Consider the following 72,089-nt stretch of genomic DNA (forward strand, 5'->3'; position numbering starts at 1 on the left):
AATAAACTTTGAGCTTCCACAGATGCGGATTCAGTAGAAGAGGGTGACACACAGGTTACATGCAGCCAGCCTTCCAGGATACGGAGCTGTTGGAACAGGTCCAGAGGCAGCTACAAAAATGATCAGAGGGCTGGAGCACCTCCCATATAAGGACAGGCTGAGAGAGTTGGGGTTGTTCGACCTGGAGAAGAGGAGGCTCCAAGGACCTCATAGCAACCTTTCAGTACCTGAAGGGACTACAGGAAAGCTGGGGAGGGACTGTTCACAATGGGTTGTCGTGATAGAACGAGGGGGAATGTCTATAAACTGGAGAAGGGCAGATTTAGACTAGACATAAGGAAGACTTTCTACACAATGGGAGAGGTGAGGCACTGGAACAGGTTGCCCAGAGAAGCTGTGGACGCTCCATCCCTGGAAGTGTTCAAGGCCAGGGTGGATGGGGCCTTGGGCAGCCTGGTCTGATGGGAAGTGTCGCTGCCCATGGCAGGGGGGTGGAACTGGATGGGCTTTAAGGTCCCTTCCAACCCAAACTGTCCTGATTCTATGACTCATTTTCTTGCCTTGCATCCATAAGTGATGGCTGCCAACACAACCCCTTCTTAAGGCAAAGCTACCCCTTCCCTGTAGTAACACCCCACAGGGAAGCAGGGAACCTGGAGAAGTGTCAAGTGCTTATCTCCACAGCCACCTCAAAGAGTTACAGAGGCAGCCATGGGGGCATGCCAACCCCTTGGGACTGGCTGCTGCAGGTGCCCTGGCAGTAAAAGTACATCATCCAGAGCCCGAAAGTGTGGATCCAGGGGAAACAGCATGGCCAGCAGGACCAGGAAGGTGATTCTTCCCCTGCACTCAGCACACCTTGAATCCTGTATTCAGTTTTTGGCCCCTCACTACAAGAAAGACATTGAGGTCCTGGAGTGTGTCCAGAGAAAAGCAACAAAGCTGATGAAGGGGTTGGTGAAGTCTAATGAGAAGTGGCTTAGGGAACCGAGACTGTTTCGCCTAGAGGAAAGGACACTGAGGGGAGACCATTTTGCTGTCTGCAACTGCCTGAAAGGTTGCGGAGAGGCAGGTGTTGGTCTCCTCTCCCAAGTGACAGGCGATAGGACAAGAGGGAATAGCCTCAAGTTGCACCAGGGGAGGTTCAGATTGGACATTAGAAAAAATTTCTTCACCGAAAGGGTTATTTGACACTGGCATTGCCCAGGGAAGTGATGGAGCCTCCATCCCGGGAGGTATTGAGAAGACTGGTAGATGAAGTGCTCAGGGATATGGTTTAGTAGCAGACAGGTACGGTTGGACTTGATGATCTCAAAGGTCTTTTCCATTCTTGGAATGGCTGACACGGAGGAAGGAATGACACAAAGGAAGAGGTAACCCAAAAGAAGAGACGACCCAGAGCAAGGGCCAACCCAGCCTTGCGGTCCCGAGGCCCATGAAAGCTGGGAGGTACTGTTCACAATGGGTTGTCGTGATAGAACGAGGGGGAACGTCTATAAACTGGAGAAGGGCAGATTTAGACTAGACATAAGGAAGACTTTCTACACTATGGGAGTGGTGAGGCACTGGAACAGGTTGCCCAGGGAAGCTGTGGATGCTCCATCCCTGGAAGTGTTCAAGGCCGGTGTTCAAGGCCATGGATGCCGACTCGGCGAGGGAGGGACGGGGTGATGGGTAGCAGCACCCGGGCACCTCCCTCCCGCCAACCCCGCAGGGCGGTGCGCGGCAGCACCGCGAGGCGCGCGCGCGCGCGCGGGAAAAGGCAGGCCGGGGAGGATAGCGGCGTCTCCGCGCATGCGCCTCACGTCCCGCCAGCCCTCACGGCGCGTGCGCGGGGCGCGGGTGGCCGTGGCGGGGAGGGGGGGAGGCGCATGCGCCGTGGCGGCTCCTGAGGCCGGGAGGAGGCGCGGGGAGGAGGGGTGGCGGCTTTCGCACACGCACATACACACACACACACACACACACACGCGCGCGCGCGCGTTTAGCGACGAGGGAGCGGGCGCGGCGCTTTCTGGCTGCCGGCGCGGGAGGAGCCGGACGGCCGCAGGGGGGAGGCGGGAGGGGGAGCCACACCGCGAGCTGCGGCCACCGCTCCCTTCTCCTCCTCCTTCGTGAAGCGCCTTCCACCCCGCCCCTCTCCCCGCCCGGGACTCCTGAGAGAGCCGTGGTGGCCACAAAATGGCGGACGGGGAGCTGAACGTGGACAGCCTCATCACCCGCTTGCTTGAAGGTAAAGTGGGGGGGGGGGTGCGGGGGGGGGGGAGTCGAGGCGCCCGCCACGCGCGCGCCCCCCCCCCCCCCCCCCCCCCCAAACCTCCCCATCAAGCCTTGGGGAGCGCGAGGGGACGCGCGCGCCTTCTCCTCCCTCCTCCCCCAACCAACGCTTCCCGCGCTGCAGCCGGGGTGAGGGGTGGTGGCAGCGTTCATCCTCTGGTGGGTGCCGGGGTTGGGGGAGGTCCGTCCTCCCTTGCCAGGGGAAGCGGGGCTGCTGCTTTCCGGTTTAAAAATGTCTTTAAATGGGAAGGGGGAAGATCCAGGCTAGGCGTTAGGGAGGAATTCTTGGCGGTGAGGCGCTGGCACAGGTTACCCAGAGAAGCTATGGCTGCCCCGTGCCTGGAGGTGTTCAGGGCCAGGTTGGATCTGGCTTTGAGAAGCCTGGCCTGGTGGGATGTGTCCCTGTCCCTGGCAGGGGGTTGGAACTCGGTGATCTCTAATGTTCTTTCCAACCCAAGCCGTTCTATGATTGTATGTAAAAGACAAAAATGCCTTGCTTTTCCTTCTTCCCTTTCCCCGCGGTGTGGCTGCCTAGCTGAGGGCTGAGCTGGAGGTGCCTTGCTGGCTTAGTGATGGCCTTATTCTGTCCTATGTTCAGGTCAACTGCACTATTCTGTGTTTTAGATTCGTGTGCGATCTGTGTTAGGTATGGAGCTGTGTCTTCATGAGTGTCAGTGGGAGCAGAGGGATTAAGTGCCCTGACATTCCTCTGCCTGCCCATGGGGCAGTCTCCAGAGTCATGGAATCATAGAATCATAGAATAACCAGGTTGCAAGAGACCCACCAGATCATCGAGTTCAACCATTCCTATCAGACACTAAACCATGCCCCTTAGCACCTCGTCCACCCATGCCTTAAACACCTCCAGGGAAGGTGACTCAACCACCTCCCTGGGCAGCCTGTTCCAGTGCCCAATGACCCTTTCCGTGAAGAATTTTTTCCTAATGTCCAGCCTAAATCTCTCCTGGCGGAGCTTGAGGCCATCCTGTCCCCTGTCACTTGGGAGAAGAGGCTAGCACCCTCCTCTCTACAACCTCCTTTCAGGTAGCTATAGAGAGCAATGAGGTCTCCCCTCAGCCTCCTCCAGGCTGAACAACCCCAGCTCTCTCAGCTGCTCCTCGTAAGACTTGTTCTCCAGCCCCCTCACCAGCTTTGTTGCTCTTCTCTGGACTCGCTCCAGAGCCTCAACATCCTTCTTGTGGTGAGGGGCCCAGAACTGAACTCAGTATTCGAGGAGCGGTCTCACCAGTGCCGAGTACAGAGGGAAAACAACCTCCCTGGACCTGCTGGTCACACTGTTTCTGATACAAGCCAAGATGCCATTGGCCTTCTTGGCCACCTGGGCACACTGCTGGCTCATGTTCAGTCGCTGTCAACCAACACCCCCAGAACACCCCAACTGTCAACCAACACCCCAGAAGCGGCTCTCCTGGGTGCCTAGTAAAAGCTATGAAGAGTTTTGTGTGTGTTACATAGTGAACCTTCCCTTTAATGTAATTACAGAATTGTAGAATAGTTTGTTTCAGAAGGGACCTTAAAGACCATCCAGTTCCAACCCCACTGCCATGGGCAGGGACATCTCCCACCAGACCAGGCTGCCCAAGGCCCCATCCAACCTGGCCTTGAACACCTCCAAGCGTGGGGCAGCCACAGCTTCTCTGGGCAACCTGTTCCAGTGCCTCACCACTCCAATGGTGAAGAAATTCCTCCTTATGTCTAGTCTAAATCTGCCTCTCTCCAGTTTGTAGCCATTTCCCCTCATCCTGTCACGACAAGCCTTTGTGAACAGTCCCTCCCCAGCTGTCCTGTAGTCCCTTCAGGTACTGAAAGGTTGCTATGAGGTCCTTGGAGCCTTCTCTTCTCTAGGCTGAACAAGCCTGTCCTCATATGGAAGGTTCTCCAGCCCTCTGATCATCTTTGTAGCCTTCCTTTGGACCTGTTCCAAGAGCTCCATATTCTTCTTATGTTGAGGATTCCAGAACTGGACACAATACTCCAGATGAGGTCTCACAGTGAGGAAACTGAAATTTTTTTGTTCTTACATAGTTTTTGGAGAAGCTGAGGAACCACTGCTAGGATTTTCTTTTTAAGTTATGGCTTGAATCTTTAGTCTTGTTAGGCCTCTTCTCCTGTTCGTCTTTGATTGCGCATTCAGCAAACACCTGGTGTCTTGGAGATGAGAGTACATGCATAGGTATGTTCTGTTCACTTACTTGGTTGCTGTACTCCTTGGGTAGTTGGAACACTTTGCAGAAGGCTTATAGAAATGAATTTGTGGTATATGTGGAGTTCTGGATGTGAAACAAGTTTGTTAGTTTGAAAATTTTGTTTGGTAGAATTACTACAAAACAGAGTTTTTGTAGCCTTGAGGTTTTTTTTAGTTGTAGCTATCTGTTTATGTGTGAAGCTTAATTCTGAACACTGAAATCAAGATTTTAAAGTATGTAAAGGCAGTTGTGCTTATGTTTGTGAATTAAGGTATGCAGTGTAGATTAGTAGGTGTCATCAGTCAAAGTTTGGTTACCAATATAGGTAAAACTCCCTCTTTCTGGGTGTTGAAATCCAGATTAGTAGGTAGGTTTGTAAGACAAAACAAATAGTAACCTAGTAAACATTGACGTTGTAGTGCAGATCTTTTTCAGGACATCAAAATGCTTATAGATGTATGGTGGTGGGTTTTTTTGAGAAACACTTTGAAAACATATTTTAAAGGTATTTTTTTGCTCATCAGTGTAATCACTTAAATATAGATTGCTGTAAGAGGGCGGGCTTCTGCAGTGTTTTAGTATGCCGCTTGCTGGATTGTTGTGCTCCCGCTTATCTTAAATATTACTCTGTTTATCTTATCCTCTTTTTTTTTTATCTAAGACTTTTAAAATACATGTTCCATAACTTTAACATACACCATAAATACTTGTGTTGCAACTTTCTAGCTTTTTAGTTATGGTTGGGTGCCTCGTGTCTGAGCAACCTAGCTTGTGCTTTGTATTCCATAGTATTTTAATCATTAGGGATATACATGTATGACTTCAGAACCAGGCTTTGCTAATAATTTTTCATCTGTTTCTCAGTCTTTTTCTCCCTCCGAGTGAAGACTAGGAATTTCTTAAGGGAAGTGAGGTGGTTTTCCTCTCTTTGAATCCTACTAACAGTAGTAGGAGTGCCTTATACAACATCTTTGATATGAAAGGGAATAGGTTCTTACAGGTTTTATTTGGAAAAAAAGAAACAATTAGAAGAATGCATTGTGTGTGAACTATTTTTGTTTCCATTTAACATATTGTATTTGTTGTACTGCTAGGGTGTAATAGTTAATGTTGCTCAAATAGTAGTGTTTCACAGTGAAGGTTTGGGGTTTTTTTTCATTCGTACAATTGGCAGCTCACGTTCTGGATCTCATGCTCTTGTTTAGCTGACCTGTTCTTCTGAAGTGAATATGACTCCCTCCCCACACTGCTTGCACAGAAAAATTTCTGTTGACTCTTATCTCTGGAGCAGTTAATTAATTTAAAGTAAGTTTTTTGTCTCCATTATTTTACACTTCAACTTTGTCTTAAAGGAGAAAGAGATGTGGCTTTTGAGCTGTAAAAATGCACATTGAAATAGTAAAAAGGCACTTTTATGAAATGTTGTTGTGGGAGTACAGGTTTAGTCCTTTTGTTTACTTTTAGTGAGATGGATAGCTTAAAGTTTGAATAGCAGCCTACAATTGTCTCTCAGGGGCTGTTGCATGTAAATTTATTTAAAGGATAGCAAATATGTATCAAAAGCCCCAGCAACAGGAAACTTCCCTGCCGTTGTTAGGTTGCTGTGTGGTGACACCTGTTTCTACGTTGTGTTATTAGCTGTCATGAGTTCTTTCATTAGGTTACTCTAGCTGTTTTTACCCTTGTTGCTCAAGACTACATAGCAGTTGGGATATATGACACATTAACTTGCCTTTTGATTGGAATTAAGTATTTAGATTGTCTTACCTGCCATGTGGTGGTTTCTTTTCTCTGGATCAATGTGAGGGGGCCTTACAGCCAGGCTGCTTGGGAGAATTCATCAAGAACATCTTCCAACCCTCAACGCCTTCTGCATGCATGCTTATCTTGAATGTATATTTATTTCAGAGATCTTTTGAGTGCTGAAAGCCAGATTGATTAACTCTTGAGTTATATTGGAGATATGTTTCAGAAAGACTCAACTGAGCCATAATGTAATGCATGGTGATAGTCTTATAGTATTTGAGCTCTTGGTTTCCATGTTCTTTTTCACATACCAAGTTCTTGTCCTCGTTATTCATTGATTAAGTGCTGAATTTAGGAATGGTAAGAGCTTGTTTTGAATCGACTGTCTCTTGCATTGTGTTTAGTTCTTGGTTACTAACTAGTGATACCTTATAAATAACTTCTGTTTGCAGTAAAGTAAAACTAAACTGTATATTGTATGCATAAAGTTTAAATGTAGTGATGCTTTCTTGTATTTCTTCTGCCTCCAGAATTAAATTCACATTCCTGTTTCTTTAGTAGCAGAGAAGAGTGAGAGAGGTGCTAGTGCTCTTAGCTGTGTGCCTGACTGATCGTAGAGATACTTTGAGCTTTATTATAAGATTACTTTTGATAAACATATCACTTACAAGTGAATCTGCTAAGATTTTGAGGTGATGGAAACAGAGAATTCCACGGCTTTGCTAAAACAATTCTGGACTGATATACGAGCATGGAAGTGAAGAAGCCAAATTAGTCTTCAGGCCATTGCCTTCTTAATGGGTATTCTGAACTGTAGTTGCAAGACAGGCTTAGTTGTACTATGGTACATGAGAAGATGCTAGCCACATCTTTGCTTCAGTGTGTGGACTTGTTTCTTGTTGATTTTTAATTTTTTTTTTCTTCCTACCTTCCCATCTATGCCATCTGGTGGATAAATTTTCCCAGCCCATTTTAGTTGTGGACAGCACAGGAGTAAACACACGCACAAGTGTCATGAGTACAGCAGATATGGACTATAAAATCATAGAATAGTTTGGGTTGGAAGAGACCCTTAAAGATCATCTGGTCCACCCTCCTGCTGCAGTGAGCAGGGACATTTTCAGCTTGAGCAGGTTGCTCAGAGCCCCATCCAACCTGACTGTGAATGTTTACAGAGATATGGCATCTGCCACCTCTCTGGGCATTCTTTTCCAGGATTTTGCCACCCTCATCCTAAAAAATATCTTCTTTTTATCTAGTCAAAGTGACACTCTTTTAGTTTAAGGCTGTTACCCTTTCTCCTATCACTACAGGCCCTACCAAAAAGTTTGTCCTCATCTTTTATAGCCCCGCTTGAAGTGTTGAAAGGCTGCAATAAAGCCTTCCATGAGCCTTCTCTTCTCTGGGAATGAGCAGAGTCTTTATTTTTTCAACTGCAGCTTTTCTTAGTCTCTGCAGCTGAAATTGCTGCTTATTGATGTTGTGTTTTGCCCTGTCTAGGCATGCAGTGTATCCCACTGTAGGAAAAGCCCTGGAATTTGCAAAAATGCTGAGCTAAACATACATCAAGCTTGCCTTTAAGACAGGCTCAAAGCTAACTTAAATTTAAATGATGTGTGGAAAAGTTCTCTCTGTATCATAGAATCACAGAATGGTTTAGGTTGGAAGGGACCTTATTTAGTTCCACCCCTTCTGCTAGGGGCAGAGTTACCTTCCAGTAGACCAGGTTGCTTAAAGCCTCATCCAACCTTGCCTTGAACACCCCCAGGAATGGGGCATCCACAGCTTCTCTGGGCAGCCTGTTCTAGTGTCTCACCACCCTCACAGTAAAGTAATTTCTTCCTAATATCTGATCTAAATCTCCCCTTTCATCGCAAAACCATTACCCCTCGACCTATTGCTACATTCCCTAATGAAGCCCCCTCCTTATCTTTCCTGTAGGCTCCCTTTAAGTACTGGCAGGCTGCTATAAGGTCTTCCTGGAGCATTCTCTTCTGCTGGCTGAACAACCCCAGCTCTGTTGGCCTGTGTTTCTATGGGAGGTATATCAAAGCAGGGATGCTGGAGTAGGTGTGACCTTACTTGTAAAGAGTGCTGTGGGTGGTGTGAAGCAAGACTGCCATATTTCTGTCTCGAGTGTTGGGCTTTGTACTGTTAATGTCTCTTAAAATTCCTGGATATAAGGCAGCCCAGCTGAACGTGACTTTCTACACCATATAATATATCGGTATCTGTCTTGGTAAACACTAAGGAGTCTACCATATGGAAGAGAGGGTGTACTTGGGGAAACACAGACATATAGTAGCTTTAAATATGAGCTGGATTTCTGTGAGGAGGGTTTATTTATAAAGCTGCACAAACAAATTTACCTTGTCTAGGCAAAACCCCTTGCTTGCCTAAATGTAGCCAACCTGCTTAGAATTAACAATTTAACATTTAATGGAGCTTAATGTGGATCTATTCCAAAATAAAGTTATTTTTGACTAGGCTAGAAAGACTGCTAGTTCTTAGAGTATCAATCCACCAAGAAAGCTGGGAAATATTTGTATGAGGGAGTTGTCAGACTTCCAATATATATGGAGAATGGTTATTGCTTCAGTGCTCAGCTGAAAGTATGATTTTATTTTTTATGATTGCCTTAATAAAAGCTGGTTGTGTATTGTTTTTACCATGTCATGTGATTTCTGCTAGAAAATCTGCAGTCTTCATTTTCTTCTGATTTCAGAGATCTTGCCTGTTGTGGCAAAGAGAAATTTGAATATTATTCAATTTTTCAAATAGAAGTTGGATTTTAAATGCTTGTGAAATAATTGAGATTTTCCTTATTCTTTTTAAATGCTGTAGAGCTGCCGGCTTAGTGTATTATGGTCAATAATGTATTTCTTGCTTCGTTAGTGTCTTAACTAATTAACATATCCAGCCAGCGTGATGATGTGGTATGGTACACTAGTAGTGCTTTTAGTTCCACAGGCTCCATAACTGATACTGAAAAAGAAAGGCAGTTGTAGAGAAGAAAAATAGAATGATATAAACAAACCATGGAGGTCAGCCTTGAATGAACAAGGATTGTTACCTGCTTTGTTGCAAGATCACTGGATAATCTGCTATCTAGAAAAAAAAGCAGAGAGTACTTAGTAAGGAGTTTCTTGCAGAGGATGTAATTTGGAAATAGTCTTTAGAGAGAAGAAGAAAATGGGCAGGTTTGATATGTTTCTAGGAGGGTGGGTATTGTATTAAATGGGGGTGGATAGAAAGAACAGTGTTTGTTTCTGGGTGTGTACAGCAGTGCAGATGTCATCCGGTTCATCTTTTAAGTGCATGACAAATGAGATGGTTGGCCCTCAGTGCAATTTTTTGAGTCAAGAGCCCAGCATCAGGCAATGTGAGCTGGTATGCCTTTATTCTGCCTGTCTGCTTTTCCACTTGAAGGCTACATGATTCGGTAACTATTTCATTTAGACATTCTACAGCACGGTTTTTACTTGAATCATTCAATGTCTCGCTCACAGTGCAGTTAAATCACTGTATAAAAGAGAGAAGCACTGTTTTCATTTAATATAGATAAAAGGATTTTTAATAGTTGCATTTAAATGCTCATTAGTGACCACCAAATGTAGGTGTGCAACATTTTTAAAAAGGAAGGCTAACCAGCAAACCAACCACAAAATATGGCTTATCACTGTTAAGTGAAGTGTAGCCTGTTTGGCTCTGAGTTGGGCAGATCAGATGCTGTACTCGGCAAATGGAGGGATGTGTATAGGGGAATCTACTCGTGACTGTAACTTAAGGTGCGTTTCATGCAACGTGTTTGAATGTAGAAATGAACCTGTTTACCACCTTCTCTTACTGCTCTCTGATTTGTCTTAGATTGGCCAGGTCATCTTAGTGTGACAGCACTGTCTTCTGTGGGGTTTTGTGTGGTTTTTTTAGTACAAAGCTTAGCTTTATACAAAGCTCTTGTGTGCATATCCCATCAAACTGTATTAGTTAAATACCTGGGAAAATTAAGGGGTGCAAAAGTTGAGTTAAAACCTACCTTTTTGTATTCCAGCTTAAGTAACTTCTCTCCTTGGTACTTCTCAGGAGTTATGGAGTAACTTTGCAATTTGCCTCTACCTTCCTCGAATTTTGGGAATTTCATTAGTGCTGCTTTAGAGGAAAAGAAAGTTGAGCTTTGAGAAAGAAACTGATATTCTTTGTTTCTTGAGATTTTTGTTGTAGGTTAGCATTCCAAGTGGACTAGAACAGGAACTGCTACCATTTTTTGTATAATGTAGCATAATGAGAGGCTTCTACCTTATGCTTTGCTCTTGGCTTGACTTTGTTTCAAGTATAATTAAGCAAACGGTAAATACAGACTAATAACAAGCATTAAGGTTGCATATTTTGCTTACAGAATGGAGTAACTTATGTGATCTTGTCCTCCCACATTGAATCTTGCAATTCTTGGAACTGTGCATGATACGAAATGACTGAGACTGTCAATTGGTTTATGGAACCTCTGTGTAAGGATGAAAATGGTCTGTGAAAATAAAATAGGATAGGTAGAGGTTGATGTAGGGATATCTGCGTCTTTTCATGGGATTATTTGGGTGTCCCCTGGAACAACTTCACATACTAGTTTCTAATGACAGTCCTTCTTGACGAGCGTTAATTCTGCTGGATAGTATATATTTTAAGAATGTAAATTCAAGTTTGGGTAGAATAACACCACTTAATGGTTTGGTTGTTTTCCTGGTTAGAAATTAAAGGCTTGAACAGTCTTACTCGTCAGTGAATTTGTTTGATGTTTAATAGTCCTGTTCAAATGAGTTTGCAAGCAGTGACTGTGTTATTCAGCAAAATGCTTAATATCGAGGGCATCCAGTGAAGGCAAACTTAAGATTTTAAGATTACTTGGATATGAAAGTACACAATTCTTCAGGAGAAAAAACTTCTAGAAGGCTGATTCTTCTATTTTTAGTGGGATGTTTGGCAACGTACCCTAGGAGAGGTACAGGGCTTTGCTGCATACGTCATGCAGAGGAGCTGTGTATTCAGCAGGATGCTTTTTGCTGAACTGTGCAAAGCTCTGTCAGAGCTTCATTTATGTTGCTGTTATCCACCAGTGTGAAACATGAATGAAAGCCATTCTAAGCTTAGTTCTATTACAGCAGTTCTGAAACTTTGGAAACTTGTGTTGCTGGTTTAACTCTGTGTTTTGCTGTAAGATGGGGAATAACTGCTTCTGGATGATAGCTGAACAATTCAAATAACAGAAAATATTTTGAGGGAGAGATGCTTTCCAAAATAAGACACTTGTTTAAAATCCAATTCCTGACTTGAAACCATGAAAATCTGTAACTTGGATTTGAAAAATGCTGACTGCTAATAACTTCAGAACATTTCCAAAATCAGTGTAAGGACTGTTCGTTTTTTTTTCACAGCCCTTGGCTTCCAAATCCATCCTGCTCCTTCTATTGAGAAGCTGTTTAGGATTCATCAAATACTCCAAAGTACTTTGAAGTGTAAGAACGAATAGTTCAAAGTCATAGCTGCTCATCATCAATCATTGAACATTCCACAGAAGGGGGAAGGGAATGTAAGCTTGTGCGAGTTGCTTGTATGCAGTTTGTAAAATTGCATGCTTGCAGTCTTGTGTTGTAGTTTGGGGTGGTTTTTTTAGGTGTGTTCTGGCAAAATAGATCTCTAAAGCCATGACTTCAGAAATAAGCTTGGCTGGAGCTACTGTGAAAAGAAGCAGAACCATCTGCTTATTCCTTCACTAGTCCTAGCCCAAGTTCACAGTGGATGTATTCTTCAACTTGGGGAACCATCTAGATGATGCTTTTGTTTTGTGTTTTTGTACTAGAAAGAAAAGATCAGTTCACTGATGCGGTTTGTGTGGCCACAGAAATGCATATGCCTGCAAAAAAAAGCTGAGTGTATGGAAAGGAGGAGGCGGCTGCTTAGCAGTAATGCTGGCCTAATTTTTTATGAGACTTTGGAGAAGTCTGGATTTTAGTGTTACACTAAAACCATGATTTTTTTGTCCAGTAAACAGAACGTGTGGTATTGGAGAACACGGTCTAAATGCTTAGAACAGCTGTGAATACCACAGCTGACTTAGTAGTTGAAGAAACTGCTATTAATGATGCCACAAAATGAGCAGCTAGCTTACTTAGAGAGCCATATCAAGAAACTGTGTGACAGCATAGGTTGATGTATTTTCCCCAGTTCATGAAAGATATGGCAGAAAGTGGTGCTTGTGGAACTTCCCAGCAGCCAGTTCTTCACTCACTTTCCTTAGCACTATTTTAATTCCTCTCCAGTGTTGCTTACATAATCTGCTACTCTGCCGTGAGGTTGAAGATATTAATTTTTTTTTTTTGGCTGAAGTTTTTCTTTCCTGCCTCTGCAACTCATGTCTTGGATTACTAATCGTTGTAGACTTGTTAAGGTTGTTTATCAAGGGTCGTGTAGATGCAGCTTTATTGATTATAGCAGCTTTTGGATTACTATAGGATCTACTGTGCTGATATAGTAGTCTGACAGTACTGTACATATAATTGATTTTAATTCTCTTTATTCACTGCTGTATGACTCTGCTTTAAGTTCCTTGCAGCAAAGGTGGGATTGTGTTTTACAACAGGAATTGCTGTCCCTACCGAAGAGTTGATCAAAGCTTGTTTACAGTATCTGCATCTCAGGTTAAAGAGAATTAATTGATGTCTAATGTTGAGATGCTGTTTCTCCTTGGGGTAAATGACAACCATTAAGAATAATGGTTTTCTCAGTGTTCTTAAGGGCTTACTCTGAGCTACGAATTTTGATGCATGTGGCTATGACTTGTGTGTTTTAAGAATGATTAGCTATAGTAGTTTTTGAATGAGCCCGAAGAACTTAGAGTCTTGATCTTATTTTCATAACTTCCTCTTAATTCTGTTCTTGGGGATCTGGCTTTTGAGAAACTAAATATGGTGAGAGATAGTCTTGTTTACAATACAGTGCTGAGCTGAGTCAAGGAAACAAAATTCAAGTTGTAGTGAAAGATGTGTTTAGTCTTGCTTGTGTACTTGTGGCACAGCTGTTCCGAATGACTGCTTGGTGTACCTTTCAGTGCCTTTGTGAATCCAGTAAAGTGCTGAGGCTTCCATGGTCACAGTAGCTTATCGTTTTTCAGTATGTGGTACCCTTATTGTTGATCAGGGGATTGTGGGGGAAAACTTACTTTCTTTTAACTATAGTTTTGATGATGATTCCTCATGAAACCCCAGGCTTTGTACTAGTTCAAATGTGACTGAGCTTGCATGTTTGCTACGTGGAGCTGCTGACTGTTCTGGGTGGGGTTGGGGGTTGCCTTTGTAAAGGTGTGGTGGCCCAGGTTTATACCCTTCCCAAGGGCGGGAAGTAGCTGCAATCATTGGGGGGGTGTGTGTCTTCTGCTCTGAGTGTGACATACTAAGCATAGTTGTAGAAACTTCTCTTATCTGGAGAATCCAAAGTGTGGTAATAAGTTACGGCCCTGTTTGTTGGTTTGTCTGTTAAGGGCTTGCAACATTTAAGGCTCTGCAGTTAAAAAGTTAAAAACTGACATCAAGGTACTGGATGCACTGACTATGGCAGTTAATTCTGAAGTCAGAAGTTGCATGTTTACTGTCTTCTAGTGCAAAAATCCAGCAGCACCTAAAGCCTCAATCCTATAAAGCAATTGTTCTAAGTTTAAGCCATTATGTGAGTTTCAAAGGGAGCCAGAGGCTGGCGTTCCAAGAAATACTAGTTGGATCAAAGTTATTCTAAATGTTCTGTGTGCCCTCCTTGGACTGTTGTCTCAATTTTGGACTCTCTGCTTGGTCTGGTGCTACTTATTATAACATTAATGTTTTATGTGGTGGGCTTCACTGTTTTTTACTTGTGAAACTAGAGTGGATGTAAAAGGTGTGCAGTTAAGTCATTCTTGGTTTTATTCTGCATAAAATGGCTTAATTCAGGTGTTGCAAAACGTTATGGGAGTAGTTAAATACAGAGGAAATTGTCATTGCTTATCAAAACAGTTTAAAAGAATGCAGTTTGTTGAGGGGGAAAATGGGACTTAAAAGATAGTTGTGCCGCATGCTTCTACAGCGTGACCTTGATGTTATAAGCTGTGGGCTTAAAATATAACAGTTGCTTCAATAAAATGATAGCCATTGTGTTATTAAGACTGCTCTTTCAAGTGGGAGCTTCCTTATGTATAGTAACACTTAATTGTGCCTACCAAAATGAGTTTCTGGTCTATGAAAGGGATGATTATAAGCTACTGGAGTGCGAGTGTTTGAAAAAGGTGAACATTGGAGCATTTTGTTATCTCACAAATTGGATAGTCAATTCCTATGCCAAGCTGCCAAGTCTGAGATTTTTTTCTTTTTGCTAATAATCCCCTTGGGGCTGAAGATGTAGCTATAAGTGCATCATTTAGTAGACATTTTATGTGGTGAAATAGAAGCCTGTAAGCATTTATTGTTTTCTAGTCACCTTGATTGTATCTAATGTCTGCCTTTGTATTCTTTTAATATATAAGCCAGCATCTTAATACATGACAAAAAAACCCAGAAAAAAAAGTGTTACTGAAGAGCTGTTAGCTTTCTCAAGTATAGTTGAAGTCTTAATTATCAGAAAGAATGTGACTTACCATATGGTGAATATCACCTGATACTGATTCAGAGTTTCACTGAAAAGTCCTGTATTCCACAGCCTTGTTCTTGTGGGATACTAATGAGCAAAGTATTTCCAGTGTATCATCACTGCAGATATACTAGCCTTCTTGCTCCTTTAGGACTCTAAGTGGCAATGCCAGGATCTAGTTTCATGTCTTTTCTTCCCTGCTTGAGAAAACTGTTCTTCATTTCTGCCTTTTCGCGTGTTCCTGTGGCTGCTCCCTAACCTCAGTTTAATAAGTGTCCGGTGTTTATTAAAAATAAAAATTCATAGTGCAGTGTTGGACTGGTCTGATGTGCAGTGGGAGAAGTATCCAGTGATAACCAGAGCTGAGCTTTTTCATTTTAGCGCTTCAGACTGTTGTACTAGGTGGCCTAGGTCAAACTGTTGCCCTTCATACGCTTTTTCCCCTTTTCAGTGTAGGTAAAGCATGTTTTCTAGGACCTAAGTGGAAAAAAAGGAAAAAGGAGGTTATATTGATTTTTTTTTTTAAAAAAAAAAGGCAAGCCTAACTTTCTGTTTGGAGAGGTTAAGCAGGCAAGCCAGGAACTTAAGTGATGGAATAGTTTTTGCTATTCTGTTCATAGATCTGACTTCTTAGACTTCCTGAAGTTGCTGCTAAAATTTATACAAAGTAATATCTTCCTGTATATGAGGTTGAAAGCATTTGGAGTTAAACTGCTGAAATTTCATACCACTTTCTTTTGTTGGTACTACTGCTGTTTAATGCTGAATGTTGCTTCCATCTAAAGCAGATGGCAGAACAGGATGTTCGCTTGTTGTAAACACTGATACATTCTGGCTTATTAGTTTGAACTCTCAAATTTTGTTTATGCTGAGATGCAAGCCTGAAGTGGATCAGGCAAAGCGCAGACGCGTTTGTTCTGTTTTACTGCCTCATTAAAGACCCATTAAAGCCTCCAACAGAGGCATCATATCAATATATGTTGAAAGAAGCAGCTGCAGATAAACTTGCCAGAGGATGTTGGTTGGAGTGCAATGACATGTGAATGCTTTTGAAAACTTAGTGCTAAATATAGGTCTGAGTACCTGACTTACTGGTTTAGGAATTCAGTTTCATTCTAATGAGGGTGTCATTGTTTGGGTGTAAAGGTTTCAGTAATTCAAGACCCATTGCATATGAATGAGGATTTCATCAAAATTTCATAGCTTTTAGTGGGATGTTTCTAATATGGCAATTTCAGCTGTGAAAAGTGTAAACAAGCCTGTGTATAATTCATTGGAATAAATAATTGACAGATTTGGTAGATAAGTTGGACTGTGCTACTGGCTTTTTATCAAATATAGATTTCAAATACAGCTCACCTGTCCTTACCTATTGCTGTATACCTGTGTGATAGTTACCTTCAGTTGTTAAACGTCTCATTTCAGTACGAGGATGTCGTCCTGGGAAGATTGTTCAGATGACCGAAGCAGAAGTTCGGGGCTTGTGCATAAAATCACGGGAAATATTTCTTAGCCAGCCTATTCTCCTGGAACTAGAGGCACCTCTGAAAATTTGTGGTAAGTAAACTTGATATGTACATGTTTTATGTAGGTGCTTTAATCTAGTTGTATGCTATGTGGTTTGGAAAGTGAGATGCAAGTGACCTTGACTATGGTGATATGAATTAGAGTGAGGTCTCAGTAATTGTAAATGTAATTTTCAACTTCAGTTGAGAAAAGGCAGCTAACAGTTGGTAGATTGCTGATGCTCCCAGTACTACTTGGGAGCAAGTTCTATTGGCAGTAAGAGCTGCCAGTACCCTCATCTAGCGCAAATTTTGCAACCTGTTCCTTGTTGTTCCTTAGCTTGCGTGGAGCTTCTGCTCTTTAGATCACTGTTTCCAAAAGAAGTTAGCTGCTTCAAAAGCGAATGTTTTAATATTGTAGTTGCTTTCTTCAAAGCACAATCAAAACAACAATCTTTACATGTTGTGAGATGGAACACTTCAAAAAAAATAGTGTTGAAGAAAGCATTATTGGTCTTTCAGTTGAGAAAATACAACTGGATGCAGGTTGTTAAATTGGGCTTAGTTACTACCATGTAGTAAATTCCTTGAGCTTTATAGCAATTTTTAAGAAACATGGTTTGTTAATAGGTATGCAGCTTGTTAAAAACTGTTACAAAAGTATTGTAAATATGGGCTTGTAATCATCCTTCAAGTTATTAACAGCAGATGCCAGTCTTAGAAAGGATAAAATTTCTTTAATTAGGCTTCTTAAAGTGTTCATAGTGTTAAAATTGAAGCAGTTCTTGAATTTGTTGTTACTCACATGCTCAGATACAGATTAGCTTCTCCATAGTCTTCTTCCTGGCAGACCTAATGTAGCAATGTTTCTTGCATTAAGAGAGGATATATACCAATTAAAAGTGGAAAAAAAAAAAGCCCTAATAGCAAAGTCATTTTAAAGGCAAGGAGTTAAAACCAGAGCAGCTTGCGTAATGACTTGAAGTTGGAGGTAAAATCCAGCTTTACTGCATTGTGTTTATGCTACACTGAAAAGACTACACTAGTCTCATGGTATTACTAGATAAAGAAAAAATGAAAACACAAATATTTAGTTTGTACTTAAGTCAGTATAATTAGCCTCCTTCAAAGTTAGTTTCTCATTTGCTTAAATTGAGACACTTGAAAGGACTGTCAGGTGCACAATAACAGGTTAGCAAGAGCACTGTTAAATAAGGCGTTCGTTACTTTTACATTGGATTACAAGCACAAGGATAGCACCAGGAAGTGTCAGGTGCATCCAAATTTAATATTTGAGCAGTTGTCAAAGATGCATTTAGATAAAAGAGAAAGGAAGATGATTGCTTTCACCAAAAGCAAAATATGCAGCTGTACTGCTTTGAACTACAATTCTAGTGTGTTCAGGCAGTGCCTGAGGAGCCATTATAGGGTTGTCGTGTCTTGAAATCAAGTCAGTTCAAAATAAGCTTGTACATCTTGAATGGCTGTGTTTTAATGTAAGATGAAAGAAGTCCTTATGTAAACGTCCATTTTAAAACAGTTGTGGTTTTTACTGTAAGGCTTTGTAGACTTGAATTCAAATTGTGCATGTATGAAGCTGTGTTTTAAAGCACCAGGTGCCTTGAATGGAATAAGTATTTTGCTTCCTTTCAAAATTGTTTCTATAAAATGTTCCTTTACTTTTTAAGTGCATTGGTCCTTCTGGCTCATATGTGTAACTGAAAGTAGCTCTAGAAAATGAACATGATTGTATTATTTCTGTAGTAGGTTTACTTGGTAGTTAATTCTGGTGATGCAAAAGTCTGGAGAGTGTAATGATAGTGTAGTTCTGGAGTACGGGTCTTGGCATAGTGATGACTTGTTGAGGAGTCATGTATGTTTTCCTGTAGTTGTGAGGGGCAGAACTGAACACAGTATTCGAGGTGCGAATCATAGGTTACAGCATATGTGAACATTCTTTTAGACAATGAAACTCAGATTTTGTCTGGAATTGGGTAGCAGATAATGTTCCCAGTTATTAGAAGAAAATAGGGAGGTATTGCATTTCTCATTGAAAGAGTAAAAAGAACCATAGCTATGTACTCTTCTTAGCACGATATACTTTAAGAATTGAACTGGCAAGCATACAGGTTTGGGAAGCATTTTTTTAGGATCATAGAGGAAGGTGTTGTCAGATATGTGGTGTGCTTTTTCTTTTGTTTTGGTTTGTTGGTTTGTTTGTTTGTTTGTTTTTTCTTTAAGGCCATGGAAGTGCTCTGCTGCAGAATACCTGTGCTTAAAGTTGGGATTTTGCCATTGAACAAGCAGCAAAAGTGAAAATGTGTTTATGGAATGCTTGGTGTAAGGGACCAGGGCTGTATTTAAACAGCTTCAGTTTGTGCTGAAGATTTCTTCCATAAGTTTTTTCCGGTCACTTTGGTAATGAATTCTGCAGTCAACTGGAATACATCACGTGTACACTACAAGTAATGGTAGAGTAGCTTTGGATCTTTGACTTTATAGCAGCTCACAGATAGCTTTGGCTAGTCTGTTATCATATGCTGTGGCGTTGTAATTGCTATGCAGAGCTGTTTCATGGGAAGCCAGCTTAGTTTCAAAGGTGTCAGTGTAAGTAACATGACAATTACTTTTCCTAAGATATACCTGCAGAGTTGAATATCTTGTAAGAGATACCAGACTTTGAGTCTATGTACTGTTTTTATACGAATAATTGCATTGAAGGAGGAGTTACCTTAACTGCTGTGGGAGGACAAGCAGTTGACCTTTGAAGTAAGTAATCTCTGCCAGCATAATGTTCAATTTCTCTCCAGTCTGTCTAGATGCTTTACTGATCTGTTTTTGCAGTAAGTAATATGACTTAACTTTTTCTTAATACTTTGGATTCCTGGCCATGTAGCTGTTTAATTAGATGTTGTCTTTCTGACCTTGTTTTAATTTGAACAAAGCTTGTTTAGAAAGCTTAAGCTTGATTGTGAAGCCTTCTGTAGCTTTTGGTTTTCAGATCGATTTCATAACTGACATAGCAGTTCTGCAAATGCTATGAGTTTATATTTTGTGTTTGTAGTATTAACATGGCTTTCACCTTTCTCACCTATCGCCAGTCTGGTTTTTAACACAATATTTTTAAACAAAAATTGTTTCAGGTTGGTTAATAAAAAGTGATTAGCAGACTTAAGTTCTTGATTTGTATACACTGTATGTTGTTGCACTAATCCTTGGTAAACATTTTCTCATTCAGGTGATATTCATGGTCAGTATACAGACTTGCTTCGATTATTTGAATATGGAGGATTCCCACCAGAAGCTAATTATCTTTTCCTTGGAGATTACGTAGACAGAGGCAAACAGTCTCTGGAAACAATTTGCCTATTACTGGCATATAAAATCAAGTACCCAGAAAACTTCTTTCTCTTAAGAGGAAACCATGAGTGTGCCAGCATCAATCGGATCTATGGATTCTATGACGAATGTAAGCAAAACCTATTTCTTTAGAAAGACTCATAGACTAATGTGTTTTGGAGACACTTCCAGTACTGACTCTTGTACTGCAAGGATTTCAGTAGTCTATCAACCTGCTTTGAAACTTTATAAAAATACATTTCAAACCAAGGTTAAAGTCATACTATAGAATTTTTATTTGTTTTTCTGCTCTCCTAGAAATGCTGTTGCAGGAGATGGAAGCCTAAGTAATTAACAGCTCTGTGAAGGCAGTTTGCTAATACTTTTGGTCAGGCTGTGATATGTATTGCAGGTTTGCTTTAAGAAAACAACCTTCTCTTCCTAATGTCCTTGCTGTTCTTGTAGGCAAGCGGAGATTTAACATTAAGCTGTGGAAGACCTTCACTGACTGTTTTAACTGTCTGCCTATTGCAGCCATTGTGGATGAGAAAATCTTCTGTTGTCATGGAGGTAAGCTTATGACTACTTTTAAAGACTGTGTCTAAACTGATCACTGGGTTAATGCTATACAAGGTGGAGTGTGGATGTGTATACTTGATATTTAGCTGGAGATGTTTGACCTTATGTTGTCTGTGAAGGTCACTCTTATGCCTTGTGCTTTTTTGTGCACCTGGCTGGCAGCAGACAGATGTCATTCTTACTTGATACACATGGCCCTGTGTGCCTGAGGGGCAAGTGCATCTATGAGTATTCCCCTTAGTATGTCCCCCTCTGAAGAATACTGAATGCTAGAATTCTTGCCTGATTAGGCACATGAATTGCTGCTTTACCATGTGTCAGTGCAGCCTTAGCTAACATTGGCATCCCTAGCAGTGAAGTGAAAGAATAACAAATAACCCCAGCACTACCTTCTTGGCCGCTTTAGCTGGTTTCATAAGATGTTGGTGGAAGGGACTGGTGAGGTCACATACTGAAGACTGCTGCTTCAAGTAAGACATTTGTTAACATTAGAGCAGGTCAGCCATGGCTTGCCTCCATAAAGCCTTTGCTGTTGGAAAATCTGCATTCTTTGGGCACCTGTCCCAGTGCTGCCCTGCTCTTGTAGTGGAAGAAAAAAGTGCTCAGTGTTGATCTGATTGAGGCATGTGACTTGTCTGAATATTGGAACATACTTAAGCACTCTGCTTTGTGGAAGGGGACTACTGATCTTTTTACAGGCAGTGATGCTTATGAGTTTCTGGAACCTTGCAGAGTCAAACAATTGACAGCAATTTCAAATTACTTGTAGTAAGAACCATCCTGCATTTTTACAGCTGTCTCTGCAGCTGCCTCCATTACTTTGCACTGAGTGATCCAGAGATGGTCTGATAGGTGTCTTGCCTGCATTGTCAGTGAGGTAATTAGAGGCTAGTGGAAGTGAGTGCACTACAGAAGCCTCTAGCCAGACTGAACAGCTTTATTTGGAATTAGAAATAGAGTGCACTCAAAATTCCTGAGCAGAATCTTCCAGACTTTGTGAGGTTGTGTTGATGGCTGCCATCCTGCCTTTATTAATTACAGGTATTTTTTACAAGAGCTCTGCAGAAATGGAACACTATATGGAATAGACTGCAAAAATGATCCTGGCTCTTCTTACATCTTGTATTGAAAGCTTCTGCCTTCAATGCTTGCTTAGTATAAGCTGTCAGTTGTATGCATAATATGCTCTGAGGTATTATCATATCTCTGTAAATACAGAATTAATGCAATGGTAGGCAGCCAAGTCTGCCACTCTCCAGGTAGCATTGATATGTTGGAGAAAGTACTTGTTTTCTCACATGTCACCTTTTCATCTTATTCTTAGTGTGGTGTGGTATCTTTTTTTTTTTTTCCAGAAATGATACCTATCTTATGAACTAGATCTCAATTTTAAGATTGTGAGATACAAAATCACTTCTGCACCAAGCCAGTTATCTGTGGCTAAGATTGCGTAATAAATTTGTTTCCGAAAAAGCTGATGAAGGCATTATTCTTTTACTATCTTTATACTTTTTTTGAATTTTGTTTTATCTGGGAAACAGTAGAGAATGGATGGTGGCAAGATACTATGGTGTTACAGGCAAGCAGTTAAGCCTAGGTGAATGGTAGAAGGTAATGAAGGAGGCTCAGCAGCTAGAGTAGAATTCTGTGTTCTGTAATGAAACTGCGTTTTATGTGTGTATGCACTTGTGACCCGAGTTAAAGCTTTATTATAATTGTACTGAGGAGATGAGCATCTTGTTTAATCAAGTAAGAAAACTTACATGTTGTGCATAGTATGCTTTAAGGATTGTCTTCTGAAAAACATAATTTACTACTTTATTGAATGCTAATTGTCCCTTAAACTTGTGCAGGCTTAACCTGTAGCTGAAATAACTATCATTCATAACTGATCTGTGGCTCTGAAATGAAGTGAGATTACTGAATGTGCTCTGTGCTCCCAGTAGATTAAAGTGGACATTCAGTGCATAAGTTCTGCCCTTTTTCCGCTCTTCTCCAAACTGCATTCCAGATCCCATGAAGTCATGGACTGTCATCGCCTTTTCATGATGTTACTACTCTAATAAACACTGAGGCAGCAACACAAACTATTCAGCTCTGCTGGAGGTTGAAGCTAGCATGTAGATAAAAGGTAGGTGCCTTTTTTACTATATTGCGCATTTTTGCATAGTTTATTTTTAAAATATTGTCCTCTGGGATATATAATAAAACTTTGCAAAACCGCATAACATAGTAAAACAAAAGGCACCTAACTTACCCCAGGAGGCTACCTACAGTAGCTTAAAATCTTGAGTCAGCTTTTTTACCTAGACTTTTATGGTCATCTGATGTTAGGAGTTCTCTGTCTCTGTGTAAATCAAACCTCTCTTTCCATCTCTGTCTCCAAGTGCTCATGCTGCTGAAAGGATCTTTTCATTATATCCTTCCCATAACTTCCCTCTCTTCCCTGTCTTTCCAGATTGCTCATACAAGTTGTGTTTTGGTCTTTTTGAAGGCTGTCCTCTCGACTTACTTCTGACTGTGCTATTTATGTTGCTTCATTAAAACTTATTCCATAACCATTCCTGACTTCTCCCTTTTGCCCTGCTTTGTATTCTGTACAGTATTGTTCCTATCTATGATACTGCTGTCTTAGGGACCTTGTGTAATTACTTTCAAATTTCTATAAATTAAGTCCATGTTGCAGTGTCATGTTGATGGAGCACATCGGTCCTATCACATTGGATTTAAGCTCTGAGATGGGAGTAATGTTAGGCAAGTAGAATACTGGATTTATGTAATATTTTCAAGCTCTGGAATTCTGTTTCTCTTGTGACGTTAATGACAGTGAAAGTGTTGAAGTGAAGGCTACTTGATAATCTTAACTTACTGTCCAAAGACCTGAGGAGCATACTGGATTGCACTGCAGAAATAAGTAACCATCACTCTTGCTTTACAAATTCTACCTGATCAGGGAGTGGTTCAAATCTAGACCTGAATTGGAGCCTGCCAGGAGTAATGACAATTCATTTTCTGTTTTCCCTTAAAGTAATACTCTTAGGCTTTAAGTAAGTACTATACTGAAAGATACTTTCTGTGCTTAGCTGTCATTATATGACAAGACAAGTTAGCTCAGTGGTGTGTTTTTCAGTTTTCCTTGAGTACCCAGTAGCAACAGTCACTGTAGTGGCAGCAGCGTGACAGCGAGCTCTAGTTTGTGTTCATTTCCTTCATTTGATGCTGATCATGTACAATTTCATCTGTAGGTCTGAGTTTGAGACTTCAGCTACTTTTGTGGGGGTAGAGTCAGGGAAAAGATGACCTCCTGGGTGGTTCTGAAGAGCTCTACAAACACATAGACAGTTTTGTTCTGTTTTGCTATTTGAGTGCTGTAAAGTAGCACAAAAATAACAGCTACAGGGTTGATACATGGTTTGCAATAAATAACATTTTCTTTTAAAGTACTTAATGTTTTGTGTATAACCTGAAATGTTGAGAGCTGTACCCTCACAGAAGGTCACAGACTGCTTGTGCTTATTTCACCGAGACTGTCCATTACCATCTCTGGGTGTGGAGCCGAGTAGAATCAGAGCAGAATGTCCATACTTTTATGCTAGTGTGATCTGGATGCATATGGATCAGATCTGGGGAGAGAGAAGTGGTAGGTTGGTCACAGTTTAAAAGCTGATTCTCTACTTGAATTTGTATTAGTATCCCTGAATTGTTGTGTAAGTATGATTGATTAGCACTTTGATATGCTATTTAATGTAAGATTTCTGCCATCCTTCACAACCTCAAGGTTGTATTGTGAAGAATGCTTTAACAAGCTGGTAAGGATAGAAGGCTTTTATCATAAGACTGCTTCAACAGAAATAATCTAAAATCTTAATACTTAAAGTTCCTTATGCCTTCATATAAAATGCATTGGAGTCATTGTTCCTGTAACACGTACATTGCAGCTTTGCAGATTCCAGTATCAGCTGAAATTATTTTACATGGTGATGTCATTCCAATGACAGGTTTTCTTCTACCATATTCGAAGTTCTGGGCTGAGTCAAATGGATACAGCTTGTTAATACAAAATATACTTCATCACAAATTAGATCCTCATGCTCTCTTTTCAGATTTGCAGCTTTCTTAATTAGGTCGTCTTGGCGTAAGTCATTTAAGTCACTTTAGGACCCTTATTTAGGGACATGTTAAGGTGCTAGAGCATCTGGTAGGCTCTTTTTCATGCCTGCATGAGGCATTTCATGCCTCAAGGAGAAAAGCTTTATAGGATGCCTACTTAAACTGTTCAAAGGGTAGTTCTGGAATCCCATGTTTTGGCGGTAATTACGTGTTAATACAGCAAAACTATACAAAAAGAGCTGTGTCATTGTGATGTAATTGAATTTTTGAGTATTCAAGGTACTGTGGCTTTATAAATTACTAAGCAGCTGAGCTGAAGTAGATGACTACCTCTGTGCTCTGTATCTATTGCAGTTGCACAGTCTAGTATTTGTTTACAGCATCCAATGACTGCTACTCAGCTGATATGTGGTAAAACACTGAAATAGTGATGTAACTTATAATTCCAGTCATACCTGCAGGCTGCTTTGGCTTGTGGTCTTTTAAAGCTGGGTAGAAGATTTTCCTTTAGCCTTTATAAAGGAAAGTGGTTTTTAAAGAAGGTCATCTGCCCCCAGTTTAATTTTGTTAGATAATGGGAATGCTGTCCTTCACTGGTTCTCTCTAGTAAGCTCTTTAAGAGAATATACTTAACTGTACAGTTATGTGCTGTGTGGCTAAAAGACTGGTAGGGAAACAATTAAAACACATTGCTAATTTCACTTGTTTTTTGCTGTCCCTCTGTTCAGGAACTTAATTGTCTTATAGCAAACTGTCTTTTTTTATATTACAGTGGAAACAATGGATGCTGTCTGAATTTGAACCTCTAGTTATGTGTTCTCTGGAACCCTTTTTACAGGTAAAATAGGCAGATAAGTCACTTGTCTTCTTGTATTTACAGGACTGTCTCCAGATCTTCAGTCAATGGAACAGATACGGAGAATTATGAGGCCTACAGATGTTCCTGACACAGGTGAGTGACATGGAATTTATTGTAAATAGGTCTTAATCATGAAACAGTTTTAATCAATTTCTGTTCAGGCAAGGCAGTGATTTAACAGCTTCTGTTCACAGTACAGCCTTTCTTGATGTCTCTGCAGGGTGTGAGTCTTGTTCCTCATGATGGCTAAGTTAGCTGGTATGTCAGCAGCTCTTGCCCACATTGTTATTCCTTGTCATAACAGAGTAGGATACATTATCCAAGTTTGGATACATTATCTACAAGCTTGCCTTAAAACAAACTTGGAAGTCTAATGAAAGATCCAGTGAAACTAAACAACTAGTTGTTCTTCTTGCCTTGGTTAAGCACAGCCAAACCTTTTACTCTATCAAAGAACATACCTCTTTAAAGCTTGCTGAGTATTATATAAAGCATTTGGGCTTCTCTCAACTTTGGGCCGTGTCTCCCTCCGCCTTCAAATATTTAAAGTATAGCTCCTACTGAGATTTCAATTGTTTGTGTCAACGTGCTGCTAGTCCTGAAATTTTCTTCTGCTAATACATTAATACTTTGTATATAGAGATATATATACTGGTTGCAAATTGCCAGCACTTTCTGTACAATATTTGTTTAAATAGTTTAATCATCTTCCTCAGTGTCGCATTTATTTCAGTTTTCTTACTAACAGATTGAAAAGACTGTCAAATAGCATAATAGGACATTTTTTTTAAGTGTTAATGTCAATAGTGGATCTGAATTTAACTTTCAGAAGAGGTATTGCATCTAAACCTTTTTGAAACACATTGCAATTACAGTTAAACTTTATAATGGAAGAATTCTACTCCCTCAGTGCTGATGCATAGGAGTACCTGGAGGATTAATATTAATATATCTACTGTCCCTTAAACAACAGCATTTCTGTGCAAGTTGGTATACACGCACTTGACACTTAGAAGCATTACTAGACTGGAAAAGAGTGTTTCTGTAGTATAAATTGCTGCATTGTTCTTCCTTCTATGCTACTTATAGTTCACTCAGTGCATAAGCAAATAAATGTCAGTATGAAGGAGTCAGTCTTTACATTTATCAGAGCCCTCAGAAAAGATAGTCGATTTAACAGGCTAATACTACTGCTTGAGCCACCCCCGTTCTGGGAATGCCCTTGCAGAATGTGGTCCTGGTTTCCATGGACACTCCACTGAAGTCATATGTATTCTTAGTATCTCCTAAAAATAAGTGGAGATTTTTTTAAAAAGGGCTTTTGATCTACTAAGTGATTTGCAGTCTTAATTTTGCTTTCAGAAGCAATAGCTGGATGTTCACCAGCAAATGTAAAATGAAATGTGCCATCACAGACATGTATGCGTACAGTAGAATATATAGAAAGTCTTGGCTTTTTGGACCTATGTCAGGCAGCCAGTATTACAAATTTGAAGTGAACCTTGTGGAAAAATGAAAAATCTACTGAACTGGTCTCACTTCTGTGAAGGTTACAAGTCCTTAAAATCTGTCCGTTTGTAGAGGAACATCACTCGATGAATGTTTGTGTTGATCCAGAAGTTCTTGGTAGATATTGGTGTGGCTTGTGCTGAGAAGATTCTATCATTACAGTGGTTTCTTCTAGCCTGATGGGGGAAAAAAGCCTTTTTAACCTCAACTGCAATGTAAAGATCACTTATTTTAGTGTTGTTTTTATGGGGTTTGGAAGCTCTTCCTTCAAATCTGACTCTTTACTCCAACTTAACTCTCTTGCCTTTGGTAAATGTTAAAAGTATTTGTGTTTTATGAGGCCAAGGTGTAAATCATGAGTTTTGGTCAGCATTGCCAACCATTTGCTTATTAGGAAACTAGCTCACTCTGTTGTTGTAATCCTGAATGCCTCTTATCAGCTGTGTTTTGGTATGCTCCTGGTCAATTGGTAGATGCTGCATGTGAAAATACAAATATTTGGGCAGCACAGTTTAGTCAAACTTTTTGCATGGTTGTATTCTACCACTACTAAAGATTATAGGAGAGAGTTGACCATTGCTGGGCATAACTCTAAATATGATTTGGTTTGGGGGAGAGAATAAAAGAGGAAGCTATTCTGGAGCAGCTGAGACAAGCAGCTTATGGGAGTTGTGGCACTTCTTGGAAATTCATTACAAGAAACCATTAGGAATTGCAATGCAACTATGCTGTTTTGAAAAACATTATATTGAATATAGAACTAAAGTTCAGTAAACTAAGTTTTCTGTAATGTATTGTTTGCGTTCAGTACTTTTATTTCTCGATAGATATTTTATCTAAAAAGCACTTGTACTTGCTCTGTTCTTTATCTTCTAAAAGCAAATAAAATCTTAGCTTCTGCTAGAGGAAAACTGACTGGCACTGAAGACAATTTAATAGCTGCATCTAAATAAAAAATGGTCTAGTTGTACGACAGGTTTCAGACATTAGTTTTGCTTGGTTACTTCTTGCAGGATCTATTATCTAAGAAATAACATCTTCAATACACCAAACATAATTGTAAATCAGTCTTACCTAGTGCCAGATAAGGGGTCTGCTGGCATCTCTTTCAGATTGTGAAACAATGCTATAAAGTATTTAAATGCTTAAGGTTAGTCATTCCACGTAAAGAAAGTACAATTTCATGGCAAACTATGAAATACATTTTGAATGGTTTTTTTTGTTTGTGTTGTAGTTGAATCAGCCTGGTTCTTTCTCATGTGAAAACACTTCTGAAAGTTTTGTGTGTAAAGGCATTGCATTTGATCTAAAGAATTTTTTTTAGCACTCAGTTGTAACTTCAAAGTTAGCTTGACCCATTGTTGGCAGCAGGAAAAAGTTCTTGACCGGTACTAAAAGGACAGAGAGATTTATTTTTCTAATTTAGATTCCAGACTGGTGTCACAAGGCTTTTTGAAAAGTCAACAGTAGTCTAAGCAAACAAAGTGCTACCTGAAAAAATATGTCAGAATTTTGCCATGTTAAATTCCGATTTAGTCATGTAAGGTTCTTCAGGTATGATAAAGGTAAGAATAAAAACTGTTCCATGTTCAGAAGCTTGGGGTACAAGTTTATTTACAGTGTTTATGACTGGCCTTGAATAGGATTTTAAAATTTACTGCAGCTTTCAATTTACTGCATCCACTGCAGTATTTTTAAATTCCTCATATGCTTGCTGTGAATGTGCTGAATATTACAATTAAATATAATGTCAGAAAACTGTTTGGCTCTGACTTGTTTCATCTCAGTGTACTATCGGGGGGCGGGGGGGTGGGCAGATCTCCAGACTTACGCAGATTGTCTTTTGTCTGAGTTGCAGTTGTACGTGTCACTGAGTTTTCTAGGACTTATTTTCCTTAGGAGAGCTGCTCTGGTAATTACAATAAAACTGTTTTACAGTATGTAATGATATCTTCCAAGACTAGCGTCTTCACTTGTGTTGTCTTTCAAAGGCTTGCTGTGTGACCTGCTGTGGTCTGACCCAGACAAAGATGTGCAAGGTTGGGGTGAAAATGATCGTGGGGTCTCTTTCACTTTTGGTGCTGATGTGGTCAGTAAATTTCTCAATCGTCATGATCTGGATTTGATCTGTCGAGCTCACCAGGTATGAATTATGCTGCTGTTGCTTCTTAAAACCTCTCTGTCTAGACTTTCTGCTTCTTTGGTGCTACTTGCCTCTAGGAAATATTTGAAACTTATTTTGCATTGTGTTACTTTTAGGAAAAAGAAAAAATCATCTTCCCAATAAAGGGACAACAAGGCTATGTCCTTCATTTGACTAGTATTGAACTGCCTGTCTAATTTCAGCGAAGTAAAATACTGACACTAAATTTCCCCATTGATCTTTCTTTTGTCTGTTTACTGTTAGCCTGTTGTGCGTGAACAGCAGAGGTAAAGTGATTTGAATTCAAGATCACACATAGTCAGTTCTCTGGTTGTTGTGGATTAAACTACCTCTGGTTCTCTTCATGGAAGCTTTAAATGCATTTTCAATGTTTTCACCATCAACTCTATACATAAAAGCTTTCACTGTTGCCTTCATTTTGATTCAGGTATCTAGAGTACTTTGATGTTGATTGACTTACTGAAATACGCAAAGAGCAAGGTTATTTTTGTCATCACCATTCTTTAACTATAGTTCTTGGCAGTTTTTATTAAGTTACATTAAGCAAGTGTCCTAGTTAGGTGGACATCAGGTTTCAATTACCTGTATAACATTTCAGTTTCATTATTTAGTCGATTTTAAAAACTCTTTCCTGCTATGAACCAAAACCAGGCATTTTATTCTGTGTCACTCTTAGGCTTGGATATACTATGAGAACACTCCAATATTTCTTCTTGCAATTTTACTGTTGAAGCATTAGAAAAGATTAGTCAGTGTATGGAATGGATGTTCAGATTTCTTAACTCCTAGTCAAGATTGCTACTAATTCCCTGTATTCGTGTAGTCACTTTAGTTCTTTATGAAAGAGGTATGACATCTTTTAAAAGACCCTGGTGATTGGACCAAGGTGAGCATCTGGAGTACTGGTTTCACTGTGTTATAACGTGAGCCTTCTATTTTGGGGAAGAAGGAATGTCCTGAGGTGATGAATTATACTACTTGCACTATTTGAAAGGTGGATTATGGTATTGGAGAAAATGAAGCAGAACTGCTTTGCTTTCAGAGCATCAAAAAGCGTTTGAGGTTTGTAAGATCAACACAGTTGTAAGTGAAACTCAATGGTTACAGTTGGAGTGAAGATGGTATCCATACTTTGTGTGCTTTGAACTAGTAGGTCAAACATCCAAAGTCTGTGTATAAACCACAAAATGCTGGGAATCCTTAAGCTGGTGGTGCATAATTGGATCTCAGGTATGAAAATATTGGATAGTCAAGCTGATGCTTTTTTAACACTGGAAGTGTCAAGTTGAGCTGCCTGATTTGGCATTCAGCATCCAGGTAAGATGAAATGACTGAACCTGACCTATCTAAAAGCGAAGACGTAAAATACTTTTTTGATGAGTTCTTGGTATCTCTTTAATATAAGTTCTGTTTGCCTCAAGGCTGTCTTATTTTCAAAATTTACCTCTTTTTTTTTTAACGTGAGCTGTATTGATTTCTCTGGTGTTAACAGGTGGTTGAAGATGGATATGAATTCTTTGCTAAACGGCAGTTGGTCACCTTATTCTCAGCTCCGAATTATTGTGGAGAGTTTGACAACGCGGGGGGGATGATGAGTGTGGATGAAACTTTGATGTGTTCCTTTCAGGTATGATACATTTGTACATTAAGTATTATTCAGGTATTGTGCTGTGTGGACTGGGTTAGCCTGCTTGTTGATGTGCGTGTGGTTAGTCTAGAGTAATATACTTGAGCTACAGAACGGACTGCACAGTAGACTTGTGTTTGTGGACAGTCAGAACTGCTGACCAACTGTTCTCCAGAGAACTGTGTGGGATCTGCCATTTTTCAAACTAATGCATATTAAGTTGTTCCTTCTATACAGATGCTCATTTCAAAGTTTAATTGGTCAATTATTTTTAGTCATTCCTACTGATCAGAATGCTTAATTATGCAGACTAATGGACTATTGGGACCCTTCTAGTGTGGTTACTCTGATCAGGGTTTAATCCCTACACCTTCCTGAATTCATTTTCAGACCCTTTTCTTTCCTATTCTCATCCCAGTGTGGTGATAGACCTTTAAGGATCTAGAAGTAGTAGTGGTACTGGGGCGGGGGGGTGGGGGCGGATTGTGATGTGATTCCCCCCAGCCCTCTCCTCTCTTGTTCCTGCAGAAAGAGATTTTGTGTTGGCTTAACAGTATTTGAAATGTTCTTAGCTTTCACTGACTCAACGGAACTTCTTTTTTCTCTAAGATATTGAAACCATCTGAAAAGAAAGCCAAGTACCAGTATGGTGGACTGAATTCTGGGCGTCCAGTCACTCCACCCCGCACAGCTAATCCACCGAAGAAGAGGTGAAGAAAGGAATAATGTAGAAACACCATCAGATATGTCAAGGACAAAACTCCGTATTACAGTATATAATAAGTGTGCACTGTAAAACCATCCAGCCATTTGACACCCTTTATGATGTCACATGTTTAACTTAAAGAGACGGGTAAAGGATCTTTATTAATTTTTTCTAGTAGGAAGATGTGCGACACTGTATTGTAACAAGTATAGCTCCAAGTTCTAATATCCAGCATAGAGTAAATGAAAAAGTTAGGAGAAAACTATTGCAACTACATATTCACATTTACCACAGTTTTTAAAGTTGACCAACATCCCAGTTAAAACTCGATGTAGTAGTTAAACCAGATGAGAGCATGATGTTCCATTTGTGTAATGTGGTCTTATTGTTGCTTGATTGCTTTTACTTTGGTTATTTTGTAGCTAGAATGATGCAAATATTGTATCTAGTCTTATTTCCCAGCTCTATGTGAAATTGAAAGAAGAAAGGGGCTTTTTAGAACTGCCATTGATCTCTATCCTTCCCCTATACTCCGGTTGTTAATAATGCTGTCCAAATGCGCCCCGTCATAATGCAAAGCTTATAGTATGGTAGTGATTAAAAAGGTAAACTAAGTCCAAAATGCCCAGACTGGACAGCTTGACAGCCAGCATAAATTGGGACAGAAAAGCCTGTCTTGACTTTTTAACTTAAACTGCCACACAATGAATTTGTGCACTACACTATTTTAAATTATTGATATCACACTGTGCTATGGCACTTCATTTAACTTAGATAGGACAAAAGTGGTATTGCCTATTAGTTGGTAACTTGAGTATGTGGTACCTTGGCTTTAGTTTTATTAGCATGAAACACCTTTGGCATGCTTAGCTTCCAGGTAACTCCCTACCTGCATCAAAATTCATCTTACATAGTTCCACAGAACATGAAGATCCTTATTTGCTAAGCCTTTGAAAGCTGACATTCTTTTTCATAAGAGGATGTGTTTAAATGGATGTTCATCAATGGACAGTAGACTAGGTGATGAGTGGTGAGCTGAAGTGCTGTAGGAATGTCCAACGTGATTATAAGGCTCATGTTGCTAAAGATTATATCCTTTGGATTTTCATGATCAAATTTCATATACTATTGTATAGACTTATGCTTTGTAGTGTACTATAGTAGCAATAATTTCTGTACACGATCGAGTTATGCAGTATTTTCAGTTCTCTCCTTTCTTAAATGAGTTAAGATTGGCAAATGGCAAGATACAGAGACGATATAAAATTTATAGTAGGATAAATGAAAGGCACAGATTTGTGATGCTTTAGGATGCAATACTTATTGGACATAACTACAAAAGCTTTTATTGAATATTGTCAAATTTATAAGATTCTTTGGGGGAAGGCATCAGATTTGTACCATTCTACATGTGCATCAGTAGATGTAAAACTTGACTTCAGTATTGTCTTCAAAAATATTTAATTGAGGATTTTAGTAACTTACATTTTATGAATTGGCACATTATATAATGCGAGAGAGTGATTTCTGACACAGTGAACAACTTAAATCTATTTTAAGTCTCTTTTCTAATTCCATTTTGGTTTAAATGCATATTTTAAATGTAGGTTTTTTCATTTAGTAAAGTTGTCTAATTCATTTGAATGAAGTCTGACTGGTTATTTTAACGTGCTGTTGCTCAAGAAGTGTGGAGTTTGGGTTTTTTTTTTAAAAAAAAAACAACAACAACTTGCAGCATTTATCTGTTATTGATCTGTATTGGATTGGTCTGTGGTTTTAAACACATTTAATCTACCCCACTTCGAAGAAAGCACCAGAGTTTAAATACGTAGAATAAAATACAAGAATAGATTTCTTCTGATACTGCTCAAAGACACCTTTTCTTGAAAGTCAGTGATAAGAGCTGTGTAACTGAGAGTAATTTCAGTTTGTGACAAGGTAATTTATGAAATCTGTTCTGTAAACCTTGACAGGGTACTTCCTGCTCTAATTAATTGCTTATTTGCCATTTAGTTTTCAGAGTTTTGAAAATGCTGGGTTTTGTGAAGTGCTGGCCTCTCTTGTTAGAAGCATCGTGTTACCAAACATCTGGATTAACACTCTTCCATTTTTTCCTTAGTTTCTGGAACAATGTCTTCTGTATCATAAAATGTCCAGGTGTAAAGCTGTATGTTATGTGAGTACCTAACATGCTCGCTTGTATTACAGATGCTGTGTCTAAAGGAAAATAAAGTCTTCAGGCCTTTTGCTGTGTCCTAAAGAAATAGGAAATTCTTAGTTCATTTTGTGGCACTAGAAAGCCAGATCTGGTGGTGGTATTCTGAAGAGTTGCTGGTTTTATATAGTAGTAATCACTTGTCAAAGGATTTGAGTGCTGTTTTGACTTCTGGGAAGTTGAGGCATCTGCTAACATCCCTTATCATCCTGTGCTGCAGAAAAATACATTATTTAATAATCTTAACCCTGTAGATATGACCGATATTCCATACTAAAAGCAATTCAGAGGTGTCAGATACATAACAGAACTTGCCATACCACTTCAGCTTACATTTACAATATTAATATAGGTCTTTGTTTTTACTGTTTTCTGTTCTGGAAGAGGTAGAAAAGAAAACCTGAATCTAGTTGTACTCAGATAAGGTTAACTCTTTCTTCCATGGAAATCACTAGTGGTTGAATTGCTGATAAGTTTTTTTTCCACATAAGTCTTGTCCATACTAACCTAAAATGCTGCTAAATAGCCCAGTGTTAGTGTGCTGGGAAAACCAGGATTCTCAAATGAGCTGTTAAGAGGCTTTTAAAATGTCACACCATTTGAGGGATATTTTTGCGTGTTCTCTCCCCACCCCCTTGTATCTGACAGTAATATTGATTCCTGATTTCACAGTAGAGTACATGATGGCACATGACCTCCTGTCTTCATTCTTCGTGGTTGACAGGCATTTCGTGATTACCAAATACTAGAGAAATAGCTGCTTTAATTAATTATAAACATGGTGCAGAGAGTGCTTCTTTGCTCTCCTGTGTTGCTTGATATGATATTCTAGTTTTACATCACTTTTTTGTATGCTTCATAATGGTCAGTGTTTTCTATGTGTGGAATATTCATAATTTAAAGGAGGAAAAAAAATTTCAGTAGTTGTGGTTATTGTGCTGTTCTAATACCTAGGATGTTATTTCTGTTTAGGTAGGTTTTTTTGTACTGATCTGGTGCATTTCCAAGAAATGATGTAGAAATAGACTCACTGAAAATACTGTTATGGGTCTTATGCTAGTGGATTGTACTCGGTTTGCTGTGGCTGGACACAGAAGTGTTTGTAGCCACTGAAGTCTGAGTTGGTCTTCTTGTTTCTGACTTGGTGTGATTAACTGCATCTGTATTGCTGCTAGGTGTCACCAAGCTTCACTGTCCTTTTATGAAGACAGATTGCATTTGTACTGTCCTCTGTGTTGAGAGGAACTAATAGATAGGTATGGCGCTTTCTGTAGCATCACACCACAGTGCATTGTGGTGCTACTTTCCTGCCCAGAAGACTCCAATAGAAATTCTTCAGATCTGTGGAATGAAGTTGCTTTTATTCTTAATGACTTACATCCCTGTTTTAGGGTTGTTTGAAGGTAGGGATCCTCTCTGCTGTGTTTCTGCCAAAAGATTATAAAAGTAGGGAGTTGATGAGCAGCAAAGTATCTTTTATATGAAGAAGTGTTCCTGTCTGACCTGTCTTTTGATAAGTCCAAGAGGATATTGCCATCATTACTGTGGAAGCTGTCAGATGAAATTACTGGAGCTGGTTTGGGTTTGGGGTTGACAAACATGTTTTTGCTCTGTAGTAATGGAAATGTAAAAGAGACTACTGCTCTTGAATATTGAATTGAAGGAGTAACTGGCTTTGGTAGCTGGAATTTCAGAATATGTAGATAAACGCAAATATCCCATGCTTGGCCTCTGATATAAAGCTCAAAGATTAATGGAAAACAGTACATGCTTTGTAGAGGTGTATGTAGTTAATAGTTGAAAAAAACACTATCATTTAACCACGTTGAATATCTTCCTCACAAACTGTCAATGTTGTAGCCGTGACTGGTGTTTTTGGAACTTTCCTTGCTATCAAGTTTGTTGGAGATGAAGACACTTTATACAAACCTGATGGGTAACATTACAGCTTAGCAAAGAGCAGAGGTGAAGTGGTGCTGTTGTTGTATTGCTTTTGAATTTGTTTGAGTTGTAGCTTGATTTATAATTGGTATCTGTCTGCTTTGTAATATACATGAGGATAAATGTGCATATTTGGCTTCAAATCAATTGGTGAAAAAGCAAGGGTGAGAAAATGTTGTCTACACTGCTGGAGGAGAGATGACTACGGTACAGTCAGATGTTTCTCTGACTCCACATGAAGCCAATAATATGCATAAAAACGAGCGTGTTGGTTTTTTTTTTTAAATATAAAACAGGGTTGTGATGAGGTTCATGCATATAGTCATTCTTGTTGATGAAAAGGGACACAATGAATCAATACCAGGTTTAGGATATTTAGGCATGGCCTAATATTAATAGCCTGGGTATTTTTTTTTCTCTGCTGTGATCTTTGCTTCATTAGCAGCTTTCAGACTCGCTCAGAGTGCAGCTGTATGCTTTTTTCTCCTGCATCATACATGGGTTTTGCTTGCTTTGTTCCAATGGATGATCAAGATTTTAGTGGCAGCATCTAACCAGGTACCTGTGTGTCACTCATGGGTGTATGACCAAGCTTTCTGACTGCATGGATCACATGATCAAAGCTGAAGGAACCTCAGACCATGTTGAACTTGTTGGACTGAACACTGGAAAATCATGTGACAGTAAGTCAGTGTTGCTGCAGTAAATAAGCTACCAAGATATGACACAAGTTTAGGTACTTTCTGTTATAGTCTGCCAGGTTCTTGTCCCATGGATTTCTGGATCTGGTAGTTCCAGAACTGAGCATCTGCCTTTCACATTCCTCAAGTTGTTGGGAAACCAGTAAAGCTGTCTAGTTATTTGTTCTGTATGTGTGCCTTGTTAAAATAAATAATAATGCTCTCATTGTGTTAATTTGTGATAAGGACAAAATTTCATTCTTTTTCCTGGTGTCCTGTTTGAATTCATATTAATCTCTGTTACGTGTGTGTCTCAAGAAATAAGACTAAAAAGATAATTCAAAATAACTTTGCCAAAATGTGGACATTTTGCAAGGAAAACCTATTGCTGCCCATTGTGGTTTTTGCAACCTGCAAGTTTTTTTTCTTCTCTTATTTCCCTTTCCCTGGGGTGGGGATGGGGTTGGAAAAGAAGAAAATTGGGAGGCCAACTGCTCAGTTTTAGCTGCTGAAATTGGCCAGGCTGAGGTTAAACCATGACGCTGTCTGAAACTGAAGATACGGGGTTTTAAATAGAATACATGCACTGCATGTGGCCTAGCATAGCCCCTTTCTTGTGTTTGCTGCCTTTAAGAGAATCTGCAGTCTCGGCTTCTTGTTTGGTCTACTGCAGACCTGGTCTTAGAAGCAACTACATCAGAAAGCAGGTGCTAACTAGATCTAGCTGCTGATAAAGATCAGGAAAAGCTGTTCTGTATCTTCTGGTGGAGATGTAAGCATTATATTAAAGATGAGAAAAGCTCCCAGGCAGAGTTCTAGAAACAAGCACCACTTCAAAAATCTTCTTGAAATAGCATAGACATGCCCAGATGTTAAGTTTCAGTGTTTTAACTTAAGTAACCTGAGTTATTTTTTAATGGGGAAGTAAAGCAAATAGGATTACATTATTTTTGCTGTCTTACAGATAGCAGATATTCAAAACCAGTAATTATATTTGCAGGGAGCAAAATAATTAAGGTACTGATTTTTCTCCCTGGTAGAGAATTCTAGCTGCTCATGTTGCTTTAAAGGTTTGAATCTTCAGGCTTGAAGAGAATGCTGTAGATGGATCCAATTACGTTTTTTTCTGGCTAAGCCCTTACAAAAATTATCTTGTGGACAAACTAGTGTGCAGCTCATGACAAAACAGAGCATCACATATTAATGAATGCAGAGGACAGCCTTGCCAAGTAAATATGTTCTGGTGTAATGTTTTACTCCATCACTTTTAATTGCCAACAAGTGTGTCTTACTGCAAAGTAGTTACAAGTATTTCACATTGTTCCCTCTGGCTACCTCCTAGTTCCTCCTGTAAGCTCTTTGCATTGTCAAGTTTCTGGGTATGTATAATTAGTAGTTTTCCACTAGCTACCTTGGAATATTATGTATTTTTAAGTTTCGTGCTGCTGTTCCTGAGTGGCTTCTTTCACTTTCCACAAAGAGATTGTATATCGCTTGTGTGAAATGCTGAGAGAGGGAGTGTGTTATGAGAATTGCATATTAATGGACGTGTCTTAATGCACCTTACTTGCATCTAGTTTCCAGAAAGCTGGGTTAAGAACATGAGTTATAAGACTTAAGGTCCACTTCTGCTGGAGTGGTGATGGAGAGCAAACACCTTATTTCATTCATTCCTTTCAAAGGCTTATACCTAAAGCTACAACAACAAACTGACATGCTTTTGCCTTGCTTTTTCCAGCTAGAATTAGACGACATACTCTTTTCCTTGGTCTGTCTTTTTTATACTGATGCTATACAAGAATTTAACACAGTTAACCTAATCAAATCTGAGAGACTGAGAGAGACTGAATCTGTTGACATAACAATTTTGTTCATGTTGGAATTGATCTAGCATGCAGATGCCATCTAGTGGTCGAATACCAGTGGATGAAAAGCAGTTGCAGAGCTGGTATTTGATTGCACGTTAATCCTGCATTTGTCTAAAGTGGAAACCTTACCCCTTGATCAGTACTGTAATGTATCCATAGTGCATGGCTTCATAATAACTCAGATCTTGCTCCCTTGAAGCTAGGCTTACCTCAGATGTACAAATTTATTTCCCATAATCTGGCAGACTTCATGAGATCTCTTAAAATTATCTGAGCTGCCATGAAAAGCCTAGAAAGTGAGGCTTTCTCTTAAGCAAAGGTTTCCAGATGTCTTTTACACACTCGAGGCTTCTGTTTCTCAGTCTGACCAAGTAAGGAGAGATCCTTTGTGTAAATTCCAGTGATCAGAGGATGACTGGTAGAAAATGTGTAAGAGAAAGCATGTTTAGGTCTGGTATGAAACAATGTAACTACACACAGGGAAAAAATAATATCTGGCTTAGATATAGAGAGCTAATTGGGAAATGCTATCAGAATAGGGATGGTATTAAATTTAAATGCCTCATCTACCCAAATATTACATAACTTGTGTTGCTTTTCAGTAAGCAACTATTCCTCTGTTCCACCTATGGGCTTGGTATCAGAGGCATATACTGTTGAAAAAGGGATTTGTAGAGTTTAGACCTGATCTGAGGGAATTGCTTGATATTTAGCCAGGTTCCACTAATTATCTACAATGAGTTGCTCTTTAAAAGCTGTATCTACAATAGTGTGTTAGTTTGGAGCAATTATGTGGTTTTGAAGTGAATCATGAAGGTCCTCATGTACCAGTTTGGATTGCAGAGCTCAAGCCGTTATATGCAAATTAGATCTTTTGGTTTAGTTTCATACAAAACAAATTTGTTGCTAGTGTGTATGCCCTTGGTATCAGTGATCCAGGTTACTGGAGGGCCATACCACTATGAAGTCCCCCAGCAAGCATGGGACATGGGTGCACAGGTAGAAGGAATGGAAACAAAACGTGAAGAGCTTATGTGACAGTGAGGTGCTTCCCATACTGTGTAAAGTGAAACTGGCATTGGCGTTTCTGACATTGTCTCTCAAGAGCGACACTGAAATCTGTCACTCTACTGTTCTTCAATCTACACAACAATTTCCTTAGTATGCTTTCCATGCTGTCTTACTTTCTTTTGCTCTGATTTTTTTTTGTGTGTGTCTATTTTCTGACTGCTTTTCTACCCAATGGTGTCAAGGTCTCTTCGGCTTCTCGGTTGTTCCGATACGGTGGCACCTTAGGCTGCAAGGAAATACTTGTTTTCAGTCTGTCGTGAGAGGGCTGGAATTTTTGGCAGCATAACCTAGCAGCAGCAGGGAGGAGGCTGTGTATCTCAATAGTCACCGATTAGTAGAGCACCAGCAACTGGGGTTATGTGTACAGTTCTGAGATGGTGGAAGAAGTCATCTTGAAGATTAGGGCAACAGCCAGATTTTGAGATGTCAAAGCACGTGTCCTTACTACAGTGATACTGAAGAGGTCTCTTTGGAATCATACAGCCTCCTGTGCTTGTAGCAACCAAGCTTTCACCCAGGGGGATGCACTGCTTTCCCATTCTTGTTAAGGTGGAGCGGCAGGACAAGCACGTGATTCTTCAGGTGCAACTAGGACACTGGTACAAGTTTGTGCAGAGACAATGAATTGTTAGTTCAAGCAAGAAAGCTGTTTTAGGCCCTTAAAAGCAATCCGGATGGCTGTGAACTGTAGGAGAAACCTACCATGAAACAATCTTTTCCTCAAGATGCCAGTTTCCTGTGATGTGAGTTCTGTCCAAGGAACTAAGCAAACTGCACGTAAGGGTAACGTACTTGCATAACCTTTGTAAACTTAAAGAGACAATACAACCTCTTTCTCTCCATAATTGCTGTAGGGTGTGAGCTAATGGCACTACACACAACCCTGAGAACAGTAGCAATGAGAAATGGTGTCTGTGGTGGCAGCTTACTTGGAAAGAAAGTCAGTTGCCTGCTGACATTGCAGTAATGTTTTCCTCCCTCCATGTTCCAACAAGCCTGATAAGTTTCATGGCTGCACTTTCTTAGTCGTGCCCTGGAAGGAGCATCATGAAAGTTTGCCCTAGAGGAGATGTTTCATGCTACTGTGGGTCACTTCAGGATGAGGTTTGGATGTCGGGTACGGAGCTGCTATGCCAGTAGGCAGCCTGCAGCCATGGATTAGTTATGGGCCAAGTGTCCCCAGGGTGGCAGGAAAAAAAGGACATGTTGTCCTGCATGTTGGCATGATTTTGTTCCAAATATATAGCCCTCTAGTGGGAGGCAGGCAAGCTTGTGTCACAAGAAGTGCAGATGGAGAGGAGAGGCCATGCTGGAAGGCATGCTGTTCACAACTGTGGTCTAAGGCAAAAGCTAGAAGGGAATAGGGAAGGAAGAGCTTGGAGACAGCTACAGTCGGTTACCTAGAACTCAGCAGGCCTGACAGCAGTTCATAGGCAGCTTACATGCCAGACTTATTAATGCTCAGGAGCAGAAGACTCTAGGAAGGTGGTGGGAAGACCACTGTCTTCAGGAGGTATTTGATTTCCTTCCAGAGTTCCCACATTGTGTTCTTGAGTAGTGAGTCATGGGCCAGCTGCAGGAAGAAAGGAAGGCAAAGGTTACCTTGATTCTTCTAGCAGCTTTCATACACTTCTGTTCATCAGATACCCTCTTCACTTGTACAGGTGAGCATGGGGTGATGTGGTGTGGAAGCAGACTCTATACAGAGTTCTTACTGGTCTTCTAGCCTTCCTCAAAACTGGAGATATGTTACTTACCCCTTTGGCTTGGTTACACTGTTAAGTTTGGGCTATTAGTCCCTAGGGGGCCATATTGAACCCCTAGGATAAATCTGTATTTGCCCACTCGCTCTTCTCTCCTATCACTGAAGTTTTAGGCCCCACTGGCTGCCCCAGGGCCTCATCTCTGCTCATGCACACAAGAATTACGTGCCACTGCTCAAGGAGTAAGATTTGGACACTCGCTGAGCAGTTCTAGTTCAGCTTGGGTGTTGTGGCCACCCAGGTTTTGGGGTTCCCACCTCAAATTACCAGACTTCCTGTTTTACAGTTTTCCAGGGTACAGACTGAGCAATGTGTAAAACTGGAAGGGTGTGATAACTGAAAGGGTCCTTCAGCAAAGACTATGCTCAGAATAGATGGACGCCTTCAGCCTTCTGCTTAGTTATTGGCTCAAGCATCCACATGGGATGAGTAGCATGCATCTGCTTGGGTTATGAAGTGTATGTTCAGTCCTTATAGTAGTGTTTGGTAGTTGAGAACAAATATAGCTTGTTCTTTCAGGGTCTGTGATGTCTGTGTGAGGCTGTGAAGCAGACTGGGAGGAAATGGAACAGCTCTGAAGTTTATGGAGACAAGATTGAATATATCTTGTTGGGCACTTCTGAGAATCGTGCAAAGAGCTTGACTGTCACTTAGACCTACAGGCAGGACTTTGTTCCCATACAGTGCTGTATATTGGGGTTTATTGGGTAGTAGAGAGATTTTAATGGCGTGATGAACTGCTGTCTTTCCCTTTAAAGAAAAAAAGAAAAATCAGTAGTAGCTACAGATGTTTGTGCCCGAATTATCAAAATGGCCAGGAGATGGCATCAGCGTACCACAAATAAGCATTTGAGCCTCAAAGCGGACTTCAAGGAGACGGTTTTACAGTCACCATTTTGACCATGCTTGCTTGGTAACCCGTGTCTGTACGAGTAGGCTTCGTTAGGTGGGTGAAGTGCAGTAGGTTGTATGCAACTTGCCTAAATCAAGAACTAATTATTTGCAGGCAGTAATGGTCAGGTATTTTTTAGGGTAATTGGATGTGGTAATTTCTGTACACAATTACTTGGGCTGTGTTTGTGTGTTTACTAATTTATGCATGTCAGGTTTTTATAGGTCACTGATCTCGGTCACTGGCTTTAGTGTCCTAGCCTTCAAACTGAAAAAAACCTTATGTGCAGATTATAATGTTAATGCTTTATAAACAAGAAATGTTTGCTCTGTGCCACAGCTATAATGCATTCTTACTCCCTTTCATTTTAAAGTAGTCTATAAATCCACAAGTAGGCAAGCAATAAAATCTGCTTCTCAGTCTTTTAAGGTAGGTAAGTCTGGTGATAGAAACAAAAATATCGATGGACTTTTTGACAAAAGAGTGCTTGTAAGGACTAAAGTGGAGATTCAGGAGTTTCTAACTTGGGTTTGCAGTCAGGATTAGATTCCTACTTAAAGACAGTAATTATGTTCTGTGTACAGTACTGGCAGCGCTAGCCACCATTTCCTAATAAAGGGTTCAATTTTTTGGCTTGGAACTCTTCCAAAACGTGGGTTCTTCCTCGGTTGTTATTTTATGTTGATTTCTTTATTTCTTCCTTCATTTTAACGCTGTCAAAGAGTGAGCAATAAGAAAAATAAAATTTCTCCACCTGTATCAGAGACACAGCTTTGTTCTTGTGTTTTGCTGACCCACAAATAACACTTCTAAGCAGCTGCTGAAAAAAAAATAAACTGCAATCCCTCCTTCACAGTGGTGTCATCATATTGACAGTAGCACTGACCTACTGCAGGATTAATGTGCAGCCTTCTAATTGCTCTAGATTGTTGGCTGCTCATCTTCCTACCATGATTGCTACTAGACATTAAACTCTTCTGTTTGTACTTTGAACTGATGCCTGCAATTAGAATCAATTCAACAGAGAAAGAAGTGCAGTACCATTCTGAGACAAGAAAAAAAATCATGATCCTTGCTCAGCACATACCAGTGGATGACCTGTGGTTTGCTGGGATGATTATTTGGTATGCTGCAGTGATCCTGCATTGTGGCTTTGATAGATGATTTCCACAAAGACTGGGGACGAAAGCACCTTTCTGCATTCTTCTCATTGGAGCTGTTTGTTAGGATCCTGTGGCTGCTAACCGCTGTGGTAGATGTAGGAGTTGGACTTCAGAACATTCACAAGATGCTTCTTGCTGTTCCTGTCAACAAACTTCAAGTGACTAATTCTCTCAAACCCAGATTTTGCATTTATCTTATCTTTCTTCTTAGAAAAGTAGCATGTATGTTTGAATTTATGTGGCATTAGCCTGTGATATTGCCATTGTACATCTGCCATTGTCAGAGGTAGCACACATTGCCCTGTACAACTTACAAGGGAAACAAGCACTTTAGAGTGGAGAGCGCTGGAATGATACACAGGCTTCTTGGAAATAGACATCTTGGCCTACTGCTAGCTTTTACTGGAAACATCTTAAAATTCGGCTCTGAAATAACATTTGAAAGTCAATTGTTTTTATAAATTTCCCTATAGGAAAACCAAAAAGAAGTGTAGTGCAGTTGATGCTTACCTCTTATTTCAGTAAGGCTGACTCTTTATTGCAAGAATATTGCCCATGTATGACTTCAGTTTTAGTATTTCTGCTCTGGGAGTACTAAGTATTTTAGGCCTGGTGGGAAATAAGCTGCTTGTGTAGATCCTCACTCACTTATGATGGTCTTTTTTATTTTTATGTATCCACTTTCTCCAGCCTGCAAATTTTCCTTTATTTCTATTACGTCTGCTCTGTATTTATTAGTTTGTGGCTTCTGCTGACATCCCTTCTTACAGGTAGGTGTGTGTGCTTATACATACATTTTCAAATATCTTCTGACTCCTTTCTTTGGAGTGGAAAACTAGGGTGGCCAGTTTGAGAGCTGATCACCCATGAATCCCACCAGACACTCAAACTCATTAAAAATGAAGTTAAAAGAAGCAGTTTAATTCTAGTAGCATAAAGTAAAAGTTAACTTAGGCTGCTGAGGTGTTTGTATGTTCTGTGCTGTTTTAGCAAGTGTTATACTGGTATCTAGGCTACCTATTTTAAAGCTAATGAGCTGGAGGTGGTTGTGATTGGTAATACTGTTTTATAAACAGTACAAGTTGTTGTGAACAGCCCCAAGAACAAATACGTCTTTGAAATGCATGAAGCTGCTGGCATATGAAGAGTTAGAGATATGAGCTGTTATCATTTAGGAAAATAGCATATAGAAGTTCCTGTTGCTGCCTAAAAGGAATTCTTCAGTTGAGTTCTGCCATCTGTAGCAAAGAGATTGATAGAATTTACATCAGATTTTTCGCCTTTCTTCACTAAGAAAGACGTAATCTAGCAAAATGCAGAAGTCTTATATTATCACCTAGTATTTCCCAAAAATTCAGCATCCTTCAGAAATAGTCATTTGTATAAGAACAGCTGGAAACTGAACAAACATGACAGTCTTCAGTGGCAGGTCATCTGCATATCGTTCTTTCCTTCCTCCCAGCGTGATTTTCTGAAGAAATTGCTGCAAGAGATGCTGCATTGAGAACAGAGGATTGAGCCACGGGTCTGAACACCAAAGTAGTTCAGTCTATGTAGACTGACCCTAGCGTGTCTCTAAACCTCCTTGATTTCCTCTTCCAAAGACCTAAACTCTAAGATGTTGCAGCCTCATGGTTCTATTGTAATGTTTCACACCTTACTTTTGATGCAGGGTAATGCAAGACTGTCGGGTTTTGAGGAGCTTTGGGGTTTTGTTTTTTTTTTTAGAACTCCAAAATGTCATAGATTAGAACATTAGCTGCAGTCATGCACCATCTGTTGTTGCCTCTTGGGCATACAAACATGTTCCTGAATATCCCCTGTGTCAATAAACCAGGTATGATAGAGATTTAACTATTGGCTGATGAAGCATCAGTGCATTGATTTTTTTTTTTTTTTTAAAGCAAGTGATGTCTTGCATTAGAAGAGTCCCCTGTATCATATGCTAGTTTAACTCAAACAATTACTGTTACAGCATATATTTCAGAGTAAAAATACTAATTTGTTAGGCATATTGAATGTTGATCGCAAATTCTTAAAACTTTCATGTAGTTATAGAATATAGCTGTATCCACAAACAATATATTTCTGTAGTTATTGACTCTCTCAAAAAGCTATTTCACTAATAAGAGCAAATGTTGTTCCATAAAAAGCAAGGAGCTTATGTTGATCCCTGTAATTACTTTTTAAGCAGATGGAACATACATGTCCAGCTCATTTTAGAAGCCCTAGGCACAGCAGTCTTGCAGTTATGAGGAATCAGCCTCTCTTCCATGAAAAGAAATGGCAGTAAAGAGAAATTGTGAGCTCTTGATCCCTACCACACAGCAAGCGTACCGTTGAAGGGACATGGAAAGCATTGAAAAAGCAGCTAAATAGAAATGAATGCTGCACAAAATGCCCTGGGCACTGAAAAGTGCTCATTTTCATGTTAACCACTCCCAGTGTGCAGCTTTCAGTGCTATTGATGGTCATGTTTTGAGGCAGGCCAGCCTAATAAGTCAGTTTTCTGGCCAGAATCCAATGTGCACCATTAATAAGTAGCATCAAAAAAAAACCCAGGAGGGCAAAGGTTCCTTCTCACACTGTATAAAAGCTGTCTATTGGGGCTCCAGTTTTATCTACTACTGCATGGAATCAACATTTTATTGAACATAAAGGTCTCATTTGGAGCTTGCCCGATGATTAATATCTGCAAACTGTCTTTTGCTTGATCACAACAAAAAGCCTGTCAGATTACGTATCAATTGAAGCATGACAAACTGTTTTTCTCATGGATGAGGGCAAAAAAGCAAGAATGTAAAGGGCTACAGTTGCTAATTTGGAACAAAACTAAAGGATAGGATCTGGATTCCTTTCTTTTGGCTTGTATTTTACCATCAGGATCTCTGAAAGCAGCTGGAACTTCTGCTAAAAAGAAATAATGTCTGACTGGCTTCAGCTGAGGTGTGTTGCACTGCCTGTGCCAGCTGAGCCCCCTTTCCCAGAGGAGGAGTTCCACCCTGTGGGAGGGCAGATGGTGATTTTGCCTCCTGTCTTCTTTCTGGTTCTGTCAGAGCAAAACCCAAGCCTGTGGAAGTGTGAGAGATGATGCCCAAAACCTCTGCACTAACAACAGCATCTTCCTTTCTGAGCTGCTTCTCTGCTACAGGTACTCTTGCATCCCGCAGTGCTGTGACTACCACTTTGCTCTTATTTTCCTGTCTAGGCTTCCACTGATGCAAACCAGGAATAGATGAGTCATAACCTTATTAGTGAAAAAATTGGGATCCTCTTGCATATATCCATCTGCTATTGATTTTGGTGAGATGGTATGCCTGAGAGAGAACTAACACTTAATGCATAACCATTAAATAAGAAACTAAGCTTACTAGTAAATTCCATTAATAGGTATCCCTAGTATATAACGAGTCTCTTCAGATCAAGCACTCGTCTCAATCTGTTTCTATTTTCTTTGATATTGTCAAGTATCCACAAAAGAATGTCTGCAGCAAGATATAGCAAGTCCCAATAGTGAGACAGTAAAGGATTGTCATTCTTAGTATAACTTTTTGGGCATTGCAAGTTCCCTTCTGTAGTGTGGAAAGGGTACATATAGATGTTGTCTGTGAATGGCTTTTTCGCATGAGTGAGAGTATGTCAAGGCGCTTGCTAAAAATTAAATGGTACTGCAGCTGTGTGACAGTGCTTGGCTCCAACTGATGCCCTCTCCAGTTTATTCATATGGACATGGATGCGAGTTTTGCAAGACTAATAAATGCATTCAGAAGGAAGCTGCATAATGTGACCCATACAACCTGTTTAGTCATAAATTGCCCTTATTTTGCAACTTCAGTCAAGGCCTTGCTGGCAGTTATCTTGTTCTGCATCCAATGGCTGTACAAAATGAACTCTAGGAAAGTTGCCCCAAAGCCCAATTCTATATTTATGGGAAAAAAAGGTGACCTGGAAACCTCAGCAATCTGAAGATTCATCTAGATTTATTTTAAGACTGTTACTAAGGAAGAGACGGAACAGCATTACAAGAGACAAGCTGGTTGCCTCCTGAGAGGAAAGGATCTCCTTTGAACTGAAAGTAGCTTTGGACAGGTGACATGCAATAGACCTGACCCAGTGGAAGTAGTAACTGCACTTAGAGATTGTGCATGGGATGTTCTTTAACCCTCTGCTGACAATGGGAAGAGCAGTAAAGTGGCTTAGAAGCATCTGAGATAAGCTACTTGCACCTCCTGGGACTGTTAGTTGCTGGAACTGGTGGAATGTGCATAAAGAAGAGGAAGGTTATGCCTGTGTGTTCCTAGCCCCATCACAGCCTTACATTGAATGCTCGCTCAATCAAGGAACGGGCCACTGTCTTGTGAGATTGTTCTCTGAGGATTAAAAAAAGCCATAAAATAAACCCAACTACCTTCAAGTTACTGAGCTGTCCCGTGGTGACATTTTCTCATGCTGAAGGGGAATGCTTCCTCTCTCCTTAAGATGTTTCCAGTTGAGAGCAGATCTGCTTCATCTGCCTTTCGCCCATCACTATTTGGGAAACTTATAGAACCTCTTCACCAACAATTATAGACTTTTCTACATATGGACATTGCTTTTGCAGTGTCTGCAGACAGCATTGGCTTTTAAGGGTAACTTGTTTGATCGATCAGACTAGCTTGTGGGATATAGAGGACAGGCCTGTCTTTCCACTTGGGTAATCAGCCTCTATGCAATAATTTATATACCAATACAAACAGTATATAACTTAAGATTTGAAATGTTTTGCTGTATGTATATTCCTTTCTAGTGGGTAAAGCAGATGCTACAAAAGAGGAGGCTTTGTGCAAACTTCAGAATTAAAGGAAACCAAAGTGAAACCAGAAGCATTCTTTCATTCCACCAGGTACTGCTATCTTGTAGCTTGAGTAATGCTTTTTAAGACAATAGGTCTTACTCAAGTTAGGGTTCAGCTGGTTTGGTGGTTTTGCACAATCTAGAACAGTAATACAAATTAGCCTTTCAGATCAATTTTAATAAATCGTGTTCTTCAGGTATGTGAAGTAGAAGGAAGCTTTTATACGGATTAGCAGTCCTTAATTCTTTTAAACCACTTATTCAGTGAGGCACTTAAGTATCTACTTAAAATTAAGCACAGCAGTAGTTCCTTTTCAATCATTAGGACTATTTGCATACTGAACTTTATGGAAGCATTTAAGCACTTATCCAAATCACGATTGTAAACAGAGACTCTTTAACATGGCAGCAAAGTACATTAATACCAACCCTAGTCTTTTCTTAACTGATTCACACCTTTATCCCATTCACGCATGCTCTCTCCAGTCAGTGACTTAAGCCTGTACCTGTCTGATTCATCTTTGAGAATCTTCCTGATTTCTTAGTCTTTAGCAAAGTAATGTTTTGTCACACGTTCCACCCATCTTTTTTCCAGCGTTCTTTGACTTCAGCAAGATAATATGGTTGCACTTTGAAGCAGAATGTGGCTTTCGACCTACTATTTCATCCTCCAGGTTTTTACCATTGTTTTTAAGATCACATGCATCCTGAGACAGAGGGAAGGTAAGCTCTTCCATCTCATGTACCACTAGTAAGAGTCAACATGAAACAGGAATTAGACATTCTCCAAAGTTTGCCACTTGTGCCCCATAGGCAAATATCCCCAGCCCTTTCCAATACATTCTATACATAATTGATTTTACTAACATTTGTGTAGTTGCCTGCACACTCTATACTGCAGTTTGTTCTCAGGATTTTGCATAAATGCTTCATTGCTTACTCTTTGTCCTTTGCATGAAATCAAATTCAACCTTTAAAAAAACAATGTGAATGCCTTGGTCCATTTAAGAGCTGTAGATGTGTCCTTTTTTTGAAAGTATAGCAGCTCATACAGGAAATTTGATCCAAAGTTTAGGGAGAGTGGTAGAAAGGCAAGACATCTTGTTACCCTTGTATGGAGACACATGCAGGTATGAATTCATCTGCAGGTCAGTCCCTTGCCCATGCAGTGCCCAAGCGTTGCAGCCTTGATCATAGAATTCTAGTCCCCCTTAACTATAGCTGCTTCTAGAAGTATTGAAATTACTTTGAGCATGAAATTACAAGCAATTGTAAATGCTGGCATCCAAAACTTGACCAAAGAGGCTTTCAAATCCACTAGAGTAATCTGAACATCCAATTCCTCTTCCTTCTTAATGGGAAGTACTTGTATATCCAAACTGAGAATCTCAGCCCGATTATATTTACATATAGCCTTTATAAGTGTGATCTATATATGTAATCTTTCACACATGCATGTTGCCAAGCTAAAATTGCCATGTTAGGGTAGTGCTGCCATCATTGTGAGGTCTGTTTTATTTCAGGAGGGAAAAAAACCCTCTAACTGAATAGCTGCATTTTGTTCACTACCCCTAAATATATCTTCTTTTCTATAGGAAGTGATTTTGTTTGTATGAACAGTAGAGGCAAGAGAAAACCCAAAATATATCTTAGCCAGCTTCAGTAAATTTAGTCTTATTAGTGCTTGAGTAGTAAAGGGGAAAGAACACAGAAGTAAATGAATGAAGGATTCAAGTTTCCTTGCATAAGCTTGTAGCTCTGTAAAAGTCTCTATAAGTTACAAAGCTTTAAAGGAACATGCAACTACTGGAAAAGGAGGTGAAAGGAGTTCTCTATATAGGGGTCAACTTGCAAAGAGACGTTGCTATTGTGTAGTGACCAGGATCCTTTCTTATCTATAACCGAAATGATTTGCTGCCTTACTTTGAGATGATTAATTAGACCTTATTTTTTTCTTTATAAAGGTGTATAAACTTAGTATGATGTTTGGTCTGGACCACATAACTGCTATATCACTAGGAAAGTTAGGTATGTTTTTGGTGGTGTAGTGATTGTGCTGTGCAAAAGAGGCTTCGGGCAGCTTCACTGAGACGTTTTGTTTGGGAAATTTACCAGTAATTTGGTACAATCTGGGTCAACATCTGTAAGTCCTAAAGCAGAAGAAAAACAAAAGATTGTACAATCTAGGCTGTGATACTCTGTCCGTTGGAACTGCAAACTCTGGGCACGTAATCCGAAACACATAGCCTTAAAGCAGCAAGAAATCAGTCTATTGTTTCTAGCCATCTTGTTCCACTTCTCACAGTTTTAATAGCAGCTGAATGTAATGCCTAGTGCACACATTAGGCTGTCTTCCTCGCGGTGTCCTTCTCAGAAGTTTTATAAACATGTTACAGCAGAGGGCAGTAGGAACCTATCTCTCCATAAGGTTGTTTTGTACCACAAGCATTTAAGTACATGTTTTCTCTTCACTCTTTCCTGCGAAAATGGTATTCAAGGTCCAGATAAAGCTTAGAGGGGAGCTGCTGCAACTGTTGTCATTGTACTTGTCACAGTGAATGCAAGGTCTATATTTGTAGATCCCTTTCTAGTCAGTGAACTGATTCTCTAGATTTGGCATATGGTGCAAAGAATCCAGGCCCGAGCTGATGGCAGAAACTTACTGATTTTTATCTCAATTCAGAATCCTGTGACAGTTGGTAGAAGGGAAATGATGTGACAAACTATACAGCTCATCCTCAAGCATGTTTCCCTGCTACCTGCTGAAATATCTTAATCTTCTCCCAGAAGGCTACTTCTTAGTCTCCTATCTAGGGTCTAACAACTGGAGACTTTGAAAGTGCGTGCATAAAGGCAAGAAAAACCCAGTGCTGTAAAGCAGCTTTGGCTGGGAACCTTTCAGATCCATAAAGCATGATGATGTCAACAGTGTCAGGATTACCTCCCCTCTGTGCATCTCTTCTCTTTAGTCTTTGCTTACTCTCAGGGTCTTCTGCCAGTGTCCAGGAGACACTGTGGTTCACGTGGGTTTGCTCGCAGTTGCCTCCTGTTAGTTCAAGTTAGCGTTCCAGTATGCAAGCCATCTTGGTAGGCTGGGGTTTCCCTCCTGTCCTGTTTATATTTCCCGAAGAAGGACATGCTTGTACACCTTTTTCTCCTGCTCAGCGGACTCGTGTCTCAGCAGTGATCACAGTTGCCTGTGAGCATAGTGCCAGCTTACAGCAGAAATCAGCAGAGGCTTTGAACTGGCTCCCTCCTTCAATTGGAAGTAGCCCGGGTCTGATGAGCTTCCACACAACATTGCAAAGCTCAGCTTTCCCCCGCCCCTGGCTTCTCCAGGCTTGTGAGAGTGTATGTGTGTGGGAAGGAGGGAGTTGTCATTGTGAAGAATTGTTCAGGGGAGTGGGGGATTTACTCATTTCCTAGCTTACTGGTGAGGATCTGCCTTACATTTTGCTACACCTAGCATGTGTGTTTAACTTCTCTCTGGTAACTATAGAATATGTACAGATGTACTTGCTGAAAGACAGATAAAACATACTAAAAATTACACAGACTGTGCATGGGTATACTAGGAATATGTCTGGCTGTAGAAGTTCCTAGCTCTTGCAGTCACTCGTATTTGCTAACCTGAGACATTATTAGATAGTCTAGTTTCCTTTTTGTCTTTTTCTTTCCTTGTTTGCCTATGAGCTTGTAAAGGAAAGGTTGAAATCGGGGTGCATGTACCAGAGCAATTTGCAAAGTGATTTGCTTCTGAGGCCAGATCAGTCCCAGCTATAAAGAAAAAGCCCTTCTCATGCTGCTCACTGCATGGTTGTTCAGAGCTATTCAAGGATGGCAAAAGAAAGAAACAGTAGAGGGGAGCTACATACTCCAAAGATCCCCTGTACATTGTTCTGGTGCTCTTTTTTCCCTATTACTCAGACTAAGTCTGTGCCAGGTGAAGTCTCATTTTGGCCAAACAACTGTTGTGGAGGATATACAGTGGGAGGGGAGTCAGGGAAATGAGTTGAAGTCTTTTGCTTTGATAATGTCTGCAGCTTAACATGTTGTCATGACTCTAGCATTGCATTCTTGCAGCTGTATGTTCAGATGACCCCTTAGTGCCATGCTGATGTGCCACAGGGAATCAGGGAATACTTGAATGTCTGCCTGCTTCTGCAAGTTGTGCCCAGGATGCTCCAATACAGGAATGTCCACTAGATACTGGGTGGAGAACACACTTTTCTAGGTTATCTATGCTTTCAAAGCTACATTCCTCTGCAATGTTCCTTTTAGCAACTGATTTAATGGTGCATAGCTATGAAGATTGCTTTTACAAAACTATATTTAAAAAAAGGCACTCAAAATTTGCCATGCAAAAAATTAGTGAGATGGTTGTAACATAGGAAGTTAATGATTGTTCCACTAAGTATAACTATGTTGACTGATAAACATGCATTGAAAATCTTTTTAAGTGCAAATTTCAATACTTATACCTGAAAGAAGAGCAAAGGGCATAAAACAGACCCGTGTGGTTTTAATAAATCCTTAAATGGGCGTTGTGTGGTATATTATCACAGTTTAACCATGAAGCGTGAAGAATGCATCTCAAAATGAACCTCTGTTCTCAGCCCAACCTCTTGGGCAGATGGGTGTCAAAAGGCTGTTCTCTTCTTTGGGCATCAGAAGACTAAATGATTTGTGATGTAAAACGTACCAGGACTACAAAGCCAAAAAACATAGCTGATTAAAGGGAAGTTTTGCATTTAACTTTGAGCTTGCTGGTTTGTCAGTGTAGGTTTTTGGTGTGAATGCATGCACTGGCTCTTTTCATGTCAGAATCAGAAGAGATCAGAATCACTGAAACTCTGGGGAGAAGCTAAACCACATTATTCTTCTCTAATTCAGAGCCCTGCACCTGCTGAATGGTATCAGTGAGGTAACTCCTATCGAGTTATGCTGTAGTGGTACTTTGCTTATGTTTAATTATGTGCTACTTATTAACACAAAATGGTGAAAATAATCATCTGTTCAAAGGACAAAAGCAAAATTACTAAAACAAAACAGCTGAAAAATTTTGAGCAAACAGGTTTGGTGTTGGAAATTGCTGATTAGGTAAAATGGAAGCATTTCACGTATGCAGACTCATTCTGTTTGAAATCTCAAGGAAAGCTTTTGAACCTTTCTTTAATTTGACAAGCCAAAAGCACCTCATTCCAATTATAATCTTAGGTGTCGCATACAATGTAAGTTGGTACGAAGCACTTTGAAAGGCAATTTCAGTATTTTATTTTTCCATTTTTTGTATTTTTAGTTATAATGCAAACTTGAACATTTCGTCATGTTCTAGAGGGGATGGAAAGTCTTTCATGAAGTCAGTACTACCTGAAGCTGATCAGGATCTTATGCATTTGTGAGGTCAGCACCCTACATAGATCGGTGGAGGAGTTAGATTGCAGGAGTTAAGAGAAACCAGAGACGCACATATTCACACTGAAGCTGCGTAGCCTGTCTATTTTAACCTTGGTCAGACTTTAATGGATGGCTGCTTTAATGCACCTGCCTCTAGCTGAATCTGAACCAGAGGGCTGTTAGAAATGTTAAAAATCCTAGTGTAGCATCTTGGGACCCCATCATCATTTGTCTTACGCGCATTATGGAAGTTTTAAGTTTTGATAAGCTGTCACTGATGCAGAAATTTGAGGAAAAATTTAAAGAGAGTTCATAAAAGACAGGATTGATCCAAGCACAGGGGAAAGAACTTGACAATAGTAGAGCACCCAACTGTTGTAGAGCAGGTAATGTGATGGTGTTAGCCTCAGTATCTATACTTAAAATACAGTACCCTAGAGGAAATAATCCTTTCATTATAAAAGATGTGCTTCATTACCTAATAGATCTTCTAGTTTCCAGTGTCTGAGATGCATAGTCAGCCCTCTTCGGGATGGTAGGTGACGAAATAGGAAGGGAAAAACAGGAGTGGTTGCCTGTATCCTCCTATTTGGCATGAATTGAGAGGAATATGCGCTCTGTATCTGGCTAGGTCATTGTTCGAGGACTAAATTGCCAAGCAGTAAAATGTGTTCTAGTTCATCCTCTGGTCTCCTCCTAGCAGGGTGTTGAAATGTCCCTACAGTGATCAGTTTGCAATGTTAGTAGCTGGATTTGTGACAGCATGACTGTGGCAGTGCCCATAAGGAAAAAGCATTAAGGCAGTAATTTGTCACGCAGGTCACTTGAATATCCTTAAGATGCTTCTAGCACATGATTAAGAAAGAAAGTAGCAGTACAATTGCTTCTTTATATTCAACAGATGTTTCCAAACTTAGTAGACCTACACCGTAAGCTAATCTTCCCTGGAGTAACAGCTTCTTCTACCTCGTAATATTTATGGTTATTACTATTACATAAATACATAGACATGCCAGGGATCAAGGGTTCGTTTTTTTTCAAGGTATGCAGTATACAGAGCAAGAGGGGCCATCTAATGGTAATAGGTTGAACTTAAAGAAAAAGACAGATGAAGAGAAGCATTGCTGCATGCTTGAGCCACGTATTACCTCACTGGACTTTGCTTAAAAGGCCTTACTCTGAAATACAGCTTTTACTTTGCCCTGCTTTCAAATTCTTAAAAAATCCTTTTAGAAGAAATTAGGCAGAGGTTAATAGTAGCTTTATTTTGAAATCTACTTATGCTTTACATAACATAAAAGCCTGCCTGTCTAGGTTAGATGTCTGCTTAGTTCTGTGCCACCTTGTAGGAGCATAAGGAGTAAGACTCAGTCTTAAACAACAGAAGGTCAGCTGAATTGCAGTTAATCCTTTCTTTTCAACTCACAGAAAGGAGAGGGGAGAGATCGATGCAGGATAGAATGACACTCAAATGGTGAACTTGTCATGTAATTTCACAGAGTTCAAACAGAGGTAAGTTTAGCCTGGTCGTCCACAGTATCTAGTATGGGATCAAGTAGAACCTTTTCCTGTTCCAAAGAAGAGTGTTCACCTCATAGCGAACACTACTGTAGCCAGTAGACTACATCTGGCAGATCTTCTAGCAGCTGCAAGGAACACTTCAGCTCTTCAGCTGAGTGCAGCCAGCCGTGGTGGTCTGCATAGGTGCTTCCTGGGTGTTGGGATGGTTTTCCCCACAGCCCTTCTTTCAACAGCTAGGACAAATTCCATGAGTTTGAGAGATGCATTTTAGAAGAAAATTAGTCAGCCTGGGGTTTGCCAGTATGTAGTTCTGCTGGCTGTGATCGCATGCTGCTCTGACACTGCCTTCTACCGAGGTAAAAGATTCTGCTCCTCTGAGACCAAATGGGATGCTGAGCAAACACTGCCAGAGAGGTTTTGGTAACACAACTATCACTTTTAGAGGTAGCCTAGGTCTCTTGGCACAGCACCACATTGCATATGTATGTGTTTGCAGTCCAAAATATATCAGCTTGCATAGATGCCTAAATGGCACAGGATAGTCATGCCTAACTCAGCTCCCTGCTTTCACTTCTAGTTCACTTCTGTTATTGTTGCTTTTCAGATTTATCTCTGGTCTTAGAGGATTATCTGCAGCTTTGTTTCCTGCAAAGAAAATGCCAGTTTAAATTCTTCTCAGTCAAGAATGATCTAAAGCATCACTGAGTCAAGGACATTCTACCTTGAATTCAGTAGACTTCAGGTGAGGTCCTAAATCTGCTTGTGTTATATTTTCTTTTTACTTTAACCGCACTTACATTGCTTCCCTTGTAATATTTCTTGGCCCTTGGTAGCATTTGAGAAATGTTCCAGTTTAATACTTTACTTGACTGTCAATAATGTGCCAATGACTGTCTTCTGAGGATGTCCACTGAGGATGCTGAGAAAGGTGCCTGGAGACGTCCCTATCTTTTCATAGTTCAAATTCATATTTATTCTACTCTGTTTACTGTGTTCAGGGAGATACTAGTTTGCATTGTCTGGTTTGTGTCTGAGACTATTTAAATCAGTTTTGAGAGGAAGCTGTGTGTAAATTATCTTCTATAATCTAACCCTGTAACTGATACTTCCTTTCAGTTTGCTGATGGTTATGTCTAAAATGAAGCAAAAGGCAATATCAGCAACTGAAATTAACCAAAATTTTGTGCTTTAGAGACCTAGGCAGTGCATTACTCTTACTTCTCTTATCCTCTGAATGCCTATAGATTTTTTTTCTCCTCTCAGAATTTGTTCCTTTTCATTTTATTGGCAATAGATGCTGTCATTACTACCACAGAGCAGAACTCAGCAATTTTTCAAGGGTGCTTTGCTATATTGCATTTTCTGTCCCAAGATGGAAGTGAAATGTGTTGGCAGAAATTTAGCAGAACCCAAGAGACACTTCCTCATCAAGAAATAAGATGCAGCCAGACAGTTTAGCAAAGGTGGTGGTCTAGGCTCTGTCTGAGTTCAGCACTTAGAAGCACTGTCTTTCATTGAGGTTTCCATAGGTGCTGTTGTTTCCAGTTCCCTGCACGTGATTCAGCATTTGTCCATACGAGATGTTTGGTATCTAAGTGTGGTGGGCTGGCCATGGCCAGCAGCCAAACTCCCACCACCTACCCGATTACTCTCCTCCCCCGCCCCCCAACATGAAAGGGAGAGAGAATAGGAAGAACAAGAATGGGAAATATCATGTGTTGACATGAAGACAGGGAGTTCACTTCCAGTAGACATCAAGGGCAAAGCAGGTTAGACTTGAGGAAAATTATTGTATTGCAAATTAACAGGTATATATTTAATCACTGATTTGGGTATTGGATAACAAAAAGAATCACTAGGTTGGAAAAGACCTCTTAGAGCATCGAGTCCAACCATTCCAATCAATCACTAAACCATGCCCCTCCACACCTCATCCACCGGTCCCTTAAACACCTCTAGGGAAGGTGACTCAACCACCTCCCTGGGCAGCCTGTTCCAGTGCCCAATGACCCTTTCCGTGAAATATTTTTTCCTGATGTCCAGCCTGAACCTCCCCTGGCAGAGCTTGAGGCCATTGCCTCTTGTCCTGTCTTCCTCTCTTCCCCCCTTGTTATCACCACAGGTTATGCGCGATCAGTCCCTTCAGAGAGGCAATGGAGAGGGGGCTTACAGTTGGTACCTCACAGTTCCTCTCTGCTGCTACCTTCTTGTCATGCTCTTCTGTTCTGGTGCAGGTCCTCCTCAGCCTGTGGTGAATGCAGCTTTCCCAAATTATCACCTAACACAGGCTTCAGTACTCCGAACACCCAGGGCAAGCCACAGTGACGGCTACTGTGTCAGGTCTCTTAGAAGTGGTGTCATTGCACCTCGTGCTAAGTATCATGCAGAGCAGTAGTGTCAGGAGGAGACCCGAGGATGATCAGTGACTGGGGAACCTGCACTGGCCCTTGTTTCAGTGTCCATGGTTGAGTGTGAAGGTTCTCGGCACTTTCCAGGATTTGGCTATCAATAATAAACCATTTTAAATATCTCAAAAGCAGTGCTGTGATGACAACCAAAGTAATTAATTGCATTACTTTTAATAGACTCTTCAAATAGTGCCAAGTCAGTGACATCTGCTGCAGTGTGGAAATACCTTCAGGGAAGAACAGTTTTAATATAATAGATACCTCAAAAGGCAGGCCAGAGATAGGCTGAAAATGGCCATGCAGGGGATAAAATGTTTTAACAGACTGTTAAGCTTTCCTGCTTATTGCTCAGCCAAAAAAATGACCATTCACCACTTACTGGTGAATGATTTAATTAGGACCTGCTCCTAAAACCTGAAAACTTGTCTGCCTAAGATGCACTCTGCATTTCTTGGAGAGGGCCGTGTTTTCCTGCACCATATTTCTGTTTGGTATCAGTATTACTTTTGCTCATTTAAGCAGAGTTATCTTTGATACCCAGTGGTGAATCAAATCCAAGGGAAGCTTCATCCTCAGCTGATGCACACAGTCTTGCCCTAGAGCAATTAGAAGCAACGATTAACAGCAGCAGAGTATGTGGAGCTCGAGTTTTCATACAAACACAAATTCACTTGCTGCTGTGATTCTCTTGGGGAAAAAATGCAAAAGATCTTATTAAAATAGGGTTTGTTAATTGACCTTCTCTCTAATTTCTGTGTCTATAAAATAATCTTGTTTATTAAGAAGTCATCTTTAGCTGAAATGCACTGTGTTCCCTGAAACATTTTGTGCAGAATTCATGAATTGAAGCTGTACGAACTGAATATCAAGGAATTAATTTCAGAGGATATGATCTCATAATCTCACTAGCTATTCATATTTGGAGTTGGATAGATTTTGGCTGGCAGCTGCAACCCTGGAGATAAGTTCATCCATATATTCAAAGGAAACAGAACCTTTTTTAAAACTATATTTACTATTACATTATCATGCTTGTGTCAAGTCTCAGGGTTTGGATTAAAGGCCAGGCTAATTCTTGTGTTGGTGCTTGTACCTAGTGCACTCTAATTCAGTGGAGTTAATGTGGAAGTAGTGACTGAAATTTATGATCCTGCTCCAGTGAATCTCAGAAGCATTGGCAGAAATGCAGCTTTCTCAGGTCTCTCTTCAACCTTCATGACTCTGCATCAAGAACCATGCACTGCAGTGGCAGTGCAGAGCCCATGGAGTTAGCTTTATGTCTCAAAGTAGTGGACTTGTGTATCTAGCTTTTTTCTGAAGCCAGTCTGCAGCCCCTTCACATTTTGCACATTGCAATGGAGAATCGCAGATCCTATACCTTCTAGGTGAAGTGAAGAGGGTGGTTAGTAGGACAGTAGCATTAAATTTCCAGAGGGCAGACTTTGAACTCTTCAGAAGGCTGGTTGGCAAAGTCTCATGGGAGACAGTACTTAAGGGCAAGGGAGCCCATGAGGGCTGGGAGATCTTCAAAAAGGAAATCCTAGCAGCTCAGGAGAAAGCCATCCCCATGTTCCGGAAAAAAAAGCTGGCAGGGGAGAAAACCAGCTTGGTTGAACAGAGAGATCTTGAGTGATATCAAGAAGAGGAGAAATGTTTATGGGCTCTGGAAGAGGGGACAGGCCTCTTGGGTGGACTACAGGAGGGAAGTGAGACTGTGTAGAGAAAAAATCAGAAGGGCTAAGGCTCAACTAGAAATCAGATTGGCAAAGTCTGTGAAAGATAACAAAAAATCCTTCTATAAATATATAAATAACAAAAGGAGGACTAGGGAGACCATACAGTCCCTATTGGACGCAGAAGGAACAACAGTGACAGGGGATGAGGAAAAGGCTGAGGTACTTAATGCCTTCTTTGCCTCAGTCTTTAGTTGTAAAGAAAGTTGTTCCATCTGTGTACAAGCCCAGGAGCTCAAGGAGCAAAATGAGGCTCCCATGATCCAAGAGGAGGTGGTCAGAGCCTTGCTTGCCCAGCTAGACACCCACAAGTCTATGGGGCCGGATGGGATTCATCCAAGGGTATTGAAGGAGCTGGCGGATGTGCTGGCCAAACCCCTTTCCATCATCTTCCAACAGTCCTGGAAGACTGGGGAAGTCCCACTGGACTGGAGGCTGGCTGATGTTGTGCCCATCTACAAGAAGGGTCGCAGGGAGGATCCAGGGAACTACAGGCCTGTCAGTCTGACCTCAGTGCCAGGGAAAGTCATGGAGCAGGTGTTCTTGAGTGCTATCATGAAGCACATGCAAGAGAACCGGGTGATCAGGCCCAGTCAACATGGTTTCCCAAAAGGCAGGTCTTGCCAAACTAACCTGATCGCCTTCTATGACAAAGTGACTCGGCTGCTGGATGAGGGAAAGGCTGTGGATGTATCTTCCTGGACTTCAGTAAAGCCTTTGACAAAGTTTCTCACAGCATTCTGCTTGAGAAGCTGTCAGCCTCTGGCCTGGACAGGCGCACACTTTCCTGGGTGGAAAACTGGTTGGATGGCTGGGCCCAGAGAGTGGTGGTAAATGGCGTGATATCCAGCTGGAGGCCAGTGACAAGTGGGGTTCCCCAGGGCTCAGTGCTGGGTCCAGCCCTGTTCAATGTCTTTATCAATGACCTGGATGAAGGCATCGAGTGCACCCTTAGCAAGCTTGCGGATGACACTAAGCTGGGTGGAGGTGTTGATCTGCTGGAGGGTAGGGAGGCTCTGCAAAGGGATCTGAACAGGCTGGACCACTGGGCAGAGTCCAATGGCATGAGGGTTAACAAGGTCAAATGCCGGGTCCTGCACTTGGGGCACAACAACCCTGTGCAGTGCTACAGACTGGGAGAAGTCTGTCTAGAAAGCTGCCTGGAGGAGAGGGACCTGGGGGTGTTGGTTGACAGCCGACTGAACACGAGCCAGCAGTGTGCCCAGGTGGCCAAGAAGGCCAATGGCATCTTGGCTTGTATCAGGAACGGTGTGTCCAGCAGGTCCAGGGAAGTTATTCTCCCTCTGTACTCGGCACTGGTGAGACCGCTTCTTGAATCCTGTGTTCAGTTCTGGACCCCTCACCACAAGAAGGATGTTGAGGCTCTGGAGAGAGTCCAGAGAAGAGCAACAAAGCTGGTGAAGGGGCTGGAGAGCAGGTCTTATGAGGAGTGGCTGAGAGAGCTGGGGTTGTTTAGCCTGGAGAAGAGGAGGCTGAGGGGAGACCTCATTGCTCTCTATAACTACCTGAAAGGAGGTTGTAGAGAGGAGGGAGCTGGGCTCTTCTCCCAAGTGTCAGGGGACAGGACAAGAGGGAATGGCCTCAAGCTCCACCAGGGGAGATTTAGGCTGGACATTAGGAAAAATTTTTCACAGAAAGGGTCATTGGGCACTGGAACAGGCTTCCCAGGGAGGTGGTTGAGTCACCTTCCCTGGAGGTGTTTAAGGCACAGGTGGACGAGGTGCTAAGGGGCATGGTTTAGTGTTTGATAGGAATGGTTGGACTCGATGATCCGGTGGGTCTCTTCCAACCTGGTTATTCTATGATTCTACAGTGCTTTGGAAATGGAAATAGGAAGAGGGATACACCATGCCAGGTGGAATTTTCTTATTGTTTAAAAACTTCACCATGTAGAATATAGTGGAAAAGTTGCCTAAAAGCAGCCTGGAAGTAAAGAATCATTCAGTGGATCTTTGTTATCTCTGTGGAATGGAAATAGAAAGCTGGCAACAGTGCCTGGGTTACTGGAAATCTCCAAGGTAATTTCCAAGACTCGTTGATAGCTTACATGGAAATTGGGCAAATAACTTTTCAAAAGAGTACCTCCCGGTTAATTCCTTTTCTCTGTCTTCAGTAGATGACTCGTTTATTACCAGAATTTACTCATTTGGCTGCATTGCTGTACAATCTTCCTTTACACATTATGTGCCTAAATTTCAAAGATTTCCGAAGGTCTCATGATTTCCCCTGACATTAGCTAAACCTGTTGGACTTAAGTACCTCAAAAAGGAGGCTTGCTATATTCCTTTAAAGCAGCTAGTGAAAAACTCAGCCTCTGGCATTTAAATCCAGAGCCAAAGCTAGGTCACATCAGCTCTGATGCACTGAAGTATTTAAGTAGGTGAGTGGGCAATGTCGCTACTTTGATTCCTAGGGTCTGTTCTCACGTTTGAAGTTAGACATGTCTGTCCGCTTTGCTGAGCTGCAGCCAATGTCCCAGAAGCTCGGTTGAAATGAGCAGTTGGATGCTGACAGGCCAAACTGCCCCATGTGCGGATATACGTTCAGCATCCTGTCACGTGGTGAGCTGGACCCTTCACAGGAAGGGGTACAACCTTGATTCTGTTGTATTTACCCGAGCAGAAGGCAGCAGACAAACTCACATGAGAAGGGAAATGGGCTTGCTGGGAGATGCAAGATATCCACAGGGATTAAGACTGAAGGTCTGAGTGAGGTCTCTGTTAATGAGGCAAGGCCCTTGTAAAAGGGCCTGAAAGCCCTAGGCTGGTCTTGGGGGTAGAAGTTCTGAAAGAATCACTGGGGAAGAGTGTGAAGTTGGGAGATGCAAAGGCTGGTGCTTTAAAAACGATGGCTTCTGGGATCTGCTATGGGTGGGATTTGCATAATTCTGCACTCAAAGAAGCTCATGCTGCTTTTCCTGCCAGGAAGGAGGAAAAGGCATGAAGGAAGGAAAACTGATGTTTGGAATTGAAGGCTGAGTGGTTTGGTTTTTTTCTGTTGCTTTGATTTTGGTTCTGGAAGATCTGGATCAACATTAAGTCACCTCAGCTAGGTCACAACCTGGTGATGACAGAATCTGATATGAATGAGCCTACATCTAAACCAAATAATCCTCTGAGGAAAACTTGTCTCTCTTCAGTGTAGTAGGAGGAGGAGGCAATGTTTTACGAAGTTCAGTAGACATAGTCAGTCACCTTGCTCTGCACTCACTGCCATGTGAGCAACCCCACCATGTACATGTCCAAAGTTATGATAAGCTAAGTGTAAACAAAAGTACTTTTATGAGGTGGTGAGGAAACAGAATTTTTTTAAAAAATGTGAGCCACTTTGAAATGCTAACCTGAGGTGTTTTGCACATTGCAAATCAGAACTAGATTTTCAAAACCAGAGTCATATAACTCAGGAGAAGACTGTTGGCACATCTGTCAGAGATTAGCAAGTATTAGATTCTACAACAGTCAGTGCTACAGAGAGTAGACTGGTGAGAGGACCATCTTCTCCTTTGCCTTCTGACTGATTGCCCAAGAAGTGATCTTAGAGATTTTTAGTGCTGGTCATTAATTTGTTGACTTTGACAAATACTTTCCCATCCTGGTTGTAAAAGACTGGAAGATACAGAGGTCTTGTTAATTGTAGGCATGATTTCAAAGAATGTTTCCATGTATTTTCACTTTGGCAGCTCTGGGTCTTATGGGTTGTGCTGTAATTTATGTCATAGATTCAAGTATTACAATGTTTCCTGAAAAAAATCACCTAGTATACAGTAAATTTCAGTAAAACTGCACAAGCTGGTTTTTGTAAGGGCTTGTTTCATTGCCCATTGGAATCCATAGAAACGTTTCAACTGATTTTGGTGACTACTGGTAGGATGAAGTAGGCTGTTTCATGGAAAACCCAGAGGAGAATGGTGATGATGCTACATTAAGACTGTGAAAAAAATCCAGTACTCTCACTAGCATCAGTAAATGAGGGGAAAAGATTTTTTTTTTTTAGTCTTTCCTACAGAGAAAGAATATGAAAAGGTAGGAAGAAAGATAGGCCCTAGAACAGAGAGAAATATGACAATGAGAACTTCCAGCAGGACCTGACTCTGACTGGGGTTTTCATCTTTGTGCACAAAGTGAATATAGCATACAGAATAACTAGTGAAATCAAGACTTACATGTAAAATAACTGAAGTGGGTGAATTTGGTATAAATGATGGCTTAATTTTTCAATCTGCAGAATAAAATGTGACAAACTTCCAAAGAAACACAGTCATCCTTGTTTCAGTACTAAGTGCTCTGTGGGAGTTGCAGCACTGATTAAGTTACAGCCTGTGGATTTCAAGTGCCCTTTTTCAAATGTGATAGTGCGGGTTGTTGATAATGAGGTTAAACTTCACATGGAAACCAGATGATTCAAGGAAGCTGAACTACAATGCTGCTTTCTGCACTGTGATCTGTGCCCTGCTCAAAGGTCAGCAGGAATAGGTGGACCTAGAAGAAAAGCAAAAAACAAAAGCCAGTTTTTCCTTGTTCTGATATAGAGTAGGAAGGCAAACTTTGTCCTCTTCAGGTTTTCCACATTGGCACTGTTTTGGCAAGGAAGGTACATAGAAATCTGTTGGATTTATTGGTAATGTAAAATTTTATTGATGGTTCCTGTTGACATGGAGTCTATGCAATGAGCTCCACATCTTTCCAGAGCCACAGTGAAGTCATGAAGCTCTGTACAATTGTGGAAGTGTCCTATGCAGAGATCTCCATCACTGTAGGGTTTTAGACGCTGCATGACGTAAGGATTATTTGCTGCACAACAAGCAGTTTTCTGTTTGAACACATTTCAACAATATGATGAAGACTAGAAAAAACTCTTTAATTGAAGAGGTAATTGCTAAAAAGAAAAGAATGGGACTCCTGCTTTTCTTGTGTGTTACCTACTTACTTGGCACATCTCCAAAATCAGCTGATGGAAAGAATAAATCTGCATTTTGGGAGAAAACCGTAGGTAATCCAAATAATATACTTGGCTATGCACTCCCACTCCACTCAAATTCATTTCTGAAGTGATGAACATACAAGGAATTTGAATACATTGTGGAGGAATAAATGCTACAATAATTTTAAAGGGGGGAAAAAAACAATGAAGCATGCCGAGCTGCTATTTTTTAACTTGTGAGTTTGATTTTTTTTTAAGCTGCTGTATTGCTTTTCTCTGTTCCATTCCTTTCTCCACCAGTTGAAGAATTAAATGAGTTCTGGTGAAAAGAGAAGTCTGTGGCTCTAAGTACTATTCTATGGATTGATGCGAGTCTTAATTTCTGCTTAGACTTTGTTCCAATTGTCCCCCAAGTGGATTTCATTCATTAAAAAACCCAGCTTTATTTCTCTGTCTGATGCATATTAAGTTTGGGTAATGTTTAGTCCCAACTACGGTTTAGCTCCATGAAGAAAAGTTTTGGTTTTAATTAACACCCATGACTTAACCAGTGTTTGTAGATCTATCATCTTTTATTTCCTCTTCAGCTTCATTTTAACCCATCCATATTATATGCATGATTTTGCCATTTCCCTTGTTAAGTTCATTTTTTTCTACCAAGCACTGTAGTGTATACATGTGCCATAGTGGTTTCAGAGGCAAAAACTCAATTCCCTGCCTTTCCATTAACAAGGAAGGTGTATTTCAGACAGATCTTTAAGTACTTTTTTCTAGATTTTTCCTTGAGTAACTCTTATAGACAAGGGAGACAGTCCTTGCTCATACCAGGATCAACTCTAAGAGGCAAAAAATTCCATGAAGGTGTGGGGGACTGCCTGCCATCAGCGGGCCAAGGACACACCACTCAAAAGTACACAACCCCGTACCAATTCTCAAATATTGTTTCAGTTTCTTCCTAACTGCCCAGTCCAGAAATTACTTCCAAACAGGTCAAGGTCAAAAAGTGGTGCAGTTTGTAGCCAAGACCCAAACTGAAAGAAACCAACGGGTCTTTTATGCAGGAAACATGAAATACCGTGTATTTCCTTCACTAAGTATAAATAATTCTCTCTGTGACCCCTGCGGCATGATCCCTTGGAAATGATATAAATAGTACTTTCCAAAAGAAGTGACAAGATGTTAACTTTCTGGAGAAAGTAGGTAGGCAGGCCTTTAAGACCAACAGGAGGTACACTCAAGTAGCACAGGCAAAAGCTGGCTTTCAAAATTCTCCTCAGCAGCCTTTTCATCTGCAGAAGCTTGGTTTTTTCCAAGCAGGTTTTGAAACCTATTATTACAGTAAATGTAAGGCTCCAATAGCGGTGCTGAGCTGATAATCCTGGAAACCAAAGCTCTCGGCTTACCCAAAAAACCTAGCACAGGGCATGCAGCAGAAGTGGATGGTTCCCTATCCAGGCCCCCTCCTGGGAGAGGAGAACATTGCTGTGTCCTGTTCCCAGTGGGTACTTCGCCTGCCAAGCTGCTAGTAATAGAGTATTGACTCACTGCCACTCGAAATAGCTCACATACTGATGTTGCCCAGAACCCAAAGTGTATTACCTCTGCATTAATTGAAATGTAGCTTTCAGCAACCCTTATAAACCTGCTCGGCTGTAGTGCGAACGCATTTGTTTCCAGCAGAGATCCTGATAACTAGTGAGATTCAGGAGTGGTGACTGACCTTTGATCATCGGATTTCAACTTGGCTTGCTGCCTTGCTGGGAGGAGGAAAGGAAAATTCTTCCTTATAAAAGCCAAGTTCATGTCAGTGTCTTCTGTTAACATTTAGTTTATCTAAAACCACAAAGCTTTTAAGGTCCCTTTGTACTGAGTTGCCTGGCTCTTTTTCATGTTGATACTCCTACCTCAGAAATTGTGTCTTCATATTTAATCTGTATGTGACTTTCATTTCGATGGATAGTGCAGCTTCTGCATTTCCAAATTTGCCTGTCTCCCAGCTCTTCCCTTGTTTCACCTCAAAAACTGCCTTGGGATTTTCCTCAGGGCTGCCACAGTCAACTTCACTTCTTCCTTGGAAAATCCTTAGCTCCACTGTTTGGGGACGAACCCTCTGCTTGGATGCTGGCCAGGTTCTGCTCTGGCTATAAGTCCCCTGAGGGCTGGAAAGGTATAGGGAACAACGCTGCAGGCTGTCGCATGCTTTTGCAGTCATCGGACTTCTGAGAGAAACAGGGCTCTTGCATTTGCAGCTCCTTCAGGATTCATTCCCGTTCATGCTCACCCAGTGCTTTTTCTGATCGTTCTTCATGACAGGAGGGTCAACTGACACCTGTTCAAATCTAGGTTTTAGACTGCCAGCTGCTACATGACCTAGTTCCTCCTGTGACTTTGGAGTAATTCGTACAATCTGATCTTGAACTCCATGTTTTTCTCTGAAATTACTCTGCTTTACCCCAATTATACAAAACCACTTCCTACTGGAAATGTAGTTCATTATTAGTGGGAATAATAGCAGATAAGCATCATTGGCTTCCACTACACTCAAAGCCAAAACAAAAATGAAAACTTAATAGCACCTGGTAAGGCAAGTTTAAAAAAGGAAATGCAGAAAAGGGAGCAGAGAGGTCACAATTTTTTAATGAAATGTAAAATGAGCGCACAAAAAAACCACATCTCGGAACAAAAGCTAAATCTGCAATGGCAGCTGCTGTCTTGAACTGTGTTTGTTCATGGTGCACTGCACCATTACCGCATGGATTAAATAACCACAGTATGAGGTCAATGGCCCATTCAGGAGTGTGCTAATTTCACACTATGCCATTGTTAATAGGAAAGATCTAACTGAAATTACTCTTGTTGGTATGTAGCCTCTAAAGAATTTTCAGATTGTTTTGTCTTGTTAGAGGATCAATTCATTGTTTCTGGCAATTTTCTTATTGGAAAATGAGTCTCATCTTTAAATACTGAGATGCATGCTGTTATTTCAGTTGGTGTTCTCCTCTGCTTCAGTTTCATGTTTTCTGGTGTTTGACAAGGTCTATACAAGTAGATGTGCAAAAAAGGGGGAAGGAGTAAAGCTGTGAGTGGGTTGAATTCAGCACTGGGATGAGTTTAGAAATGTAATGGTTTTCCATTTTTGCAAATAGTTTTGCTATCACCTTTAATGGTATATTTTCTATCTGCTTTATTGTAACAGGTCACAATCACTTTGTGTTTGGCTTAAGCCATGAATTTTCTGAAAAACTGTGTTGGTGTCTTCGATTAATTCATCATATACCACTCTTTAATGGTTTCCTAGAGAGCACCAAATTTTTGACCTGGTATGAACTGATACTATTCGATTGGCTTTCACACCACTGCTTGATTTTTATAGTAGCATACCTAAGGCATAATTTGCATTGTACTTGTGAGAAGAGGCTTGTAAAGGCCACCTGCCTGGCAATCTAGCTGCCTTTGTGGCCTTCTGAATTTTGCAACCTCCCTTGGTTGTGAGTATTCCCATTAACAATCCGCCTGAATGTGCATTGGGAAACATGAGTGCAAGCACCTTCACCACATCCTGTGGTTACCTCTGGAGATTTGGTGTGCCACAGCAACCAACCTGTGAAGCTGGGAGGGCCTGATTCTCAAAAAAGGAAAACTGAAGGAGGACATCCAATCCCTGGATTTTGAAGCATTTAAGAAAAAGATCAGTGCGCCTGTTAGAACCTGAACAGCATATTCATCTGTTCTGGTAAATTCACATCTTAAATTTAAGCTCACACTAACATTGCTCAGTAGCCTGTGAGGTTTCTTTATTGGGGTGAAACCCAGCCATGTGGCAACCTTGCCCAAGTGGAGTTTCTGAGTGGGGGCTGGGGCCTGGCCTGGGTTTTGATAGCTTAAGTCATGGTGAGTCTCTGAGAACCTCTTCATTTTCAGTAAATAAGCACATTTTGAAGGTCTGCAGCAAGACAGCATTTAGGAAGCCTCTGCTGGAATAAGCACCAACAGATTGTAAATTGCAAAGCGCAGTGTAATTGAATCTGATCTCTGTCTTTTACAGACTGTAGTAACTGGGAATTGCCTTTCTTTTAAATGTGTACCACTCCTAGGATGGCTCCTTACTGGAACCATGATCTCATCATTTTTAAAGACATAGGAATGTGAAGTAAGAAGTGGCGTACAGTCCCCTTCATACTAGTAGAGAGTGGCAAAGTGGAGACTTTGGGATACTTCCTGCTGTGTCATCGGTATTAAACTAAGTCCTACACAGTAATTAACAGCTTAGCAAATATGAACTGAGTCCTTGAATAGCTACGGCCTGGAGCCCAAATAACAGTGCTCTGTTCCAGGTCAAAACAGATGACCTACAGAAGGGCTGAGTGGAAGCAGTCTGGGTTTGCACTTGGCAGCAGGATACAGCGTGCTGCTCCAAGCATCCCTCTGGCCAGCCCTGCAGGGATTGTCTCCCTAAAGGTCCATGCTCTCCTGACTATGCTCTTCACACCTCTTTAGTCTCAGCCTTTGTCTGGACACTGTCCTACCCAGTGGCTAAGCACTTCTGTGTGTAATGTAGAGGGTCTACAATTTTTCTTCGGCAGTGGGAATACAGTGATTTCCCTAATTTTTAGTTCCTATTTGTCTAGGAGATCTAAAGGTAAGATCTGAACTTAAGGAAATGAAGTAAAGCAGATGAAGTCTAGACCAGAACGTTGTCTTTTATAATGTTGTAGGTTTGGTGTTTAATGTGCACATTCTTTCTCCTCCTATGTCCCTTTTCTGTTCCAATAACTTTTTTTTTTGGCATGCAACGATGGACAAGTTATTTGCATAGATATTTTTTAAGGATTGTGCAGAAAGCCACAAACAGATTTGAGGCCTGGGGTCTTTAGTGGAAAGTCTATTTAGCTGTATCAGGAAGAAAGTTAAGAGTCGATTTGCTTAGGATAAAATACCCTCATGGTAGGACTGTACTGATCACTCAAAAATGATTGAATACCTCAAGAGAATGCAAGGAGGCTGGTGAAGAGTATGCCTCAGCCATCTGGAACCTGACTCTAAGCAAGCTCAAACTAGAAATCTGGCTTGTTTGAAAGAGTGGTATATTGGTAAGAAAAACCTCCTAAGGAGTTTTATATCCTCTTCTTCAAAACAAGGCTGAAAAACTCTACAGAAGACACATTTTAGCCAAATATTTACTGAAGTAGATGGTTATTTCATTCTATATAGACTGCCTGAGTTGAAATGAAAAAGGTGATGATACATCAGAGATGAGAAAGGGTAATTGTAGTGGTCCACTCTTGCCTTTTACATGAATTATTATCCAAAATTATCAGAATCTATTACAGACCAGTTTCTCACCTGCATGTTACAGATGAGTGGATACTCAAAACTGGGTCTAGGTCTAAGACAACTGAGGTGAATTCTAGAAAATTTAGGATATGATGGAGAGTAGGAACTTCTGTGGACTTTCCTCTGCAAATACCTACCTTTTCCATGGGGGAAAGAAATGTTTGCAGTGCTCCTAGACAATGCGGCAGACAGAAGTTGGCTGTCACCTTCTCCTTGTCCTTAAAACTATTGTTTTGTTGTCATCCTTGTTGATGAGAAGAGGAGGACATACCCCCACTTCTCCTGTTGTTGTGCATAGTGAGAAGTAGGAAATATCCTGATGATTAGGTACTTTGGAGGGTCATCCCAGAAGAAGCTGACCAGCTTCTCCTGTTCCAAAGGCTAAGTCTCTTTTGTTCTTTGCAACTCGTTTAAAGCTGCCATCTACCTGCTGTGTCTACCAGCAGAGATGATCATACTCTCAACTTTCCGTTTCATGGACGGGAAAGTACATGAGAATTTGGACTGCAGAGACAGTTATAACCTGCAACTCTATGCTACCAAGATGTGGTTACAAACTGGGTTTAAGTTTCACTTTTTTTTATTAGCTATAACTATTTGGACTGACTATGGCATTTTGCTCGATGTTTTTCTTTCATGAAATCCATCTGCTCATATCTTCTCACTTAAAAATATGTTTTACATGCAAGTTCCCCAAATACCCGATGCTTCTCCAATTCTCACCTTTTTAAGGAAATACCACTTAAGCAGCCATGTGTGCTGAGCAGTGGTGTTTTCGAAGAGTGGGAATATATTACTGCAGTCACAGGGAAGGAGACAGGATTAGGTACGTATTGCCCATTGCTTCCATTATTTCAGTTGGCATTTGGTGTGCAGACCTCTCACAGTCGGGTGACTGAAGCAAGGCACCTGAAATTAGAAACCACTTTTAATAAACACTGTATAAATAACATTAGTGTGAGGGATTAAATGAAGAGCAATGAAGGAATTTAAGGGCATCGGGCTGATGGTTCTCCTTATGATGCTTCTTTGAACCTGTGACCAAATCCCACTCTTTACCCTGCGGTATTACTTACTCTGCTGTGCCAAGGCAGTTGTCTGTTTTGGAAGAGGTAACAGTTTCACATATGTACCATATTTTAAGAATGATTGATTGGCTTCATGTAATCGGAGTGTTAGTTACACCTAGGTAATTCTGCTAACTAATAAATAGACTTCACACTAACCTCTCCGTGATTACTCAGAAATATCTGCACACACAGTCTGAAGGATTCCCTATGCTTTTAATTTTTTTTTTTCCCATGCTAATGTCAATGTTGTGATTCTCTGCTTTCTGGTAAAGGTAGAAGTGGCATTGTTCCTCTTGCTAGGACGCAGCATGCTGCCTGCGTATTTTCACCTCTAAGTTCCCAGCCAGGCTTTACCCAAAAAGGTATTGAAATAAATTATTTAATTTTGTCTTTTGAAGGATCCCTCTGGTCATATAAAACAAATTCCATTTGAAAGCGGTTTTCATAATCAATTTTGTTATTAGTATTTAAGCCATAAAATTGTGCTGAATGCATTTGGCTGGAGCACACCCTTTCAAGTAACTTTTGTGTTGAGAACTTTAAACCAGATCTTTTTAACAAACATTCAATGAATGTATTCTCTGATGTTCGTGTGGTAGTACAGTGTTGTGATATTTCTACAGAAAGGCATACTGTGAGCAGTTTGAACCTGAGAAGTGGTTAGCAATGTGTGGAACACAAGTCGGGGGCTTTGCTGTGAATTCCTCTATGAATCTGTTATGTGATCCTGAGGAAGTCACATTGCCTGTCCATTCCTGCTTCTTCCCCTCTCTCATATGCTGACAGTACTCTGCTTAACATGTTTCCTTTGAAAGGTAGTAAATATAGCATTTTAGGGTCAAAAACTGTAAGATTTTCAACTCATTTTATACTGATAAACATTCCAGTTGCATAAGACACATATAGAAGAATTTGGTCTTCACCTGTTGGTATCACACGTTCTGCACCAGACTTAAGGTATTACCTGCTGCATAAACAAGCTGCAGTTCTATAACCTCATGAGAATACATGCTCAACAGTGCGGTTTTGAAAATCCAGCTCACTGTGTGCAGGCATTGTGTTAAACACGTCTTGTTCAAAACTACCAAGCACATTCAAATTGACAATTACAAATTCCCATGGGAATATAAAACATTGCATCTTACAGAAAAATACTCACCACAACTCCCACACTTGATGCTGATACCACATATTGAAGCATTTCTTAGTCGGTCACTGACCAACTCTGCTTAGCAAGTTAACTTAAAAGAACTGTTTCTTTATATTTTCCATTTGTCTGCATGGTAGGAGATAATAGTTTCATTTTGGCTGACCACACCATACACCTTGTGTGGCAAAGCAGTAATTGTTTGAATTGATAAGATTTATCTCAAAACATTCTACAGAGTGCAACTTCAAAAAACACATTAAATTATTTAAAAAATGCAAAAGTTTGCTTTTCCTCAAGTTTAATTACAGAAACCATTTAACTACTTAGGCTTCCCCAAACCCACTCTTTCCTAATAATATACAAAGATTCTGCTCAGTATCTATGCACTACATATATATGTGTTTGTATAATTTATTTGTTTATTTTTACATAAAGTGTTTATGCAAAACCCCATCTTCAGTGTGTAATGTGACATGAAATACAGCCACTGGCATATGTGTATGGCAGTAGGGTGTGCAGTGAAAGCAATGCATTGATAGCTGCCTTAGTTTTCTCTTTAAATGTGATGTGGCATGCACTATACAAGTCTATATCTAGATAATCTATGCAGGCTCTACTACAGAGAATACAAAGAGCTTTGTCTATAAAATGTGTTTTACAGAGATTCCCACGGGGAAGGAAACATCTAAATAGTTTAGTAGCTTTGGAATCAAATCTATTGCAATTCTGAGGTTTCTCAAACAGTGCTGTATTTGCTCCTTTTTGAAAATGTAGCTGGATGATGCCTGTGCTTGTCTTTCTGACAAACAACTATTCTGTTAAGCATTACTGACCATCCAAA

At 40.6% G+C, this 72,089-nt stretch overlaps 1 protein-coding gene across 1 annotated transcript; it reads left to right on the forward strand.

The window, feature by feature from the left end:
* The first annotated feature begins 2,027 nt into the window (after positions 1–2,027).
* On the forward strand, positions 2,028–32,912 carry PPP1CB (protein phosphatase 1 catalytic subunit beta). The gene is made up of 8 exons (XM_069852616.1): positions 2,028–2,230; positions 16,296–16,427; positions 19,614–19,844; positions 20,180–20,284; positions 25,284–25,355; positions 28,763–28,914; positions 30,428–30,562; positions 31,172–32,912. Exons 1-8 carry the CDS (start codon positions 2,179–2,181, stop codon positions 31,274–31,276), a joined length of 984 nt encoding a protein of 327 aa, XP_069708717.1. The 5' UTR covers positions 2,028–2,178; the 3' UTR covers positions 31,277–32,912.
* The last annotated feature ends 39,177 nt before the right edge of the window (positions 32,913–72,089 follow it).

Source organism: Phaenicophaeus curvirostris, chromosome 2, assembly GCF_032191515.1.
Source record: "Phaenicophaeus curvirostris isolate KB17595 chromosome 2, BPBGC_Pcur_1.0, whole genome shotgun sequence".
NCBI classification, from domain to species: domain Eukaryota; kingdom Metazoa; phylum Chordata; class Aves; order Cuculiformes; family Cuculidae; genus Phaenicophaeus; species Phaenicophaeus curvirostris.

Coding starts and splice junctions, on each gene's coding strand:
- PPP1CB (XM_069852616.1), top strand. CDS start 2,179: ATGGCGGACGGGGAGCTGAACGTGGACAGCCTCATCACCCGCTTGCTT. Junction 2,231..16,295: donor CATCACCCGCTTGCTTGAAG/GTAAAGTGGGGG, acceptor GTCTCATTTCAG/TACGAGGATGTCGTCCTGGG. Junction 30,563..31,171: donor CTTTGATGTGTTCCTTTCAG/GTATGATACATT, acceptor TTTTTCTCTAAG/ATATTGAAACCATCTGAAAA.